Raw genomic sequence first — 70,236 nt, 5'->3', positions numbered from 1 at the left:
GAGGTATGGACTAGACAAATGGAAAATGAGGTGGACTGGACCTTTGCTCAATGTCTGGTTTCAGAGGGTTGTGACCAGATAGAAACAAATCAGCTGGAGGTCACTCATGACTGCAGCCTACAAGGATGCAATACTTGGCCAACTCTGTTTAGTGCCTTCATTTACCATCTGTACAATGGCACAGTGTGCACCCTCAGGAAATTTGCAAATGATATGGATCTGAGAGCAGCGGCTGACACACAAGATGGTTGTGCTGTTCTTTAGAGGAACTGTAGCAGGCTGGAGAACCTGGCAGAGAGGAACCACGTGAAATTCAGTGAAATGTTCCAGCAGGAAGTGAAATGTTCCAGCAGGAAGGACACCCAGCACCAAGACATTGCTTGGGGCCAACCAGCTAGAAATCAGCTTGGTAGTGAAGGATCTGGGTTTTCCGGTGGTCAACAACATAAACAGGAGCCAGTCATGTGTCATTACATCAAAGAAGGCCTCCAGCACCCTGGGCTTCATTATTATGAGCCTTGCCAGCACATTGAGGGAATTGGTCCTACCTCTTTACTCAGCCCTGCTGAGGCCACACCCAGGGTGCAGTGTGCAGATCTGGTCTGCCCTGTGCAAGAAAGACCTGGATGTAGTGCAATGTTTCCAGTAAATGCCAAAAAGATGCTTGAGAGATTGAAGCATCGTCAGATGAGGAGAGGCTGGGAGAGCTGGGAGTGTTCAGCCTGGAGAATGTCTGGGGGGTTCTTGTCCATGTTATGTGAAGACCTGATGAAAGGATATCAGATAAGGCAGCCCGAGTCTTTTTTGTGGTGCTCAGTGACAGGACATGAGGCAATGGGTACCAAATGAAACATCAGTAATTTCACCTGAACAGGAAAGCCTGAAAGTGGGCTGTGGTGCCCATGGGGTGATCCCGCATGGCAGTGCTGGTCTGGGTGGGAAGCAAAGCCAGCCAAGTGGAGGTTCCACCTGTTAATCCCTCTCCCCAAGGCCTATGGATATGGCAGGAGACTGAAGAGATGATGGTGCATTGCCAGTGACTCTAGATGTGACCGCTGGTGGTACTTCACTAACAATGACATGAGTCACTGCCAGTTTCCCTTCCCTGTGCCTGCTGTGCTCCCACCCTCTCCTCTAGGGCTGCATAGTCCTTGTTTACCTGGGAATACTTCAGGTTAGAACTCACTTTATCCACACAGATGCATGGATTCAGTGCTTTCTTTTTTGCCACTACCTTGTCTGATCTCTCACTTTGCTGGAATCTGGTCACCACAGGCTCACACTGTCCGTGGAGGTTTTCCTGGGCTCTCCTGGCAGATATAGGTTCTTCTCCTCATCTGCATGTCATATGTACGACAGTCCTCAGTATGTAATACTGTGACCATTAAACATAACCATGAACTATTTGCTTATGAATGCAAAGAGAAACAGTTCCTTCTGGGGAGCAATTCCTTGCTCTCACTTTCGAATAAGAGGCAAACCTTCAGGCAGTGAACTGGGGAAATCTGTTTTTTTACAGAAAGGCAATGGGAGAGTACACACGGATAGGCTTCAAGTGAGAAAATACAGGTTCATTCCTTGGTAGCAGTGGAAGGAATACAGATACTGGTGTAGGAGCAGAAGAAGCATAAAGAAAAAAATACTAATTGATAATTAGTAATTAATAATCTATTAATTAATAGAAATATATTAATAATGAGGAGAGGAAAAAACAAACAAACAAACAACAAAAAAAAAAAACCTCAAGGACCAAATGGCAAATACTGGGGAGAGAAGGAGGAACTTTACAACTTTACGACTATTGAAAACAATCCAGAATAACACTTTCCTGATAGCATAATTGGGAACATGTACAGATATGAACAATATATGAAATCACTTTTATAACAGCTCCCTTGAGCTCCTGGTTCCTCATGCTGTAGATGAGGGGGTTCAGTGCAGGGGGCATCACTGAGTACAGAACTGCCACTACCACATTCAAGAATGGGGAGGAGATGGAGGGGGGCTTCAGGTAGGAAAACATGGCTGTGCTGAGAAAAAGAGAGACCACGGCCAAGTGAGGGAGGCACGTGGAAAAGGATTTGTGCTGTCCCTGCACAGAGGGGATCCTCAGTACGACCCTGAAGATCTGCACATAGGACAGTACAATAAAAACAAAACACCCAAACCCAAAAAAGGCACTAACAATGACAAGAACAATTTCCCTGATGTAGAATTCTGTGCAGGAGAGCTTGAGAATCGAGGGGATTTCACAGAAGAACTGGTCCACAGCATTGCCTTGGCAAAGGGGAAGTGAAAATGTATTGGTAGTGTGCAACAGAGCATTGAGAACCCCACTGCCCCAGGCAGCTGCTGCCATCTGGGCACAAGCTCTGCTGCCCAGGAGGCTCCCGTAGTGCAAGGGCTTGCAGATGGCAACGTAGCGGTCATAGGACATGACAGTGAGAAGAAAATATTCTGCTGACATGAGAAAGGGGAAAAGAAAGACCTGGGCAGCACATCCCGAGTAGGAAATGGTTCTGGTGTCCCAGAGGGAATTGGCCATGGCTTTGGGGACAGTGGTGGAGATGCAGCCCAGGTCGAGGAGGGCGAGGTTGAGGAGGAAGAAGTACATGGGGGTGTGCAGGCGGTGGTTGCAGGCTACGGCGGTGAGGATGAGGCCGTTGCCCAGGAGGGCAGCCAGGTAGATGACCAGGAAGAGCACGAAGTGCAGGAGCTGCAGCTCCCGTGTGTCTGCGAATGCCAGGAGGAGGAACTCGGTGATGGAGCTGCTGTTGGACATCTCAGGCCTCTGAGCCTGGGGAGCTTTCAAGATGGAAAAAACAATGACAAGTTAATACTGGCTCCCCAGTCTGAAATCTACTTCATTTCTCCTTGACCCTCTCCCTGCCACACTCCCTCACTTTTCATTCAGCTACATGAGTGATATTTAATGATGTTCAATATGATACTTAAGGATCAGGGACCTCCGCCTATTGGCTCAGGAAGAAGCAGCCTTGTCCTTCTGCAGTGGGTACATCAGAACATGGCAGGGGCTCCAAGTTATATTTTTAGAATTTGTCAGATGAAATCAATGCAGAAGGGCATATGGGCTGGTGTCCTAACAGGCCTAAAGAATGTGGAGGGATGAAAGGACTTCTAGGATTTTTTGTTTTTTCCTACACAACCTCATCATGCCCAAGGAATGTCCTCTGAAGTCAGAAGTCCTGAGGATTTCTGCTGCACTCACAGTGAATAGCTACGAGAGCTGAGAGCTAAAGGGATTCACTCTGGCTGAAAGCAGGGTGAGGGGAGATGGCTGGGCTTGTGCCCAACGGCCCTGATCTTCCAGCTTTTGTTAATGGAGGGCAATCACAGTTATGGCACCCTGAAAAGAGGGCAGACTGCTGAGAGTAGAGGCGCTCACTGCCAATCCCTCCATGTGCAGCCTTTCTCAAGGTACCTAAGCAAGGTCTCGGCACCACACATCTTGCCAAGGACACCTATCATTCATTTCACCAGTCCAGCAGCACGTCCTTGCATGCAGTATATCTTTGCTTCTTCCTGGCGCATTCACATAACACAGAGATACTACAGAAAAGATTTCTATCCTGCAGGACAGTGCACAACTTGGAAGGAAATCCTGAGATAGACAAGTGTCCTAATGATGGTGTCTCATTAAGGGAAAGTCAGCTCATTCCCCAGCCTCACAGAATGCATTGCCCACAGCCCCAGGCTGCTGCTCTCAGCCCCCCTGCACCACAGAGGGAAATGGGCACGTGGCTGGAGAGATGCACCTCTGCTCTGCTGGAACTGTGGCTGCAGAGGACGTGCTTCATGCCCTGGACACACAGCAGTGACTGCAGGGGCTTTCCAGTGTGGGACAGGAGGCAAGAGGGCTTGCTCAGAGGAAGGGGGCTGCAATGTAGGGAATAATACAGACTTTTCTGAGAAGTTCTCCCTCTGACTACAAATCCGGTTTTTCTTTCTTCTCATTCCCTAATCATATTTCTTCTGCCTGAAGATTTTATAACTGGGGGATGTTTCCATGTCCCATGGTCTTTTCCCATCTGTGTTCAGAGCCCTCCTGCCAACCTCTTTGCCCTTCAGAAACCAGCAGTTCCCAGAGCACTGCCTAGGTGCATATCCATCTTTGCAGATAGAAAACAGCCTGTCAGAAAGCCCTGACAGGTACAGCAAAGTTGCCAATGAAGCTGGCCATAAACAAAGGAGAGGCTGTAGGCAATTTATAAGCCTTCTACAAGCCCACTGATCATCAAAGGAACAGTTCAGGAATCTTAGAGATGTGTTGGAACTTGACAGTTCCTTTTCCATTTCTTTCTGCAACCTCACCCAATCCTGCAAGTGCTGGAAAGGGAAAAAGAAGCAGAAAATTCCTGACTTGACTGTCCTCATGGAATAAATAAATAAATAAAAGGGGAAATACACTTTGGGTGTGCTGTGTGTCTGAGAGTAGTCCACCCCAGGCAGCAGCCTCCCACCAGCAGCAGGACCCTGCCGTGCCGGGGGGGCTCCTTCCACCCGCAGCTTCTCCCCACAGCGCCCTGGGCAGCTCCCCGGGCAGGCTGAGTGCTGAGCCTGGCAGGCGGCAGAGGCCCTGCCCCGGCACACAGCCCCTGGGGCACAGCAGGGACCCTGCTCTGCACCACAGCCCTGGACACCCCTGCCTGCACCCCCGGCTTCTCCTGCCTCCAGGAACTGCGGCTGCATTGCCCTCCAGCCAGAGACTTACCGGGTGCAGGGCTGGGAAGTCTTCTCCCCCAGTGAGCTCTGGGCATGCTGCCACTTCTGCCTGCCTTTAAGCACTGTGTCTCTGCAGGCAGTGCCCCCAGCCCTGCTGCGCTGTGCAGAGGAGCTGCTCCTGGGCAGAGCTGTCTCTGTGCAGCGCTGCCCGCTTGCCAGGAGCTCCCCTTGGGCCCAGGAGCCCGGCCCAGCTCAGCAGCAGAGGCCCAGCCCAAGGCCTCCCTTGCTCTGCCCCCCACCAGGCTCCTTGCACATGGCCCTGGGGCTGCAGGGAAACCTGCTGGGAAACAGCCTGAAGGAATCCCTTGGGTTCCCTTCCTCACATGGCACATACACTTCTTCACACCAGTGTCATTTCTCCTTAGAGAACACCAATTAAGTGTAACAATCACATCTTCTTGTCCCAGTATCAGTTTGGACATGAAGTCATGGTCAGGGACTGATCTCCTTCATCCCCACTTCAGGAAATAATTCAGCAGTCAGTCAAGGCATCTCATGCTGGTTGCTATTCCTGGGGATGGAAAGGGATCTCAGCTCCCTCCCATGCCTGCCACAGACCCACAGGAGCTGGGATTCCTCTGGCCTCAGTTCAGGTATCCACAACATAGGCAACTTAATGTGAATTACTGGGCCACAATTGCTCCTTAGTGGAGATGGAGGACAGGCAGGAGCTGTTCAGATGGAAATACCTGCTGAAATTTGAGGTTGATCCTTTGGTCTGATGGGACATTCCTTAGGCCAGCTGAAATGGCAGAAGATGCCACATGTAGGACAACTGAACCTGTCCCTACTCCTTATGTGCAGGGCAGCATGCAGAGGCCGTCAGCAGAGCAAAAGGAGTCATGTGTCACAGGCAGAGCTAAACCTATTCTGTTCTCTTTTAAATGTTCTCTTTTTTCCTTTCTCTTCTACGTGACCCTTGGCTGTAATGGCTGTTGTGTCTCGGTCATCTCCACAGGGCCTCAGCTCTCACCAGCCAGGTCTCCCTGCCCTTCGTGCCTGGAGGCAGGACTTTGCAGGGGTACAACAGGTGTTGGGTGGGGATAAAATCCATGGTTACTTTGCAAACTACACCCTTAACAGTCCATGGGACCTAGGGGCCTGCATCCAAGGGTACAGGGAGAGTGTTCTGGCCTGAAGGTACTGGCTCCTTATGATCCCAGGAAGGGATCAGACAGCAGCATTCAGGTGCTGTAAGAGATCATTTAAATGCTCTTAGAGCTAAGACTATAAGGAGAGAAGACTATAGATGATCTGTTGAATTTGGTGTGACTTCATTCTAGACACAATACTCCACCGTTAGCCTCAGATCTCCATCACATGTTTGCACTGATGCTATGGGATTATTAAAGGTGAACAAATTTTGCTGATCAGTCCTTGGCTCTGCTATTGATGAATCTGCATATATATGGGAATCAGGGAATCTTGGGTGGTGCCATAATGCCACTGGTGCATCATTTGGGTAGCTACTGGCACGTCAACCCTCAGCAACCCCACAACTGAAGGATCCTGTGAGGCACCGGGCAAGGTAGAAAACTGTTGAATGTGCATAAATCACCATAAATCACCTCCAGCATGGCCAATTGCATCAGATACGGGCTGCCTCTCTCCCTGGTTGTCCATTTGCCTGGGTGACATACAACATCTTCCTTGAAGGGATACCTTTCCTTTACACCTGACAGGAGTTATCTCAAGAGAGGGAGGATTTATGCCCCCTTTGCAATTTGTTTGTCAATGCCCCCTTCCCTGGAGAGGGATCCCAGCTGCTTGGCTTCCCTGCCCTCTAAGTCCAGGCTACCAGCCCTGTTATCCACGTATCAGAGCAACCAGGTGACAATGTGCTGGCCTAGATGATGGCTGAAATCTAATCACACATCTCACAGCTCCCCAAGGAATAGTGATCAGATGCTTACTGCTGCTTTTATGTTATCTCTGTCTTCGTCCACACATTTCTCTGATGGCTTTACTTGGGAGGAGCCTGCCTCATCTTCTTCCTCCTTCCCTCTAGGAGTAGGAGCTTCTTTCCTGATTTTATTTTATTCTCATCTATATATTTGACTGATACAGGCACAGGTTGGTTCTCTAGCCCAGTCATAGGGATTGGAGTTGTGTAGATTGCAACTCAGCAATCTAAGCACCAGCACATCGCAGTGATTTCTGTAACTTTGGAATTGTCAGGATTCTTTTTTTTTTTTTTTTTTGCTCATAATTATCCTGCCTCAGGGCAGATCATTGTGTGGAATTATGAAATAGTTTACTCTAACCTTAAACAAAACCTGAAACACATTCAGGACACATAACAATATGTACAGGCTGGTTTGAACATCCCAAGGATTCAAAGTTTTGAAGAGCTATTGTAACTTGCTGTGGAGAGAAGTGTTCCCCCTTATCCCTTCCATAGATTGGCTCCCCGAGGAGAAAAGTAAAGACAGTTAATTATAAATAGCTTCTGAGAGAAAGTTCCTCGAGCATGGAGGTGACAGCAATGCTGAGTACAACTACCAGATTTGTCTCATGACCAGTAATTTAATCACAACATAAGGCAGTGTTAGGCCGTAAACTAATAACCATAAACAATCCCCCACAAAGGATAAACAGCACAACAGGGAACACACACAATACGTAATGTGTTATCCAACACAGTTCTGAGACCAAACACAACTACTACACCAACAAAAAATGAACATTGTGGTCAGCAACTATGAAGCTGATATATTGCTTCTAACAACTTTATTTTATCATGATCCAGTCATATCTGTCATTATCTGAACTGTTTATGGCCCCACGCAGGATGCATTTGGGAAGGAGGGCATCCCACAGGAGGGACTCAGAGAGGGCAGAGATTGACCATCAAGGAGCAGTGGAAACAATGTCATGGACTGACTGCAATTCCCAATTCTCCTGTTCCACCCAGGAGCAGGAGTTACAAGAGTCTGGATGGGGGGAATAGTGTTTTTAGTTTGCTTGTATTTCCTCAAGGTTGTAGTCCGCCACGGGTAGGCAATAAAATATATTAATCTGCCTATGCTAAGTCTGTCTTGCCTGTGATGATAATTGGTACCCATGAGGATATTTGGTGGGTGACCTCCTGTTCTACCTCAAGCCTTGAGCTCTTTTCATCATATTTTCCCCCCCTTTTCCTTGTAGGTGGGGAAGTAAAGGAGCGGTGGCCATGGAGTTCACCTGTTTACCTGTGTAAACCCACCACAGTATGGAGATTGGAAGGGTCCAGCACCAGGGCTGTGGCCATCCAGGGATGGCATCTCAGCACCCAGAACACTCTCTGCCAGCCTGGTGGCACAGGAGGGGCTGGTTCCCCTGAAGGAGATCAGTACAAGGGGAAGGCTTGATTTCCAACACAGGCATTTCTGGCACATTCCTGAGAGGCCTGTGGAGCTGCAGGACACACTAGTCTCTGGGACACCGGACGTCCTTCCTCCCAGAGCCAGATCCTGAAGAGGCACCAGCTCCCAAGGAAACTTGGCCCTGGACTGTCCCCATCACAAGGAGGCTGATCCATGCCCAGAGGAGCCCTGGGGCTTAGGGCACCCCTAGCATCAGGACCCAGGAATCCTGGCTACCGCATACTCCCCTGAGCCCAGAGGGACACTCAAGCAAGGCTCTTGCAGCAGCCACCAGCCATTTCCAGCCCCCCGCAAAGCTTTGGACAGCTGACAGCCCCTGTGACACATCTTGGGAAGGGGCTCCTGACACCCTCACCTTTGGGGGAGAGCTGCAGGAGCACTGGGAACAGGGAAGTCAGGCCAGAGGCGATGGTCACCCTCCAGCAGCCCTCCATCTCTCTTGCTGCTGGCCCTCAGCTCAGGACAAGGGATGCCCGCCCTGGCTCCTCAACCTCAGCTCCTCTGCAAGGTGCCCCTGCTCCTCTGCCCGTCAGCGAGGGTCGCCCAGTGCAAGCTTGCTGCCTGCTGACCCCACTCCTGGCCACAGAAGGACAGCGGTGGGGAGCACCCAAGCAGTGCCCAGCAGGGACCAGGCCTTGCAGGGAAGTGCCGGCACTGCCGCTGCTCCAGAGACGATATCCTGGTGATGCAGTGCACCCCCTGTGACATCAGCCCGTGTCATTAGAAGGCCTGTGAGGTCAGTAGCATGGAGACAGCACAGATTGGGAGAGACATGAGAGACTTCACTTCTTGTCCTGAGAAACAGTCACCTCCCTTCTGCCCAGTTCATTCCTAGCGGTTCCTGACCCATCCACCGGGAACATCTCCAGATGGTGACAAAGGCCACGGAATAAAGGAAGTGGAGCGCTGGAGAAGTCACTGCTGTGTTCCTGCCCCAACATGCCTCTGCTCTTGGGAGCCCTTCCAGGAAGGTGGGGTTTGAGGCTTGTCCTGGGGCTGGGCTTTTTTCAAACGATGGGAGCGAAGGCACCTGGGATGCAGCAGCCCCTCAGTGTGCCTGAACTCCTCTGCACCGCATGTCGCTCACCTGGAGAAGTAGGATGCGTTATGTGGAGGGAATTGCAGCACATTCCCGGGCCTTCCTCCAGGCAGAGGGCCTTTGTGGTGTTGGTGCAGCCCTGAGGGCCAGTGGTGGAGCTGGGGCCGATCTCCAGGCAGGAGAAGGGGCTGCTGAAAATGTCCTTGGCTATGGGCATCCTGTGATCAAGGGACACAGAAGAAAATCACTGGGCTGTGTCTTGACTGAGTAAGGGATGGGGGTAAGACACAGCAGCAGTGTTTGCAAACCAAAGGACACAAGTGGAAACCCCAGTGTGATGTGCCTCATATCCATGCACTACCTGCCTCTAACACATAGAGGTGGGACAGACCATGGCTCACTGCAGCCCTGGGAAGCGGTCACTTGCTCATAAGCACCAGGTCTACCAGAGATGCCCTCAGGGGTGCCCATTAAATACCAGCTGTGAATGGCCAGAGCTGTCCTGTGAGTCCTGTGCTGCCCATGTCAGCTGCGTGCTCCAGTGGTGCTGGGCAGCGTTGGCATCTCAGGTAGCACTGCAGGCCTGCAATTGGCTATTAAATAGAGCAGCTGCCCCGAATTTCGTTAGGCAATGTAGGGATGTCCATGAGACAAGTGCCGTTACAGTCCCTGGAGATGGAGGGAAAACCAGATGGAGAAGAGGGAGAGAGAGACTCAGCTCTCCCTGTGGCACAGTTCTCCATTGGGTCAGGTGGATGCCTCTACAGGCTGCCCTGAGCCTACTGAGGAGGGACAGGTTTAGTTGTCCTAAATGGGTGCATTTGCTGTCATTTCAGCTGGCCAAAGGCATTCCTCACCAGCCTCCAAGGGGATGCCCCCAGGTGCTGCCCTGTCCCTCGCGGTACCTCCATTAGATCTTGCAGATGCCTGCACGTACCTCTGCCCCCTGACATGTCACCAGGTGTTTGCAGCCCCCTGATTTCCTCCATCTCCATTAATGATCCTGGAGCTGAGAAAGGAGCTCACCTGCAGCTGCCCACATGGTGCACATCAAAGTGAGTGCAGAGGAATCCCAGGTTCTATGGGTTTGTGCCAGGCATGGGAGGGATCTGAGTCCCATTCCAGCCCCAGGACAAAAACCCAGCATGAGATGATGGGTTAACTGGCTCTGCTGAATCCCTTCCTTAAGCAGGGGGTTAGAGGAGTTACATCTATGACCATGTGTGGGTGTCCCACCATCAACTGGCATGAGAAGAGAAGACTGCTACAGATAATAATTTTTTTGCTAAGAGAAATGAGCCAAATGTCAAGAGGTGTGTGTGCCAGGTGAGGGAGGGAAGCCCAGGGATCCCTTCAGGCTGTTTGCCAGCAGGTTCCCCTGCAGCCCCAGGGCCATGTGCAGGGAGCCTGGTGGGGGGCAGAGCAAGGGAGGTCTTGGGCCGGGCCTCTGCTGCTGAGCTGGGCTGGGCTCCTGGGCCCAAGGGGAGCTCCTGGCAAGCGGGCAGCTCCTCTGCACAGCACAGCAGGGCTGGGGGCACTGCCTGAGGCTGGCACTGGGAGGGGAGAGAAGGGAGATAGAGGTTACGGTCTGCGTGAATTGGGGGATACTGGAAGTTCAATGGGGAATGAATGCTTGCAGCACATTACAGGGTAAGTCTGTGGCAGAAGGAAAAGGCAGATAGGCCGGGCCCTGAGTGCTCTCTTGTCAGAGGCTGGCAGCAGGCTCTGCAACCAGGATGCTGAAAGGGGAGGCCAGGGCTGTGGTGCAGAGCAGGGTCCCTGCTGTGCCCCAGGGGCTGTGTGCCGGGCCAGGGCCTCTGCCGCCTGCCAGGCTCAGCACTCAGCCTGCCCGGGGAGCTGCCCAGGGCGCTGCGGGGAGAAGCTGCGGGTGGAAGGAGCCCCCCCAGCAGGGCAGGGTCCTGCTGCTGGTGGGAGGCTGCTGCCTGGGGTAGCCTGCTCACAGCTACACAGCACAACTGGGTGTATAAAAGGGGACTTAGCAAGAGCTGGTTTAAGGAAAGGGATTTCAGCATCAGTCTCAGCTTTCCTGAGACTCCTGACCTTTCAGTTTTGTCTTATCTGGCTCAGTGGAAATAGAAATAAATACTGTTATTTCCAAGATGAGTCTGACACACTTAATCCATCCCATGGAAGGTTACAAGCAACCCTAGCAAGTTGCTTTCCTGCCCTTCAGCCCATAGAAAGCTCCACCACCACCCGTGCAGTGTCAGCAGGTTCTGTGGGAAGTAGTCTCTAGGACATGCCCTCAGCGAGCTGCCCCTGGGCAGAGCCCTGCTGCCAGGAGGTGTCTGCAGGGCAGAGCTGAGCACCCAGCGGGTGGGATGGGGGCTGTGAGGTGCAGGCAGGAGGCATTGGGACAGAGACCCAGCTGCAGGCAGGGACAGCTGCAGGCAGCACATCCCTGGGCTGGAAATGGCAGGACAGTGCGAACATAGTCTGGTACCTCCTTTTCCGACCTCAAGCCCACAGGAATCAGGATGTCTCATAACCTCATGAGTGGAACCTCCGGCAGAGCTGGCTCCCCTGAGATCCTTTCAGTCCCTCCCTGGCCTTGCCTCCCCTGGCAGAAGCCCTGGGCTGTTTCTCTTTGTTCCTTCATCTGCTGTTGCTGTTCTTGTTTTATGGCTTGCTGCAGGTCTGGCTTTCAGCTGCAGCTCTAGCACTGACTTCCACCACACAGATGTATCCATAGGAGGAAGGTGCCCAAAGTTCCCCTTAAAACCTGTGGGGCTCAGGGCAATGCAGTTTACGGGGCAGGAAAAATCTGAATCGTCTTACAGGCAGTTCCTGAGGCCACAGTAATTGGGCCAGTGGACTGAGCCCTCAAGGACTCTGGCTGAGACGAGGGTAGATGGACAGACTGGCCAACCTCACTGCATGAAGGAGAGTGCCTATGTCTCAAGGGACTCAGAAGATCTCAGTTGGAATACCTGAAAAGTGTCGGGGTTTTCTTCCCTTAAGAAATGCTCCTGAGTATGACACAGCTAGCTGCAAGAAAGTAAACCACAAATTTTGGCAGTCAAGAGCATTCACAGTGGTAATGCTGTGAAGTCCACATACATCAGAGATAGATTAAGCAGAGATCACTCGTATTTCTTATTTACCTAGACATGAAGGGAAAGCCTGACTCCTTCAGAGCCCTGAGCAGAGCCCCCTGCTCCCAGTGGCACCCTTTACCACGATCACCAACCGGAGCTCAAGCAAGGGAGCAGAAAAAATGTCTCAGAAAGAGGAAAATCACGGTGGGGGACTTCAGAGAGAAGTGGAGCAGGTTTTTATCAAAGATGTCCTTCCTAATTATCATTGTCTTTTATTTTCCTGGGATTGTTCCCCTTTGTCCAGGAGGATCAGATGTCCAACAGCAGCTCCATCACCGAGTTCCTCCTCCTGCCATTCGCAGACACACGGGAGCTGCAGCTCCTGCACTTTGCACTCTTCCTGGGCATCTACCTGGCTGCCCTCCTGGGCAACGGCCTCATCCTCACTGCCGTAGCCTGCAACCACCACCTCCACACCCCCATGTACTTCTTCCTCCTCAACCTCGCCCTCCTCGACCTGGGCTGCATCTCCACCACTGTCCCCAAAGCCATGGCCAATTCCCTCTGGGATACCAGGGCCATTTCCTACTCAGGATGTGCTGCACAGGTCTTTCTGTTTCTTTTCTTGGTATCAGCAGAGTTTTTTCTTCTCACTGTCATGTCCTATGACCGCTACATTGCCATCTTGAAGCCCCTGCACTATGGGACCCTCCTGGGCAGCAGAGCTTGTGCCCAGATGGCAGCAGCTGCCTGGGGCAGTGGGGTTCTCTGTGCTCTGCTGCACACTGCCAATACATTTTCCCTGCCCCTCTGTGGAGGAAATGCTGTGGACCAGTTCTTCTGTGAAATCCCCCAGATCCTCAAGCTCTCCTGCTCACACTCCTACCTCAGGAATGCTTGGGTACTTATGATTGGTGTCCCTTTAGCATCCATGTGCTTTTTTTTAATTATTTTTTCCTATGTGCAGGTCTTCAGGGCTGTGCTGAGGATGCCCTCTGAGCAGGGCCAGCACAAATCCTTCTCCACGTGCCTCCCTCACCTGTTTGTGGTCTCCCTGTTTGTCATCACTGGACTTTTTGCCTACATGAAGCCCTCCTCAATCTCCTTCCCAGCCCAGGACCTGATGGTGTCATTTTTGTACTCAGTGATGCCTCCAGCAGTGAACCCCCTCATCTACAGCATGAGGAACCAGGAGCTCAAGTGTGCCATTAGGAAAATGATTTCAGGGATGTTTCTGAAAAGTGATAAATTACCACTTTTTCTCCACAAATGACTTCCTGGGTATTTGTTTCATGATCACTATTGTTACATTTATCTTTGTTGTCATTCCCTTTCATTAGTTTATTAGATTTATTTATTTTTAATATGTATATCTACTGTACATTGAGGAATGAAACTGCTTTTTCAGTACTCTCTCTTAACATCTGCTTAATAAAACAGGATCTCCCCAGCGGACTGCCTGAAATCCTACTTCTTCTTTCAAAGCTGATGCCAGATGCCAGTAACACGGCTGAGCAGTGTGGTGGTTTCACACCAATTGGCAGCTGAACTCCAGCACATCACACTCATCACACTTTCACCCCCTCCTCAAAGGAGCAGCCGGAGAAAACAGAGTGGAAAGGGCTCCTTTTTTTTTTTTTTTTTTTTTTTGAAGATACAGGTAGAAGGCTTACCATTTGCAGTCTTGGGCAAAACAGATTCAGTGTAGGGAGATTAAGATCACTTACTGAGATTTAACTAACTGACTGGAGCAGTGAGGAACTAAAAACAAAAAGTTTCTCACTCTTATCTCTCCCAGCTGCTGTTGTGTAGCAGCTTATTTTTTACCCTTTCTTAAATATGTTTTCACAGAAATGCAAACACCATTGCTTATTGGCTTGAATCTGGCTTGCGGCGGGCCCCTAGTCTAACATGGGGCTGCTTCTGGGTTCTTCTCACAGAAGCCACCCCTATGGCACCCTGCTACCAAAACCTTGCCAAGTTAACTCACTACAGGAGGGATACAAATTTAATCAGAAGGTTGGAGCACCTCTTGTATGAAGAGAGTTTGAGAGGTGGGGATGGTCAGCCTGGAGAAGAGAAGTCTCTGGGGTGACCTCATTGCAGCTTTTCTTTTTTTTTTCTTTTTTTTTTTTTTTCCTTTTTTTTTATAAAAAAAATAAAAGACCCTTAAAGGGACCTTAAAGAGGTCTTTTTAAAAGTACTTTTTTAAAAATACTTTTCAGTACTTAAAAGGGTGAAGAGGGACTCCTTATTTGGCTATATGATGATAGGAAAAGGGGGAATAGTCTTAAAATAAAAGAATATAGATTGTTATTATACTTTGTAGGAAATTAACCTGGCTGCCCTCCTGGGCAACGGCCTCATCCTCACAGCTGTAGCCTGCAACCACCGCCTCCACACCCCCATGATACCAGGGCCATTTCCTATGATGGGTGTGCTGCACAGGTCTTTTTCTTTTTCTTTTTAATGTCAGCAGAGTTTTTTCTTCTCACTGTCATGTCCTATGACCGCTATGTTGCCATCTGTAAGCCCCTTCACTACGGGAGCCTCCTGGGGAGCAGAGCTTGTGCCCAGATGGCAGCAGCTGCCTGGGACAGTGGGGTTCTCTATGCTCTGCTGCACACTGCAAATACATTTTCCCTGCCCCTCTGTGGAGGAAATGCTGTGGACCAGTTCTTCTGTGAAGTCCCGCAGATCCTCAAGCTCTCTTGCTCTGACTCCTACCTCAGGGAAATTGGGATTCTCACATTTAGTGTTTTTGTTTTGTTTGGGGGGTGTTTTGCATTCATTTTGTTGCCCTATGTGCAAATCCTCAGGATCTGTTGCTCATATTCCTACCTCAGGAATGTTTGGGTACTTATGATTGGTTTCTCTTTAGCATCCACATGTTTTATTTTCATTCTTTTCTCCTATGTGCATGGACAGCAGAAAGCCTTTTCCACGTGCCTCCCTCACCTGGCCGTGGTCTCCCTGTTTTTCTCCATCTTTACCTACCTGAAGCCCCCCTACATCTCCTCCCCATCCCTGGATCTCGTGGTGACAGTTTTGTACTCGGTGGTTCCTCCAGCCATAAACCCTCTCATCTACAGCATGAGGAACAAGGAGCTCAAGGATGCACTGCAGAAACTCATGAGTGGGTGTACATCAGAAGTAATGTCCTGCCTGTCTTCTCCTGAATAGCACTGGTAATATAACTCATGCCATGCCAAACTTGTCTTTTGTTCTTGAGTGGTTTTGTTTGTTTGTTATTGGGGAGAGGGCCATCAACGTAATCCATATAAATTGTCATTGTTTATCCCACTCCTGTGTTTAAACAAAATAAAGGAACCTGCACTGAAGAGTGTGTCTGAGATGCTTTTTCTGAGAATTTTGCTGGGGGTTCCATGGTAATGCCCATGGGTAGAAGTGGAAAGCAATAGAGTCCCATCAGAACAGCACTGCCAGGAAGCACCGGTGTTTGGTCTGTCTGGGGCAGCTCTTGCTCCATCTCCACACTCTCCTTCTGAGCCTTTTCTGTTGGCATAAGCCTGATTGTTCCTGCAGCTTGGTCACAGTACTGCTGTGTGGCAATCCTGTGACCAATCCCACGGACAGGCAACGGGCATTTCTGTGACACAGCTGGCCTCCAGAACAGCATTTCCATCCCATAACATGATTCAGCTCAGGGTAGTGCCTGGGGGCTCAGGTCTTCCTTCACAGTTTCTGTCAAGAACATTGCAGTCCAGAAATGGATTCTAAAGGGGAACCTGGCTTTGCCTGTATCTCCATGGGCTCAGGGTGACGTGATCAGAGCCCCAGCTGGGTGTTTGAGGGCATGGGGACTCACTCAGGTGTTGCTTGTTGGTGTTCAGCACTCAGGCAGATGGTGAGGAGTCTCCAATTAACCTGCCTGTGGCACTACAACATGTGCTGGGGCTGGTGGCAGGTGAGCAGTTTTTGGAAGGAATCAGGAGAGCCCAGGGGAGCTGCAGGGACAGTGTGTCCCAGGGGGTCAGCAGTGAATGGAGCCCACAGAGCATGAGCCTCTTCCCGGTGGAGTCCCCCTGAGATAAAGTGTTAAATCTGGATGTGAGCAGGAAAAGAAGAGCCCCGTGACCCAGGGGACATAGCAGGAACAGGGAAAGAAGTCTGGTGAGCGAATGCGGAATGTGAATAGTGGAATGCCATAGGGTGCAGCACCCAAACACTTCTTGTGGCACTGGAAAGAAGGCAGGCTACCTCTGAGCACCCTCGACAGCCACAGAAGAGCTGGTGTGGGAAGCAGTCAGTGGAAGAGCCCTATGAGCTGCCTCTGCCTCCCAGCCTGCCCTGCAGAGTGCCCCTGTGTCCTGGACACCACAGGCCCCTTGCTGTGCAAAGCAGAATCACCAGCTGGGGCTGTGAGGTGTGCGGAGATAGGGTGCAGGAATGGTTGGCCAGGCCAGCACAGGCATGCTTCTTCTTGGGAAAGGCTCTCTGTTGATGTGGGAAGTCCTGGGAGGAGAGTGGGGCCCCGTGTGTGTGCAGGGGATCCCTGGAAAGAGAAACCCCTGGGTACTTCTGCAGCTTGGAGCAGGCTGCTAGGGCTCGGCGGCAGCAGGAGCTGCCTGAGGAGCTCCAGGACCAGGGCTCTCAGCCCAGCTCAGAGAGGTGGTTTGTTCCTCCGCAGTGGGACACAGAATGGCTCACTCAGAAGTCCAGATGTGCCTGGTACAGTTAAGGCTTCAGCATGCACATCGTGTACATGTGCTGAGGTGAACCTGAGTGAGCACAAATGCCCTCAGCCAGTGTCCATTCCTCATGCTGTGGAGGGTTGGGAGAATGAAGTCTGGTCAGCCTCACTTCAGTCCCTGGGAAGGTGATAGGGCAAGCTTTTCCACAGCCACCTCCAGGCACTTGAAGGAAAAAAAATAGGATTGCTGAACCTATAGGGGAGGGGAAGGAAATGGAAGCAAAGGGAAGAGAAGGGGCCTACCTGTCTTTAGCAAGGCCTTTGGCTTTGTCTCAAAGAATTCTTATAGCCAGAATGGTGCTATGTGTATTTAACAAATTGGTGAGGCCGTGGGTGTGCCTGTTTGCTGGACAAGCAGGCCCAGATATCATCCATGACACATAGTGCTGTCAGTCAGTTCTTAGCATCATCCCTCAGCGATCAGCACTTGGGGCAGCTCTGCTGAATGTCGTTATTGACTCTCTGAATTACCGGATGGAGCACACTTTCAGATCTTTTCTGGATGGTGTCAAGGTCCGAGGAGCCCTTGATCAATCTTATCTATTCAGTCTACCTTGATCAGAAGAGTTGAAGAAGATAAAAATCAGAAGTCTCTTGGAACATTTATTTGTTTATTGTGATTCAATGACCTGTCCTTCAGAGAGCTCTCTGAAGCCATAGCAGGCAGAGGAAGAGGAAAAGGGAGAGAGGTAGAGGCAGAGATACATCTTGTGTTCCTATGACCACAGTAGATCCTGCAAAGAATGATTCCATATTTGAAGTAGTAGTAGAAAATTTACTTTATAAACTAAGGGTAGAAAATTTACTTGATAAGCTTACAATGACGGTGCCGGGTGAATAAGTTGAGGTCTGTGGTGCCTCAGGAACTTAACAACGAGTAGGAAGCCTCTGGTCAGCTCAATCTCTGGAGCTGACAGGCCAGCAGCAGTAACATGGCTGGGGACAAGGCCTATGAGGTGACTGCTTCCTGAAGCAGCTGATGTCTCAGCCCTTGCCTCCTGGCTGACATCTGTTTTTCAGCTCAAACCCGCCAGCATCCCTGATCAGGCAGCAGAAGGCACCTGCTTGGCACACTGGTTGTGAGATGCCCTCTGTCTGAGAGCCTGACAGGCCCCATGCAGGAAGAGGCCTTAGGTGTGGGTTTTCAAGTCCCTTCTGCCTGAGCACATGGTGGGACAGGAACGGGTACACAACTTAGTTATGTCTACCTGAGAAACTGGAAGGCCAGCAGGAGGCATGTGGCATCGAAGATCCTAGTAACGATTCTCTGGTGGTGGGAAATAGCAGGAGAGAGTCACAAGTGGGACAAAGTGCTGCTTGGAAGGTGAAGAGTGGGAATGAGGAGAAGGAAATGTCACTGAAAGGGTAGTGCTGTGGGACCTGAATTCACCCAGAAGGAGTCTATGGTCAGCCCGTGCCACTGTGTTTCAAAGGACAGCTAGGGAGGGTGGGGAGACCTCAGTGAAAGTAAGGAAATGGCAGGGTGAGAGCAAAGTGGAGAAGTGAAGTGCATGCCTGTAGCCTGCAGGGAGAAAAGGGCAAGAATTGGACAGTGCAGGACAGCCTGTGGTGATGAAGACCGAGTGCACTGACAAGGTTGCAAGGCCCGAACAGCACTAAGGTCTTTGTCCCCCTGGCTATGGCAGTTGTCTCTGCTACTGAGGCTCACGAGGACACATGCTGTGCTCATGACACTGGGGTCTTGTGGCCTCCTTGCAACCCAGTGGAGAGTCCAGCAGGTGTCATAGCATTGTCCTTCACACACCATCACACACCCCACATCCCACTGCCCCAGGAAGAGCCCTGAGCCATGGGTGAGGAACAGAACCTCCCTGCCCAGGGCCTGGGGGCCATGGCTTGGCCTTTCTGCTTCACCAAACAAACCAAGGCCTTTACTCAGCATCAGAGTCTCCTGCCCAGTGCCTTTGCCTACCTGCAATCATGGTCTCCAATTGTCTGCTCTAACAAGTCCATGGGGAGGCTTTGTCAGTAATGACCCTCACTGGGGCCCATTAATACTCCCAGACTCTTCAAAGTTTCCTTCTGACTTTTACTTCTCCTGCAGTTACATCATTCTCTTCTCACTACCTGAAGTTTATGGACTCAGCACCAAATGCACCATGGGGCTCATTACAATTCAGCCATTTTCATCCAGTCTTCCAGACTTGTACAGTTAATTAGTGAGGTTTCAAGAATGCAGTTTGAAGAGAAATTATTCATTGACCAGATTTCTAAGAGCATTTTCCTTATTTAAGATTATTTTCCGTTAGTTTAGAGTTTTCAGAAGAACTGCTAACATCATTCTCTTGTTGTCATAGATCCAAAGAGTCTCCTAAGGAGGTCTGTATGGGTGGAAAAGCAGTCCCTTGATGTTCTAGACTGTGTGGTCAGCCTTGCTGCTCAGCTCTCTATCCCCACCACTTCTCTCATCAGCCACCTGGGACTTGCATCACTTTTCCTTACACCAGACTTCTCCACTGTAGTCCACAGAAGGGTGTTACAGCATCTTTTCACCAAGTCCCACCTCCTCTCCTCAGACAACTGGCTGCACACAGGCACAGTTTTGATGTTGTTGTTATTAACATTTAACAACAAACAAGCAAACCCCAATGTCCTCACCACTGAGCCAAATCCAAGTTGCCTCCAATGAGGTGCACCTTCCACAAGGGATGACCATACAAGAAATGTTTGACAGGGGTAGGAAATGATGAATAGAAATGCCATTACAGGGTTGGGTGTAGGGTTGATGAGATAGGAGAGTGAAATACGGGCAAGCTTGAAGAGTCCTCAAGTTCTGAGAACCAACAGTGCAGGTGAGAGGTATCTGAATGATCAAAGAATGAGGGGAGGGGAATCTGGAGAAGAATGGAAACTGCACATGTCCAGACAGTCTGCTGGAAAAGTGATTTCCAACATGGTCTGTTTCATAAAGCCAGGCGAAAATACCAGAAAGACTAGGGAGATGAAGTGCAGAGCATAAGAGACAGAGTCATGCAAGTACAGGGGAAGACTGGTATTTTTTCTCTTGCTGTAATAAACATCCAAGGGAAAAAAATGTCATGGGACAGCTCAAACATTGTATTAGAAGTGTTCAATCATTTCAGCTGATTGAAGTGAAATGATCGAAACGGTTAAAAAAATTGGCCCATCTCAGGTCTTCAGCCCAACTCAGACCTAAAGCCTTAAAATTACAATTTTCTGTCTTGCATGGAGCCCAGTTACCATAAAACACTCCCTGCCCAGGACTGTTCATGCCACTCCTCAGTCTGGCACAGAGCAAATCTGTGACACGTCAAGCTCTCTTTCCTGTTGGAGGCCCAGATGATGTAGGCAATGTTATCTGAATTACCAAATGTGGGTATGGGTATAGCAAACTAAGGATCAGTGGGGGACAATGTGATTGTTGAGAACTGATAATTGAGCAGGGGACTGCATGTAAGAAAGGAAGGGATTAATGTGTTTTGAGGAGGAAGAATCCTGTGGAAGAGGAGGGGAGAGGGATGCAAGGGGCCAGCTGCGTGTGGATATGGAGCTGGTCAGGGCTGGTCTGGTCAGGCCCTGTGCCTGATCACTGTCCTGCCCTCTCATTCAACTCTGTTGCTGGCTATTTGCTGTGTGAGTGTGCTCACTCCTGGGTGTGTCGGGATGAATCATACAATCATGGAACCACATAGCCATGTGTGCATCTGCACCCATGGGTAATTGCTGCTGGGGATGTGTGGAGCACTGGTGACCTTCAGAGCAGATCAGGCTGAGGTGGGGAATGGGATGGGGCCAGGTGTGTTGCTCAAGGCTCTGTGTGTGCTGGTGGTGGTGTGGTGGCTGTGAAGGTGCTGCTCCCTGTTGGAGTTGGTCTGAGTGTGGTCGGCTGTGTCCATGCCCTGTGTGCACATCTGTGTATTTATGAGAGTTTGTGTTTGTGCATGCACTTGTGTGTAGTTGCCTGTGTCAATGAGAGTACTGGAAATTCTGAGAGAATTTCTCCAGCTTCCTGATGAAAGAAGAAGCTGGGCTTTGCTTGATCTTAGGACTGAGAGACATTTTTTGCAGCTCCCACAGATACAGAGGTGGTGAAAGGAGTGTTAGCATGTTATCAATATGCTCCCTTTTCCTGTGGAGCATACAAAGGCATCCAGCCGTGGACAGGCCCAAGGAGAGGGCTCATCCTTCCTCTGGTCACAACTGCATTTCAGTCCTTGGGATGGACCCAAGATGAGGACTTGCTGATGACTCTTGGGCTGAGGTTCAGCACACGGATTGGAGAAGACTGTCTCATGGACATGTGCTGGACACAGCCAGAGGAACAGCAGCAAACTGTTGCGGCTGCTGGACCATGTTTCCATCAGTCAAAGCCCTGACACAGGGCACAGGCATAGTTTTGATGCCACCCAACTGGAAAGATGGTTGCATTAAGGGCTGGAGAATATAGGGCACCAACCAGTTCTTCCTCAGACACTTCCTAGGCTTGGCAAAGCACCAGGAAACCATGGACTTGTGCGTAATAAGAAGCACAGAATCTTAGAATTATTAAGGTTGCAAAAGACCTCCAAAATCTTCTGGTCCAACCATCCCCCTACCACCAATATCACCCACTAAGCCATGTCCCTAAGTACTACATCCAACCTTTTCCTCTGCACAGCTTTCAGGCCAGGCTGTCCCAAGCCTGTAGCGTTGCATTGGAGTTATTGTGAGCAAAGGGCAGGAACCGGCACTTAGCCATGGTGAACCTCATCCCACTGACCTCTGCCCATTGATCCAACCTGTCCAGGTCCCCCTGCAGGGCCTTCCTATACTCCAGCAGTTTGACACTTCCCTCCACCTTGGTGTAATCTGCAAACTTACTGAGGGTGCACTCAATTGCCTCATCCAAATCATCAATAAAGATGTTAAAGAGGGTGGGCCTCAACACCAACCCCTGGGGAACACCACTAGTGACCGGTCACCAGTTGGATTTCACTCCGTTCACCACTATTCTCTGGGCCCGGCCACCCAGCCAGTTTTTAACCCAGCAAAGTGTGTGCCTGTCCAAGCCATGGGCTGCCAGCTTCTCCAGGAGAATACTGTGGGAGACCGTGGCAAAGGCCTTGCTGAAGTCTAGGTAGACTATGTCAACAGGCTTTCCCTCATCCCCCAGGCAGGTCACTGGTCATAGAAGCAGATGAGGTTGGTCAGGCTGGACTTGCCTTTCTTGAACCCATACCGACTGGGTCTGATCCCCCGGTGGTCCCGCATATGCTCCATGATTGCATTCAAGATGACCTGTCCCATCACCTTTCCTGGCACCAAGGTCAGGCTGACAGCCCTGTAGTTCCCTGGGTCCTCTCTATGACCTTTCTTAAAGATTGGCATCACGTTAGCAAGTCTCCAGTCATCTGGGACCTCTTTGGAGGACCATGACCACTGATAGATGATGGAAAGTGTCTGATAGGTGATGGAAAGTGGCACAAGCTTCTGGAAACCTTAGCAACAACCTTGAAAAAACAGCCAAGCCTTCAGACAGTGCACTGCAGAGATCCCATTTTATTTTGCAGATACTATGTAAGAGTCAGCTCTGACCTTTTGTTGGACACATATTTGTAGAGCCTCAAGAAAAAAACAGAGAAGTGTCAATCCTCAGCAGAAGTAGGGTAAAAAAGAGATATTACTCTAAGAGCACAATAAATCAAATGATACCAAAGAGAAAAATAACAATATTGACAATGAAAGAAGGAACAGGCCAGATGGGAGGTAACAAGTTAAGTCATTTCTGGAAAAAGAGGGGAAATTTGTCACTATTCAGAAGCATCCATGAAATCACTTTCCTAATAGCCCACTTGAGCTCCTTGTTCCTCATGCTGTAGATGAAGGGGTTCAATGTTGGAGGCATCACCGAGTACAGAGCTGTCACCACCAGGTTTAGGGATGGAGAGGAGATGGAGGGGGGCTTCAGGTAGGTAAAAAAGCCAGTGCTGATAAACAGGGAGACCACAAACAGGTGAGGGAGGCACGTGGAAAAGGCTTTGTGCCGCCCCTGCTCTGAAGGCATTCTCAGCACAGCCCTGAAGATCTGCATATAAGAAAAAAGAATGAAAACAAAACACATTGACGCTAAACAGACACTAATCACAAGCACCCAAAAACTCCTCAGGGAGGAGCATGAGCAGGAGATCTTCAGAATCTGGGGGATCTCACAGAAGAACTGGTCCACAGAATTTCCTCCACAGAGGGGCAGGGAAAATGTATTGGCAGTGTGCAGCAGACCATAGAGAATCCCACCGCCCCAGGCAGCTGCTGCCATCTGGGCACAAGCTCTGCTGCCCAGGAGGCTCCCGTAGTGCAGGGGCTTGCAGATGGCAATGTAGCGGTCATAGGCCATGACAGTGAGAATAAAATACTCTGTTGACATCAGAAAGGGAAAAAGAAAGACCTGTGCAACACATCCTGCATAGGAGATGGCCCTGGTATCATGAAGGGAATTGGCCATGGCTTTGGGGACAGTGGTAGAAATGGAGCCCAGGTCAATCACGGAGAGGTTGAGGAGGAAGAAGTACATGGGGGTGTGGAGGCGGTGGTCGCAGGCTACGGCGGTGAGGATGAGGCCGTTGCCCAGGAGGGCAGCCAGGTAGATGCCCAGGAAGAGCGCGAAGTGCAGGAGCTGCAGCTCCCGTGTGTCTGCAAATGACAGGAGGAGGAACTCGGTGATGGAGCTGCTGTTGGAGATCAGATCCTCCTGGATAAAGGGGACTACCCAAGGAAGACAAGATAGTGATAATTAGGAGAAACAACCTAATTCTCTTCCCATCCAAATACCCCTACAGTGACTTTCCCCTTTCTGAGGCATTTCTGTTGATCCCTTGCTTGATGTTTGGTTGGTGTTGGAGGAATGTGCCCCTGGGAGCAGTGGTCTCTGCTGTGGGTGCTGGAGGATTCAGATCTGTCCTACAGCTCTACATGAAAAGAAACCAGGTGTGATCTCTGATTAAATCTCTCTCTGATATATATGGACTTCACAGCATTACCACTCTCAACACTCTTTACTGATGTACTTGTGATTTACTTTGTTCCAGTTGTGTCTCACTCTGAAGCATTTTTGGAGGGTAGAAAACCCTGGCAGTTGTAAGGTATACCAGGTGAGCTCTTGTGAGTCCCGGAAGGCAAAGTGACTGTCCTTAGTGCAGTGAGGTTAGCCAATTTTCATCTACCCTGGTCTCAGCCAAACTCCTCTACGTCTCAGTCGAGTTACCCACATTGAGCTGCTCAATGATTGCGAAATTGGAAAAAAAACTCTCTGGAAGGAGATGCAGCTCTGTCCCAGCCTCGGTGCCCAGAGCCCCACAGGTTAGAAGGGGAGCTGTGGGCACCTTCCGCCTATGGACACATATGATTGGTGGGACCCAGAGGGTCAGTGCTTGACTTGCAGCCCCATCTCCCCATCTGCAGGGAGCCATAAAGCAAGAACAGCAGCTGCAGCTCCAAGAACAGAGAGGAATAGCACAGGGCTTCTGCCAGAGGAAGCAAGGCAGGGGACCAACAGGAACTGAGAAATGTCTGCTGTGAGTGAGGTCCTGCTACTGAGATTGTGAGTCATCTCCTGAATCCTGTAGGCTATAGCACAGGAAGAGAGGTGCCAGAGTACTCTGTTAGCACTGTCCTACCATTGCCTGCCCATGGCTCTGCTGCCTGCAGCTGTCCCTGCCTGCAGCTGGGTCTCTGTCCCCACACCTCCTGCCTGCAGACCACAGCCCCCATCCCACCCCATCAGAGCTGGGTGCTCAGCTCTGCCCTGCAGACACCTCCTGGCAGCAGGGTTCTGCCCAGGGGCAGCTCGCTGGGGGCATGTCCTAGAGCCCAGGGCACACAGACCCTGCTGACAGTGCACATGTGTTGGTGGAGCTTTCTGTGGGTTAAGGGGCAGCAAAGAGACTTAATGGGGTATCCTTATTAACCTCCTTATAAAGGCTCAGGAGTTTCTGAATCTTCTGGGAAATAAGAGCCTTTACTTAGTTTTCCAGTGAGCCAGAGAAGACAAAACTGAAAGCAGAGTCTGAGGAAATCTGTGACTGAAGCAGCCAACCCCTGCCCTGACTCTCCTCTTACAAAGACCCCTTGGATACACTCCGGTTGTGCTGTGGATCCGTGAGCAGGCTGCCCCAGGCAGCAGCCTCCCACCAGCAGCAGGACCCTGCCCTGCCAGGGGGGCTCCTTCCACCCGCAGCTTCTCCCCGCAGCGCCCTGGGCAGCTCCCCAGGCAGGCTGAGTGCTGAGCCTGGCAGGCGGCAGAGGCCCTGCCCCGCCACACAGCCCCTGGGCCACAGCAGGGACCCTGCTCTGCACCACAGCCCTGGACACCCCTGCCTGCACCCCCAGCTTCTCCTGCTTCCACGAACTGCGGCTGCATTGCCCTCCAGCCAGACACTTACCGGGTGCAGGGCTGGGAAGTCTTCTCCCCCAGTGAGCTCTGGGCATGCTGCCACTTCTGCCTGCCTTTAAGCACTGTGTCTCTGCAGGCAGTGCCCCCAGCCCTGCTGCGCTGTGCAGAGGAGCTGCTCCTGGGCAGAGCTGTCTCTCTGCAGCGCTGCCCGCTTGTCAGGAGCTCCCCTTGGGCCCAGGAGCCCGGCCCAGCTCAGCAGCAGAGGCCCAGCCCAAGGCCTCCCTTGCTCTGCCCCCCACCAGGCTCCCTGCACATGGCCCTGGGGCTGCAGGGGGAACCTGCTGGCAAACAGCCTGAAGGGATCTCTGGGGTTCCTTCCCTCACATGGGTACCCACTCTTCTTGACAGCAGTGTTCTCGAGTAGTTGGGTGTTCCCCAAGGAGGCATGCCTAGAGATGCCCTAGAGATAAGGGCATCCCCAGCGTCAGGACCCAGGAGTCCTGGCTGACACATTGTCCCCTGAACTCAGAGGGACACTTGGGCAGGGCTCTCAGAGCAGCCAACAGCTTTGTCCAGCCTCCCCCCAAAGCTTTGGACAGCTGACAGCCCCTGTGACACATCTTGGGAAGGGGCTCCTGACACCCTTACCTTTGGAGGAGAGCTGCAGGAGCACTGGGAACATGGAAGTCATGTCAGAGGCGATGGTCACCCTTCAGCAGCCCTCCATCTCACTTGCTGCTGGCCCTCAGCTCAGGACAAGGGATGCCCGCCCTGGCTCCTCAACCACAGCTCCTCTGCAAGGTGCCCCTGCTCCTCCACCCGTCAGCGAGGGTCGCCCAGTGCAAGCTTGCAGCCTGCTGACCCCACTCCTGGCCACAGAAGGACAGCGCTGGGGAGCACCCAAGCAGTGCCCAGCAGGGACCAGGCCTTGCAGGGAAGTGCCGGCACTGCCACTGCTCCAGTGATGATATCCTGGTGATGCAGTGCACCCCCTGTGACATCAACACATGACATTTGAAGTCCTATAAGGTCAGCAGCAAAGAGACAGAGCAACCTGGGAGAGAAATGAGGGGTTTGCCGCCTTCTCCTGAGAAAAAGATACCTCCCTTCTACCCTGTTATATTCCAGCATTTCCTGACAAATCTGACAAAGTCCAGTGGCTGTCAGGTGTTGCTGACCACTAGAGCAGGCTACCCAGAGATGCATCCAGCCTAGCTTTGAATGCCTCCAGGGATGGGGCATCCTCAGCCTCTCTGTACAACGTGTTCCAATGCCTCACCTTCCTCTGAGTGAAAAACTTCCTCCTAATACTTAACCTAAATCTCCCCCATCTTAGTTTAAAACCATTCCCCCTTGTCCTATTGCTATCAACACATGTAAACAGGCATTCCCTCTCCTGTTGAGGTCTCCCTGAGCCTTCTCTTCTCCAAGCTAAACAAGCTCAGTTAGAATCATAGAATCATAGAATATCCTGAGTTGGAAGGGACCCTTAAGGATGATCAAGTCCAACTCTTGACACCGCACAGGTCTACCCAAAAGTTCAGACCATGTGACTAAGTGCACAGTCCAATCTCTTCTTAAATTCAGACAGGCTCGGTGCAGTGACCACTTCCCTGGGGAGCCTGTTCCAGTGTGCAACCACCCTCTCTGTGAAGAACCCCCTCCTGATGTCAAGCCTAAATTTCCCCTGCCTCAGCTTAACCCCGTTCCCACGGGTCCTGTCACTGGTGTTAATGGAGAAAAGGTCTCCTGCCTCTCGACACCCCCTTACGAGGAAGTTGTAGACTGCGATGAGGTCTCCCCTCAGCCTCCTCTTCTCCAGGCTGAACAGGCCCAGTGCCCTCAGCCGTTCCTCGTACGTCTTCCCCTCCAGGCCTTTCACCATCTTCGTAGCCCTCCTCTGGACACTCTCCAACAGTTTCATGTCCTTTTTATACTGTGGTGCCTGGAACTGCACACAGTACTCAAGGTGAGGCCTCACCAGCGCAGAGTAGAGCGGGGAAGTTCCCTCAACCTTCCTGTATAGGAGAGGTGCTCCAGCCTTCTGATCATCTGAGTGGCCCTCCTCTGGACCCGTTCCAAGAGCTCCACATCGTTCTTGTGCTGGGGGCCCTAGGCCTGCATGCAGTATTCCTGGTGGGGTCTCACAATAACAGAGTAGAAGGGGACAATCACCTTCCTCTCCCTCCTAGCCACTTTTCTGACCCTGTCAGGATTCTCATGCATTTGACATCACAAAGAAAAGGTGGTGTCTCCTTCCCTGTGAGGAATAACCCTAAGCACCAGTACAGGCTGAGTAGAGGGGGAGGATCACCTCCCTTGGCCTGCTGGCGACACTCTTCTGAATGCACCCAGAATCCCGTTGGCCTTCTTGTCCACAAGGGCACACTGCTGGCTCATGGTCAGCCTGCTGTCCCCCGGGACTCCCAGGTCTTTCTCTGCAGATCTGCTCTCCAGCAGGTCATTCCCAGCCTGTACTGGTGCTGGCGGTTTTCCTCTCTAGGAAGAAGACAGGACCCTGCACTTGCCCTTGTTGAACTTCTTGGGGTTTCTCTCAACCTATCTCTCCAGCCTGAATGGCAGCACAGGCCTCTGGGGTATCAGCCACTCCTCCCAGCTTTGTGTCATCAGCAAAGCTGCTGAAGGTACACTCTGTTACATCATCCACTTCACTGATAAATAAGTTGTACAACAGAGAGGAACTTTGGCACGTCCCATAGCCCTGCACACAGGTAGGGCAATTGCTGCTGCAGGAATCAGTCAGCACAGTGTTTAGAGAGGGCCAGTCAGTGTTTGCTTTGTCTGCTAGCAAGTGTGTTCCCCAGGAGAGACCCTGCTGCCTTCCAGGAGCCGTGAGCCCTGAAGCCCAGGGCCATGTGCAGGGAGCCTGGTGGGGGGCAGAGCAAGGGAGGCCTTGGGCTGGGCCTCTGCTGCTGAGCTGGGCCGGGCTCCTGGGCCCAAGGGGAGCTCCTGGCAAGCGGGCAGCGCTGCAGAGAGACAGCTCTGCCCAGGAGCAGCTCCTCTGCACAGTGCAGCAGGGCTGGGGGCACTGCCTGCAGAGACACAGTGCTTAAAGGCAGGCAGAAGTGGCAGCATGCCCAGAGCTCACTGAGGGAGAAGACTTCCCAGCCCTGCAGCCGGTAAGTCTCTGGCTGGAGGGCAATGCAGCCGCAGTTCGTGGAGGCAGGAGAAGCTGGGGGTGCAGGCAGGGGTGTCCAGGGCTGTGGTGCAGAGCAGGGTCCCTGCTGTGGCCCAGGGGCTGTGTGGCGGGGCAGGGCCTCTGCCGCCTGCCAGGCTCAGCACTCAGCCTGCCCGGGGAGCTGCCCAGGGCGCTGCGGGGAGAAGCTGCGGGTGGAAGGAGCCCCCCTGGCAGGGCAGGGTCCTGCTGCTGGTGGGAGGCTGCTGCCTGGGGCAGCCTGCTCACAGTTCCACAGTGCAAGCAGGATATATCCAAGGGGACTTTAAAAGAGCAGGGATAAAGTTGAGAATTCCTCGTTCACTCTTACTCTCTGCTTACATTTTTCTCTTTGCCTAAGTGAGAATAGAAATAAAGTCTGCTATTTCAGGAGAGAGGCATTTTTACATAGAGGTAGGGGTTTTCAGTGAGAGATGGATTAATTTTTTCTCAGAGATCCCTCTCCTCATTATCACTGTCTTTTCTTCCTTGGATCATCCCTTTCTCTAGGATGTCTCAGATGTCCAACAGCAGCTCTATCACAGAGTTCCTCCTCCTGCCATTTGCAGACACACGCGAGCTGCAGCTCCTGCACTTCGCGCTCTTCCTGGGCATCTACCTGGCTGCCCTCCTGGGCAACGGCCTCATCCTCACCGCTGTAGCCTGTGACCACCGCCTCCACACCCCCATGTACTTCTTCCTCCTCAACCTCGCCCTCCTCGACCTGGGCTGCATCTCCACCACTGTCCCCAAAGCCATGGCCAATTCCCTCTGGGACACCAGGACCATCTCCTACACGGGATGTGCTGTACAGGTCTTTTCATTTATCTTCTTGATATCAGCAGAGTATTTCCTTCTCACCATCATGGCGTATGACCGCTATGTTGCCATCTGCAAGCCACTGCAGTACGGGAGCCTCCTGGGCAGCAGAGTTTGTGCCCAGATGGTAGCAGCTGCCTGGGGCAGTGGCTTTCTCTATGCTTTGATGCACACGGCCAATACATTTTCCCTGCCCCTCTGCCAAGGCAATGCCGTGGACCAGTTCTTCTGTGAAATCCCCCAGGTCCTCAAGCTCTCTTGCACAGACTCCTACCTCAGGGAAGCTGGGCTTCTCACGTTCACTTCCTTTCTGGGTTTTGATGCTTTGTTTTTATTGTTCTGTCCTATGTGCAGATCTTCAGGGTTGTTCTGAGGATCCCCTCTGAGCAGGGCCGGCACAAAGCCTTTTCCACATGCATCCCTCACCTCTCCGTGGTCTCACTCTTTTTCAGCACTGTCATATTTGCCTACCTGAAGCCACTCTCCATCTCCTCCCCAAACCTGAACCTCGTTGTGGCAGTTCTGTACTCAGTGCTGCCTCCAGTATTAAACCCCTTCATCTACAGCATGAGGAACCAGGATCTCAGGGATTCAATATGGAAACTGTTGATTGGGTTTTTATCTGTGGCCACAGGCTGTCTACCTTTTTCTGCAAATGACTCCCAGCGTATGTCACGACAGGCACTCTTGCCTTTCTCTTTGGTGTTTGTTGATTTATTTGGTTGTTTTTCCTTTGTGTCCTTGTTGTAATGTTGTCTACACAGAAAAGCCCTTCACTTTCTTCTACCTGATTATTCCCTTGTCTGTGTGACCTATGGTTTCAGTGAAAAAAAGGCTCTGTGTATTTAATCAAAATAAATGAGGCTGGAGCAATTTCTTTCTCTGAGACCTGTTTTCAGTGGATTAATGAACAGGAATAGTAAACCTTTTTCTCTCTGCAGCAGGTCAGGGCAGGCTGCCCTGGCCCTGGGGTGGCAGGAGATGCCTGAAGACCCCCAGGAATGGTACGGAGGGGCTGAAGGCCTCTGAGGGTTTGCTGCAGAGGACACAGCAGGGGACACTGACCTCTGTATGCTTGTGCCATGGTACCAACATGAACTATTCCTGCTGAAGTTACAGTTAAAGAGGAAACAAAGGTAACACAGAGCCACTGCCGAATTTATCAGGAGAAGCTGTATACAGGTCAGAGTTTGTTAGCTTGTCGTCTTTGGCCTGACCCAAATGATGGGGGAGGTCTTTCCCAATCTACATGGCTCTATGGTTCTATGATTCTATGAGTCTAACATAAGTCACAGTCATTGGAAGGCAGCCACTGCAGTCTGGGAACTCAAGACTACAGCCTGGACAAGTCTGTAGGTTCTGCGAGGGATTCCTGTGGGAATGCACCATGCATCCTGGCACACTTGCCAGTGGATTGCTGGAGTTAACTACACTTGAAATGGCCATTGAGACCCTAAGAAACTCATGTTGAGTTACGTGTGACAACCTGAGGCTGAAAGACTCAATAGCAGGTGACTGTGAGTGGCTGTGGCAGAGCCCAGCAGCTTGTCCTAGTCTGGGAATATGCCCTCTTCCAACTAGGGAAATTAGAAGGCATTAATATGAACAGACTCATCAGGTCACTCAGCATAGTAAGGAAAAGTAATAGTTACTGTGCTGTAGGTGCAGCAGGCAATAGGCCTCGGATTGGGCCTCAGAAGACTCAAGCAGATCAAATCTGGTTCATCCGTGAGCTAAGACTAACACTGTGACCAGAGAGAAGGACACGGAGTGGTGCCCTACCATGAAGGAAGATGCAGAGAGCAGCTGTAAGAGGCGTCTTGCTTGTGCCATGACCGACGCAGGTTCAGCTGAAGTGAAAGCCCCAGCCCAGGACCAATGGAGTGAAGGTCCCTGGGCACAACTGCAGAAAGACTTTGCAAGACCTCTGCCAGTGACAGCTCAAAGCACCAAATGCATCTTGGTGGTAGTAGGTCCTTTTGGCACATGGGCAGATGTCCTCCCTGGCAAAACCACCACGGAGGCCACCACTGCAAAGCTGCTGCATAACACCGACTTTTGTCCCTGGGGTCCAGACAGGGGAGAGGGAAGGGGAGAGGCAGGCCGTGGGGAGGGGGCTGGAGTGAGGTCACTGCCAGTGCAGCAGCCTGATTGGCCCTCAGAAGGGCTGGCCGGCAGGCACTGTGACATCATCCCGCGCATCAGAGAGCCCCCTGGGCAGCAATGACGTCACTGCAGAGGGGATGGCGAGGGGCTGGCAGAGCCCCATCGAGGGGCTGGCTGGGGGTCCCCTCTGCTACAGCCACCTGACAGCACGAGGCAGGCAGGAGGGCAGGCAGGGCTCGTGTCCGCCTTGCTCAGGACGAGCCCTGGGTGAGCTGGGTGAGAAATCTGAGCCTTAGCTCCAGCAGAAGCTCTTCTCTTTGCTCTTGACTTTTCTTGGTAACACCACTTCCAGGTGAGCTCTGCACTTTCTAAAACCGTATCTCCGTCTCCACCATAAATTTCTGTTTTGGAGCCTGTCCTTGCTGTCACCCCCTGGCAGCTCCTTCGTGGCTCCTCTCAGCGCCCTGTCCCTGCATCATCCCAGCCCCACTGCCCCACACATGGTCCCACAGCCGTGCTGCCAAGGCGCTGCACATGGCAGTGCACATTCAGGCCTTGGTCGAGCTCCCCCCATTACAATTCTAAATGGCATTAGGATTGTAATGTCATTAGGATTGTAATGTCCTAATGGTCCCCTCCTGCCATGGCCCTCCTTCCTTTGCAGCCTCCTCCAGCCCATGGCTCTGCCCTGACCCAGCCACATCCCATGGGGGCCTCTGCAGACAGCCTGGCTCCAGGTCTGCAGGGCTATGGGCCAGGACCAAGACCAGCACGGTTGGCCATTCCCCTGACACGGGTCCTGAGTGCCAGCTCTTGACCTCCCTGCCCCCTGCCCACCTCCCTGCCCTCTGCTCACCTCCCTGCCTTTTGTACAGCCCAGCGGCACTAGCCCCATGTCAGTGCCTACTGTAAGTTGCTGCAGGGCTCTGGGCACTGCCACCACAGCCACAGCCCCTCTGAAGGCCACAGCAGCTCCTGGGGGCACAGAGGGCTCAGCCCCACAGATGCGGACATCCATGGCACAAGCGTACAGAGGTCAGTGTCCCCTGCTGTGCACCCTGCTCTCTTCTGCAGAAGATCCTCAGAGGCTTGCCGCCCCTCCGTGCCATCCCTGGAGGTCCTCAAGCATCTCCTACTGCCCCAGGGCCAGGTTAGCCTGACCCGAGCTGCTGCAGCCAGAAGGGTGTTTGCTATTGCCATTACTTCCTGATCAGCTGAGAGTGGGTCTCAGACAAAGAAGTTGTTTTGGTTTCATTTATTTTGTTTAAATACACAAAGACTCTGGCTCCTTATTTATGCAAAGCCTCAGGGTCACACAAGATATCCATCAGGCTGGCTGCGGCTCCGCGCAGCCTACTTTAGTGCTTGGCAATCCTGCCCAGAACAGAGGGGCTGAAATTACATGACCTTTAGGGTCCTTTTCATGGTTCTCTTACATGTTGGTAATTGAGTACAACAGGATGAAAAACAGCATTTCTTTGTGGAAAACATTATCACACGGGGAAATAGAAAAACAAAACCAAACAAATCCCTCCAGAAGTTAAGACAGACTTTCCATGTCTTTACATAAACAGTAATTCATCTGAAGAAGCAAAGAAGCAGTTTATAGCTGCGGAAAGGCACAATAAGTTTCCTTAGCATATCCTGAAAAGCATATCCTGGGGCTGCAAGGAAACCTGCTGGGAAACAGCCTGAAGGAATCTCTTGGCTTCCCTCCCTCACCTGGGCAGACACACTTCTTGACAGCGATAGTTTTTTCCTGTTGGAAATTAGCCTTCAGAATAAGAATCACCTCTCCTTATCCGTCATCATGCAGGACACCAATTTATGGACAGGGATGGAATCTCGTCTATCCCTGCAGAGGGAAGCCATTCAGATGAGTCAACTGAAGCATCTCATCCTGCATTTCTAGTCCTGGGGTAGTTGGGTGCTCATATTCCCCCTGGCATTCCGCATTCCCATAGGGGCTGGATTCCTCTGGCCTCCCTTGAGGTGTCCTCAACATAGGCACCTGAATGTGAGATATCTCACTAATGCTGATAACTGAGCCATACAGCTAATTAGTGGAAATAGAGGACAGGAAAGAGGTGCTCAGATCCTCCTGTGGCCATCTGCCATCCACAGCAGCAGGTCTCTGCTCTGAAGGAAAGCCTCTTCATGCCCAGGCTCTTGGCACAAGGTCTGGGACAAGCCTGAGTTTGGCCCTTGTGCCACAGCTGAGGTGCTGCAGCCCAGATGTACCCCAATGCCCTCAGCCTGGGGCACAGGCAGGAGGAGCTGGATCCCTGCCTGCTGTCACAGGGCTGGGACATTGATGGAAGAGCTGCTGAGGTGTGGGGGGACAGGTCCCTCAGCTTGGTGTGCTGTGCTGGATGGGTGCAGATCCTTCAGAAGAGACAAGCAGGGATGATCAACAGGGAAGACATTTGCCATTCCCTCGTATACCACCTCTGCCTCCTGGATGGCAGACCGGGGGATGGTGCTGAGGCCTTTTCAAATCTCAGAGACCCATGTGGTATCTGGGAAGGAAGGCCCTGGCATGCGCTGCAATTCCTCCATGTAAGACCTACTACTTCTCCAAGTGAGCGACATGCAGTGAGGAGGAATTCAGGTATACTGAGGGGCTGCTGCATCCCAGGTGCCTTTGCTCCCATCATTTGAAAAAATCCCAGCCCCAGAAGAAGCCTCAAATCCCACCTTCCTGGAAGGAATCCCAACAACAGAGGCGTGTTGGTGCAAGAACACAGCAGTGACTTCTCCAGCTCTCCATTTCCTTTATTCCATGGGCTTGGTCACCATTTGGAGATGTCCCTTGTGGATTTGTCAGGAACTGCTGGAAAAGAACTGGGCAGAAGGGAGGTGACAGTTTCTCAGGACAAGAAGGGAAATCTCTCATCACTCTCCTGACCTGTGCCATCTCCATGCTGCTGACCTGACAGGCCTTCAAATGACACAGGCTGATGTCACAGGGGGTGCACTGCATCACCAGGATATCATCGCTGGAGCAGCAGCAGTGCTGGCACTTTCTTGCAAGGCCTGGTCCCTGCTGGGCACTGCTTGGGTGCTCCCCACCGCTGTCCTTCTGTGGCCAGGAGTGGAGTCAGCAGGCAGCAAGCTTGCACTGGGCGACCCTCGCTGACGGGTGGAGGAGCAGGGGCACCTTGCAGAGGAGCTGTGGTTGAGGAGCCAGGGCGGGCATCCCTTGTCCTGAGCTGAGGGCCAGCAGCAAGTGAGATGGAGGGCTGCTGGAGGGTGACCATCGCCTCTGGCCTGACTTCCCTGTTCCCAGTGCTCCTGCAGCTCTCCTACAAAGGTCACCATGTCAAGAGCCCCTTCACAAGGGGTGGCCCAGTGGCTGTCAGCTGTCCAAAGCTGCAGGTCCTGGGCTGGGGGGTTGTGGTGGTGCTGGACAGAGCTGGTGGCTGCTGTGAGAGCCCTGTTGAGAGTCCTGCTAGGCTCAGGGGACAATGTGGCAGGCAGGACTCCTGGGTCCTGATGCTAGGGCTGTCCTGCAGCTCCCACAGGCCTCTCAGGACTGTTCCAGAAATACCTGAGTTGGAAATCAAGACTTCCTCTTCTACTGCTCTCCTTCAGAGGAACCTCTCTTCTTTCCCTGCTGTGCAGCCAGGCTGACAGAGCATGTCCTCCAGGGCAAGTCCCTGGTGCTGAACCCTTCCCATATCAGTACTGTGGTGGTTTTACCCGGCTATGCAGGTGAACTCCATGGCAAGTGCTCTTAAACTTCTCCACCTACAAGGAAAAGGGGGAGAAAATATGATGAAAAGAGCTCAAGGGTTTAGGTAGAACAGGAGGTCACCCACCAAATACCATCATGGGCACCAATTATCATTACAGGCAAGACAGACTTAGCATAGGCAGATTAATATAATGTATTGCCTATCACCAGTGGACTACAACCTTGAGGAACTACAAGCAAACTAAAAACACCGTTCCCCCTATCCACACTCTTATATCTCCTTCCCCTGTATGGTGCAGGGCAATGGGGATTGCAGTCAGTCTATGACACTTTTTTCCACTGCTCCTTGACAGTCAACCTCTGCCTCTGCATCCCTCTCATGGGATGCCCTCCTTCCTGAATGGATCCGGCATGGGGCCCAAAGGATTGAGATAATGACAGATATGACTGGGTTGTGTTAAAAACAAAAAAACAAATAAACAAACAAACAAACAAAAAACAACAACAACAACAACAACAACAAAAACTGTTACAAGCATTACATCACCTTCATAGTTGCTGACCACAATGCATATTTTATTTATTTATTTATTTATTTATTTTTAACCTCAGTGTAGTAGTTGTGTTTGGCCTCAAAACTGTGTTGGATAGCACATTACATACTGTGTGTGTTCCCTGTTGTGCTGTTTATCCTTTGTGGGGGCTGGTTTATGGTTATTAGTTTACTGCCTAACACTGCCTTATGTTATGATAAAAGAACTGGTCATGAGACTAATCTGGTAGTTGTACTCAGCATTGCTGTCACCTTCATGCTCGTGGAACCTTCTCTCAGATACTATTCATAATTAACAGTCTCTATCTTTTCTCCTCGGGGAGCCAATGAATTGGAGGGATGAGGGCGGAAACTTCCCCACTTCTTCCCTTTCCCTTTCTCTTTACCTGCCCCTTTCTCCTCCAGGCTAGCTACAATAGCTCTTTGAAACTTTAAATATCCTTTGGATGTTCAAACCAGTCTGTTCCTATTGGTATGTCTCCTGAATGCATTTCAGGTTTTGTTTAAGGTTAGGGAAAACTATTTCAGAATGCCACACAAAGATGTGCAGGATAGCTGTGAGTGGCAGGGAGTGTGAGAGGATATGGGCAGGCACCTAGAACTGTGAGCACCTCCAATGCTTTGTTATTTCATCCATGAACAAGTGCAGAAACCTAAAAAAATGGCAGAATGCTTGCAAAAGGAGTGTCATCACCCTGGCAGTTCCAAAGAGACAAATCACTGCAATGTGCTGGGGCTTGGCCCTGTGCTTACTGAGTTGCAATCTACACAACTCCAATCCCTGCAAATGGAGCAGAGAACCAGACTGTGCCTGTATCAGTCGTAGGTATACATGAGAAGGAACAAGAGAGATAAAGTCAGCTTGTTTCACAAGGAAACAAGGCAACTTCCTGTGTGGAGCCAGGAGTTGGACTCAATGATCCTTGTGCGTACGGGTGATCCTTGTGAGTACAGGTGAACTTCAGAATTTTCTCTCTTGTGATGAATATACATCCTGAAAATTACATTTCTTCATAATAGTTATTGCACTTTGTGTGTGATGTTTTATGGAAAGAACTGAACCATTTGAAGTTATGAGTAGTTACTCTATTACTTAAGTATTAAAAAAATTACTGGGTATTCAGGCAGAGCTTTGCATTCTGAACATAAGCAACCAGGACATGCAAGACACCAGAGCCCTTTGGAGGATTCAGATGGAGCCAGGTGGAGATGAGATACCAGAGCACCTGCATAGCCAGCAGTGGTCTTTGTCCCTGTAACTGCAGCCCAGGCCAGCACAGGAAACTCCTTCAGAAAGAACACCCCCGTCCACTTTGTTCTCAGGATTAACCCAAAGTGGAAATGGCCATTGGGAACCCAAGATACTCTCTTTTGTTCCTAGTAGACAGCTGAACATCCATTTACCATCCTGGGTCACTTGTGGCAAATTCAGGCTGCAAGACTCAAGAACGGGACACTTCAAATGGCTGAGACAGAACCCATCAGCTTGCCCCACTTTGGGTAATTGTCCCCTTCAAATTATGGGTATGAAAGAAAAAAATGTGAAATGACCCATCAGGTCAATGCACGGAGTATTGTGCATACGTATTGTGCTGTAGTGGCAGAAGGCAAAAAGCATTGCATTTTGCCTCACACTAATCAAGGACACCTAATCCATTTCAACTGTGAGATAAAGAAAACACTCTAAAAATAGTGAAGGACATTCAGTTGTGGCCTAACATGAAGAAAGATGTAGACCACTGGTGAAGGAACTGTCTTTTTGTGCCATCACCAATGTGGATTTACAAACACTACAACACCTAAAGGCAGTATGTCCTATGGCTCAGTCATCACACAGGACAGGGGGAGGGAGCTGCCAGCCAAGGGACACATTTGGGTGTGGACGGTGGGGCCCAGCAGAGACAAGGAGTCAAGGCAGTGGGGTGGGGGAGGCCAGGAGAAGCAGCCCAAGGGGTGGTGCTGCTTGTGAGGACACGGTTGTGCCAGTAGGCTGAGTGTGCAGCAGCTATGTGCAGGGGAGGAGGGGAGGCCAGGAAGTGCATGCCAAGAGCGCTCCTGCCAGCAGAAACAAGGCCGGGGCCAAGGCCAAGGGCAGAAGCAGCCCCAGAGCAGGGGGCTGCAAGGGCCATGCTGAGCTCCCTGCCCCTGCAGCAAGCCGCACTGGCCCTCAGCAGATGTGCTGGCTGGCATGCACTGGGAGGTCCTGGACTGCATCAAAGAGCAGCAAGGAGGGCACTGGAGAGGGCTGGGGCGAGGTGGGTGGCAGAGCCCCATGCAGGGGCTGGCTGGGGGTCCCCTCTGCTGCAGTCAGCGAACAGAGCATGGCAGGAAGAGGGCAGGCAGGGCTTGTGGCCACGGGGCAGAGCCTGGCCCTGGGTGCTCCATGACTGCCTTGCAGGTCCTAGTTGTTATAAGTTGCCCCCTTAATTAATTTTCAGAGAGCATTGCATTAATAATAGAAAGGAATGTATTGAGTAAGCAACAGCAAGCAAAACAGCACTGGGCAGCCGGGGAGTCTTGGCTCCACCAACGGCGCGCACCTCACCCCCGCCAGGGTCCCTTTTTATATCTTGGTAATTCCGGGATTACGCAGCACGTCCTGGTATATTGTGACTGCGTGCACTGTTGCTGGGGGGTCGTCTCTGTCCCTCTGGTGATCGTGAAGATGAAGGCCGTAGTCTTCCTCAGAGTTGTGGTTCAACTTCTTTTTTTATGTGGTCATGTTGGCCCAGCGTGAGACAGGAAGGCAGGATGTTGATACGCTAGGTTAGCAACTGATCAGGAGATGGTTACATGAGCTTTGCAGCAGGGTCTTTGAACAAAAGAGGCAACTGAGATGCAGAAGGAGAGAAGGGGAGGGGGGGTTCTTTTTTGTTACATTAAGCAAAAGAATTTTCATAGTGTCTAGCCAAGCATTATACAGCTCCTTACTTCAGCAGGAAGCTTTTGTAACTCCCGCTCCTCAAACAGAACTCCTTGTTTTTATAATACAAAAGACAATGAACAAACATTTATTGTGTATTACACTAGTAGTCTGCGGTGAGGGGACGAATGCCCTGGGCCCCCTTCCTGCTCTGCCCAGGCCAGCAAGGGCCCAGAGCAGTCTCCTCTCCCTTGCCCCTGCAGCTCTGGGCTCCCTTCACGCAGCCCTGGCTCTGCAGCACCAAGCCCTGCTGGGAGCCCTCCCATGCATGCTGCCACCGCTCCCTGGAACTGCTGTTGCCCTCTGCTGGGCACTGCCCAGACCAGACCAGCCCCAGCACACCTCTCCCCAGCTCCCTGCCCTCTCCCCAGCCCAGCCCAGCCCAGCAGCCCAGGGCAGTGCCCTCCGCAGGCTGCTGCAGGGCTCTGGACATGGCCACCAAAGCCCCAGCCCCTCGCAAGGCACTGCAGCTGCTGGGACAAAGGCAGCTCTAGGCCTCTCCAGCAGCCCCTGGGCTGGGGCCAGCCAAGGCTCAGGAAATGGAGATCCATGAAGCTGCAGGAGCCCTGCTCTCTTGCCTGGGAGATCCCCAGCACAGAGTGCCTGTGCCCCGCAGGGCCAGCCCCACTCCCCAAACCAGTACAGGAGACTTGGCTCAGCACTAGGCAGTGCTTGGCAGGACTATGAGGTGTCTCTAAGGGCATAAAGGGCAGGCGAGTGCAGTGCCAGAGGTGGCCCACAAGATTTCAAATATGGCCTCTTCTATTATTCTTCAGTCTTATGTGCCTTCGCCTACTCACTCTTCACCACCTCTCCTGGCATTGCAGAGTCCTCCTTAGACCAAGGAGTCCTCAGATTCGCCTTTTCCTTTACCAGACTCTTCTTTGGATGGTCATTTTATGAGGTTCTAATCCCTACCCACTGTACACATTGTCCCTGCAGATGCCCTGACATCTCCTGGCAGATCCAGATTCCTCTCCAGGCTGGCATCGACCATCAGACCCGAAGCAGGTGTACATTCCCACATAGAAGTGTCCAAGACCGGTTGTTTTCTGATTTGGTAAGTATTGTCATAAAGCGAAATCTTGGTCCAGCCCTTGTCTCCTCACAGACCACCCTGGGACAGGAAGGACAGGAAGCCTGTGTCCTTCACTGCATGAAGAACCCCAGAAAACAGAAGAGCAGGGAGCAACCCCTTGGCTGTATTCCTGACTACAGCTTTGAAAGAGGCAACCAGGCTTCAGGGTTTGCCCTGAGCAGCCTTTTTTGTTTCTGTGGTGGTATCAGAGAAGTCATCTGTGACCCAGGGCTGCACATTGCCTGCTGCTGCCCACAGCCATATGGACACCTGTAGAGACAGCTAGACTGTAATCAAGGCACACAAGACCTCAGGGCTTACCCAAATACAAAAACAGAAGAAAGCAATGAGAAGCAAAAAGAAAGCAGCAGTGAAAAGGCTATGTCCTGCTGCTGGCCATGGCCATGGCTCCAGGCAACCAGTGGCCCCAACACAAAGGCAGCAGAGAGGCAGAGCCCATTGGGCAGTGAGGGGCAGCCCCAAGGGCCATTGGGGCTGCTCCTCCATGTGGCATCTGTGCTCTTTGCCCTGAGCCCCTCCTGCGTGCTGGGGCTGCTCCCCCAGCTCTAGAGCAGGTGTGAACAGATTGAACCTTAGACCAGTGATGTTCTGATGGCATCTTTATTGTCTTTATCTGCACAGGAAGCCTGTTTATATAGGTACAGAAGATGATTAGTTTAGAATAAACTAATGAATTTACATGCAGGACACTAAGAAAAAGAGTATTAAAGTCAAAATCATTCATTTGAGAAAATAATTAAATAAAAATATTGACAAAAGATTTTCTGAGATATTGTGGGAATCATTTAAGGAATATATGGATGTTATTGATATGGAAAATTTTCAAAGAGTTTCCTCACTGCATGCTTCAACTCCTGGTTCCTCATGCTGTAGATGAGGGGGTTTACTGCTGGAGGCACCACTGAGTATAGAAATGACACCACCAGGTCCAGGGATTGGGAGGAGATGCTGGTGGGCTTTAGGTGGGCAAACATGATTGTGCTGAGAAAGAGGGAGACGACGGCCAGGTGAGGGAGACACGTGGAAAAGGCTTTGTGCCGTCCCTGCACAGAGGGCATACTGAGGACCGTCCTGAAGATGTGCACATAAGACACCACAATGAAAACAAAACAGCAAAAGAATACATAAAGGCTAAAACCAATAACCGCATGCTCCCTGTGGTAGTCTGAGTCTGAGCAGGAGAGCTTGAGGATCTGGGGGATTTCACAGAAGAACTGGTCTACAGCATTGCCTCGGCAGAGGGGCAGGGAAAATGTATTGGCCGTGTGCAGGACTGCAGTGAGAACCCCACTGCCCCAGGCAGCTGCTGCCATCTGAGCACAAGCTCTGCTGCCCAGGAGGGTCCCGTAGTGCAGGGGCTTGCAGATGGCAACATAGCGGTCATATGCCATGACGGTGATGAGGGAATACTCTGCATCAAAGAACAAGACTAAAAAAAGGACTTGAGCTGCACATCCTTGATAGGAGATGTCCTTGGTGTCCCAGAGAGAATTGGCCATGGCTTTGGGGAGAGTGGAGGAAATGGCTCCTAGGTCAAGGAGGGCGAGGTTGAAGAGGAAGAAGTACATGGGGGTGTGGAGGCGGTGGTCACAGGCTACGGCGGTGAGGATGAGGCCATTGCCCAGGAGGGCAGCCAGGTAGATGCCCAGGAAGAGCGCGAAGTGCAGGAGCTGCAGCTCCCGTGTGTCTGTGAAGGCCAGGAGGAGAAACTCAGTGATGGAGCTGCTGTTGGGCATTTGTTAGTTCTAGGCATGGGATCCCGGCCATAAAGGAAAAAGGCAGTAAGGAAGTACAACAGAATTATTTAAGAACTAATTCAATTTCGAAGTATTAATCATATATTTTGCAGATCCTTTTCTTGAGTTGTGACTGATGCTGCCTGAGGGTGTCCCTGGGAGTAGGATATTCTACTGCAGGCAATGTTGTAGTCAGTCCTCACCTATAACAATAAGGAAAGGGGAATGTGGTAATCACAAATAAAATTCACTCCTCATATCAGGTTATTATCCACGTTGCCTTTCCAAATTCACCCAACTGCAGAGCAGGGCTCTCTGGATTTAATTTCTCTATACGGTCATTCCTGCTCCACTCCAAGTGAAACCTTGTGGCTCCACAGAGACAAATGGACTGTCCCTTTAGTGCAGAGTGTTCCTTCAGAGGGGACAGCCAGTCTGTCCATAAAGGCTGCTCTCTTCTGCTGGCATTTCTATGAGCTGTGGGATAATTACACTCACATGTTCACCTGAAAAATAGCAGGGCACTGCTGAATCCATACACAAAATGAACATCTCCAGACCCCTCAGCCTGTCCCCATACTCCCCTTCCCCCAAGCACACTGAGGGCTCACTCCATGTGCATGTGAAACCCTCATCCCCAGCCAGCCTGGAAACAAGAACAGCAGCAGCACAGCCACGTGGAGAAGCCAGGAGGAATGGCACCGTGCTGCTGCCAGGGGAGGCAAGGCTAGGGAGGGACAGACATTACCATGACATTACCTGACAACCCATTACCATGAAGCCTGCCTCCCCTCCACTGCAAGAATCTGCAAGCACCGACTACAGAAAAATTCTTACCCTTTGGCTAGCCCCTGCCTTGGTCTTCCCCTTGAAAAATCCAATCATCAATGCCCTTCTCTACAGCATCTTCTACTCTGTGCTGGAGAAACAGAAAGAGCCATCCTGAGAGAAGCTATCAGCCATCAGATGTGCCAGCTGTAGAAGACCCATCTGGAAATCCCATCTGCATTACCCTGCTGCCAGAGACTCACAGTGTCAAGAGTCTGCAGATCTGTCCTGCCACACGCTGCCCTCTGTTGTTGCACTCCTCGTTGCCTCCAATCACTCTCTCCTTCTCTCCCCGTGCCACCTGCGGTCAGAGCCTGCGCTGTGCAGAGGAGCTGCTCCTGGGCAGAGCTGTCTCTTTGCCACACTGCCCTCTTGCCAGGAGCTCCCCTTGGGCCCAGGAGCCCAGCAGAGCTCAGCAGCACAGCATCTGACCATGGCATCACTTGCTCTGTGCCATTGAGCTCCCTCGAGGTGTCCTCAAGGCCTCAGGGCTGACAGTTCCTGAAGTCATCGGGGTCTCTCCTGGGGTGTGGTGTTTGAAGCAGACTGAAGTCATCAGCGACTGCTCCTTGCTCAACATGGGAGAGACTGATGTTAGAAGAGTGATTTGTGCTATTGATGTGCAGTTGTCAATACGTTGTGGTTTAACCCAGCCGGCAGCTCAGCACCACACAGCTGTTAGCTCACTGCCCCTGCAGCTCCACAACTGTAAAGCTCATGGGTTGAGATGAAGACAGATTAAAAGGACAGAAAAGGAAGAGATTAATAATAATAATAACAGCAACAATAACAACAATAATAATTAGGTGTACAAAGCAAGTGATGCACAATACAATTGCTCACCACCCAATGATCGATGCCCAGCCTGTCCTTGATCAGCGGTCCGCCCAGCCCTGGCCAGTCTGCATGGGAATCAAGTGTTGCGGTCCCTTGACATTTGTTTTAGGGTAAAACCAGCTTTCAGAAGGATTTGGATTATTTCTTTCCCTTTCTCAAATACTTCTGCTCTGTTGCCCCACATGATGATGTCACCAAGGTACTGCAGGTGTTCAGGAGCTTCCCCCATTGCAGGGCAGTCTGGGTCAGTCCATGGTAAATGGTAGGGCCAATTGCTTTGTCAATCACCCCTTCCCTAGAGGGGGATCCCAGCTGCTTGGCTTCTCTGCCCTCTAATTCCAGGCTATTGGCCCTGTTCTCCCAGCACTACAGCAGCCAAGTGACAATGTGCTCACCTAAATGATGACTGAATTTTTTTCACAAATCTGGGATAGGGGTCTTGTGCTTACTGATGCTGTTCTGATCTCTTCCTCTTTGCCCTCCTTCTACCTTGATGGCCCAACTTTGTCGAAGCATTCCTTGTCTTCCCTTGGTTTCTTCCTCCTTTCTTCTCTGCATAGGAGTTTTTTTGTTTTTTAAGAAAAAAAAAATATGTTTTTTTTTTTCATCCATTTTTTTCTCTTGCATATAGGTGTAACCAATAGTGGCACAGGTTGGTTGTCTGGCCCAGCTATGGGGCCCATCAGAGGGGCTGGAGTGGCTGCAGGGCTTGTCACAGGGGTTGGAGTGTCTGCAGGGCCCATCGCAGGAGTTGCTGTGGCTGCAGGGCCTTTCGGAGGAATTGGAGTGGCAGAAGGGACCGTCACACAGGGTGGAGTTGCGGGAGGGCCTGTCACTGGACTTGGAGTAGCATTGGCTGAATCTTCTATACATAGGAAAAGCCCCAGCTCTTTGCAGTGATTTGTGTCTTTTCACAACGCTTTTTCATGCATCTCACCATTTTTTTTAGGATTCTGCACTTGCTCAGGGGTGAAGTTCCAAAGCATTGGATGTGCCCACTGCTCTAGGTGCCTGCTAGTATCCTCCCATACTCCTAGCCTCTACTAAATCTCCTGCCTTGGGGCAGACTTCTGGATGGCACTCTCAAGTCCTTGTTTAACCTTAAACAAAAGATGAAGCACATTCAGGAGACATCACAACAGGAACAGGCTGGTTTGACCATCCCCAGGATACTGAAAGCTTTGAAGCTATTGTAACTAGCCTGGAGGAGAAAAGGGAGGAGAAGGAGAAAGGGAGAGTGAAGAAGTTGTGAAAAGTGTCACCCCTTTGTCAGCTCCCTGTCCCTATCTACCAGCTCAGGGGCTGAGTACCAGGGCAACAACTGGTCTTGTTGCTAAAGACTGAGGCAAAGAAGGCATTAAATACCTTAGTCTTTTTCTCATCTATTGTCAAAATGTTTCCCTCCACATCCAATAAAGTATGAAGATTCTCCTTAATCCTCCCCTTCCTGTGTGTTTCTAAAAACATTTTTATTGTCTTTGATGGTAACAGCCAGACTGATCTCCAGTTAGGCTTTGGCCCTTCTATTTTATTCCCTGCAAAGCCTTCCAAGATTTAAGACAAAGCTCCAAACAAAATGATAGAAGGCATGAGAAGGAAGCACAGAAAAGGTGCCTTCCATGCTTGAGCCTTGTGTGAGTCTGGGCTGCAACTCCAATCAACTAGTTACTCCTGTGTTGTCCAAACTCTCCTGCAACTGCCAATGCTGCTATCTTGTGAGAGACAGCACAATCAGGGTGAGCCATCTGCCTATAGACATTAACAGCCGACACAGTGGAACATCTGTCCAGGGGAACCTTGAGAAACAGGAGGATTTTGCCTACAAAAACCTCTTGACATTTAGAAGGAGAAAAGCCTAGTCCTGCAACAGAAGAACCCCACACATCAGGGCAGACTGGGACCCTGCTGAGTGAGCTGTGCCCAGGAGGAAGAGGGCCTGGGCACCATGAGGGATGCCATACGAGCAGTGGTGCCTGCTCACCAGGAACCAGGCCAGCTTCCTACAGAACTGCCTTACAAGGAACACGGCCACCAAGAAAATCTGAGTTGTCTTTCTTAGCTCAGATCTGGTGTGACATGACACGGACAAGGGTCTACAGCCAGCAGGGAAAGAGGTGTAAGTCTGGGAGTCCCTAGGGTATCCTGGTCTGGAGAGGAACAAGGACTTAGCAAGGCTGAAAGTCCCAACAAGACCAAGATAATTATACCTATGGCTATGGTTGTTGTCTCTGCCACTGAGGCCTATGAGGAGACAGCTCATCATTAGAGCACCACAGTCTCATTGCTGATATTTTGGAATTGCCTGATCCTGTGCTTTTAGGAGGCAGCACTTAAGACTGACCAGCACTGATGGACGCCAATGCCTTCAAAAGCAGTTTCCCAGGGGACCTTGCTAACTAGTTCCCCCAGCAGCCTGAAGTCTGCTCTACCCATATCCAGGACTGAAGTTTTGGTGGCAGTTTTCCTCCTGTCACCAAAAATTTCAAACTCAACAACTTCATGGTCATTATGACCAAGATGGCCGCCAATTGCCACATCTCCCACAAGACCCACACTGTTCTCCAGCAACAGATCTAGGAGGGCACCTTTTCTAGTTGGCTCCCTTAGCACCTGAACCAAAAAGTTATCTTCAAGGTGCTTTAGGAACCTCCTGGACCTGCTTGTGTTGGCTGTGTGGTAGTCACAGTTGACGACTGGCAAGTTGAATTCCCCATCAGGACAAGGGCAACTGATCTTGAGGTATTTCTTAGCTCTTCAAAGAACAATTCATTGGTGTCATCATCCTGGCTGGGTGGTCTGAGTTATCACACTCAGCTCAGATGCGGAGTGGCACCACATGCACAAGGGTCTGCAGCCAGCAGGGAAAGAGGTGCAGGTCTGGGAGTCCTTAGGACAGCCAGGTGTGGAGAGGAGCAAGGGCTGTGGCAAGTTCCTGTACTATGGGACCCTCCTGGGCAGCAGAGCTTGTACCCAGATGGCAGCAGCTGCCTTGGGCAGTGGCATTCTCAATGCTGTCCTGCACACTGCCAATACATTTTCCCTGCCCCTCTGCCATGACAATGCTGTGGACCAGTTCTTGCGTGAAATCCCCCAGATCCTCAAGCTCTCCTGCTCAGATGACTACCTCAGGGAAGTTGGGGCACTTGTTTTTAGTGTCTGTTTAGCCTTTGGTTGTTTTGTTTTCATTGTTATTTCCTATGTGCAGATCTTCAGGGCTGTACTGAGGATGCACTCTGAGCAGGGATGGCACAAAGCCTTTTTTCCACGTGCCTCCCTCACCTGACCGTGGTCTCTCTGTCTATCAGCACTGTCTTATTTGCCTACTTAAAGCACTCCTCTATCTCCTCCCCATCCCTGGACCTGGTAGTAACAGTTCTGTACTCGGTGGTGCCTCCAGCACTGAACCCCCTCATCTACAGCATGAGGAACAAGGACCTCAAGACTGCCCTGTGGAAATTGCTGACTGGATGTGTTTAAGACACGGTATATTTCCAATCTGCTTCTGCATCTGACTCATAATGTGAATTACTACTCCTGTAGGAAATATCCTTTTGTTTGTTTGTGTGCTTGGAAGCATTTTTATTAGAGGTTTTTCATAGTTTTAATTTGGCTTATTTTGCCCATTAAAATAATATAGTTCATGACATTTCCATTTCAGTGTCTACTTGTCAAGTGTAGCTCAAAGACTCTATACATGAGGAACCGGGCTCTCTGTGAATTGAAACAAAATAAAGGAGCCTGCACTGCCTTCTTTGTCTGGCGTCCTTCCTCTGAGACCTGGTCTGGCTCTGCAGGGACAGTGCCTGTGTGCAGAGGAAAAGAGTCCCATCTCAGCAGCATGGCCAGGGAGCACCAGTGCTTGGTGCATGCAGATCTGCTCTCTTGCCACTTCCACCCTCTCCTGCTGGAGAGGATGGCAGCACTTCCTGCCTAAGAGGGGATCTCCTCTGGGCACTGCCTGAAGGCTGAGGCCTTCTTGCAAAGCTGCTGTCAAGAACAAGCCCAAGGAAGAAACTCCAAAGAGGCTCCATGCTTTACTGCTTTCCACATGGGCTTGGTGTAGTGAAAGCGGAGTCCCAGAATGGACTTTTAGGGATCTGGGGCTGGTTCACACGTTCCCTGTTAGTTGCTAGTAGCCAGGCAGCTGATGAGTATTTCCAATTCCTAGGCACTCGGGCTCCACAGAACATGATGGGGCTGATGGCAGACAAGATTTTATTTATTTATTTATTTATTTATTTAACCTGGAGGGAAACAGGAGCTTCCGGGAGAGCCCAGGTGATCTGCAGGGGCAATATGAGCCTGGGAGACAATCACAGAGTGTGAGCCTGTTCCAGGTGGACTGACCAGAGCTCAAGTGGTAAATCTGGTGTGAGCTGGCAGAGACAGCTCTGCAGCTCCAGGGCATACAGCATCCCGGCAAAGGAGTCTGGCGAGTAATTTCTTGCAGCCCTGGGGCAATGGCAGAGACCCAATGAGCTGGGTCTGCCTCCCAGCCTGCCCAGCTTGGTCCTGCAGAGTGCCTCTGTTCCCCAGGCACCACAACCCCCTCGCTCTGAAAAGCAACATCGTCAGCTGGGACTGTGGCCGGGGCTGGGGGTGGGGATGGGCACGGGATGGGCACAAGATGGGGCTGGGTGGGCACTTCCCATGAGTGTCTTCTAGGCCAGCTTCAGGTACATGGCTTCTGGACGCCAGTGTGATCTTCACTTTGTGCAAGGAGTTGAGAGACCACCAATAGGCACAGGGCTTGGACACTGCCTGCAAGGTCCCTCCTGCCCTAGCACTTCCCAGGACTGGCACGGAACTGGCTCCTGTGCGTCAGAGAGCCTGGGAGTCCAGCAGCAGTGCCATGGGCTGGAAGGATCACAACCAGCTCACTTCTACCTGGACAGGTCCTGGGACAAAAAGGAGGTGTTATGTAGGTGTGGTATTATGAGGACAGTGGTGCCTCGGAAACTCAAAGTCCAGCAGGAAGTGAATGGCTGTTAAACTGCTGTGAGCTAACTCCTTTCTGAAGTAGCCAACGGGTCACCCCTTGACTCCTGGCTGGGATCTGTGCCTTTAGGCTCACATCTGCGAATGCACCTGAAAGGCAAGCAGAAGGCACCTGCTTTGCATGTAGTTTGTGAGAGCCTATCTTCCCAAGGGCCTGGTAAACCCCATAGAGGAAGAGGGGTGTTCACATCCGAGGTTTCAGCTTTTACCTAAAGTCATCCTTCAGGGTTGCTTTCAGTTTTCTATAAAGAAACTGCCACTGCCTCCAAGACGCCCATAACAAACCGAAGCATGTATGAGGGCCTGGGAAAAGTTACCCTGGATCCATAGCAGCCATTCTAGATCCAAAAGTTGTAGGCAGGAAGCACCATTTCAGTGTGGTGCAGAGATGCTGGGCACATTGTGCAGGGTGCTCCTACAGACCTTTGTGTCCTTTTCCATCCTGGCTTAGGTGCTGTGTCTGTCTCAGGAATGGAGTAGCCAACAGAGGTGAGACAGAGACTCCGAGATCATGAAAGCCATCAGAAAACTTCCCCTAAGAGGATGACTGATATGGGGAAATCAGAGGAAGCCTGGCCAGGAGAGATGTGAGATATGTGAGAGGGAAGAGGAGCTTGGCCAGGCAAAAGAAATAGTTTCAGAGATGTTAGAAGGTTCAGGTAGTGTTTCTGCTGTAACACTAACTAAAAACAGTCACATAAACCCTTTCCCTATTTTTAGCAGTGACATTACTCCCTAAACCTAAATGCTACTCCACACCATGACGGGAATCCACTGCTCTAATGCCTGACCTCAAAGTATCCCCTGAAGCCCAAACTCAGCCAATAGATCATTGTCCTTACCTTTACTCTCTTGATAACCCTGATCCCTGCCCTTAATATTAGCAGTAAAATGCTCTGCTTAACTCTACACAATTTCCTGACAGCCTTAAACAAAACCCTAAACCAAAATACTTGCCCATACCTAAAAAAACACAGACCTGCCACCACAAGCAAAAGACCAAACCCTCCCACTAAACCTTTGCTTAATCTTTAACCCAGAAAGGTGAGCTCTAGTCCCTAATCCCATACATGAACACCTAACACCCAAAGCCCCTATTCCTGTGCCCCTCTCCATTCCTTCAACCCCTCTCCCAACCCTTAACTTGAGGTGCCTGGCCCCTTGGGTCAGGGCAGGAACCATGAGGTTGCTGTGCAGTCACATGGCATTCAAAGATGAGTGTGAGGGGCCATGGATCTGATCAGCTTGTGGGCCACAAGGAGGAGACGGGTGGGAATGCTCTGATCAGCTCAGCTCTGCCTCAGGATCTCCTGCCCCAGCAGGAGGAATGTGACTGTGGCAGTGACTGTGAGGTCACTTCTGTCCCTGCAGTTGATAGGGCAGCAGTAGGAACATGTCACAGAAAGGGACTGTGAGGTCACTTCTGCCTGAAGTAGCTGACAGGTCACCCTTGACTTTTCCCTGGGATCTGTGCCTTTGGGCTGACATCTGCCAGTGGCCCTGCTAGGCCAGCAGAAGGCACCTGGTGGGCATGCTGACTGTGGGATCCCCTCTGCCTACATAACCAGGAGGACCCAGACAGAAAGAAGGCCCGATATGTGTTCTCTTGTCCCTTCTGGCGCATCCAGGAAGGTTGGAAGTGGCCACAAGGAGGAAGAAATGTCCCCCACCATGACTTCATGTTCAAACTGATACTGGGAAATAAAGAAGTTATTGTTACAGCTAATTTATCCTCTGCTAGGAGAAACAACACTGCTGGTGAGAAATGTGTGTGCCAGGGGAAGGAGGGAAGCCCAGGGATCCCTTCAGGCTGTTTGCCAGCAGGTTCCCCTGCAGCCCCAGGGCCATGTGCAGGGAGCCTGGTGGGGGGCAGAGCAAGGGAGCCCTTGGGCTGGGCCTCTGCTGCTGAGCTGGGCCGGGCTCCTGGGCCCAAGGGGAGCTCCTGGCAAGCGGGCAGCGCTGCAGAGAGACAGCTCTGCCCAGGAGCAGCTCCTCTGCACAGCGCAGCAGGGCTGGGGGCACTGCCTGCAGAGACACAGTGCTTAAAGGCAGGCAGAAGTGGCAGCATGCCCAGAGCTCACTGGGGGAGAAGACTTCCCAGCCCTGCACCCGGTAAGTCTCTGGCTGGAGGGCAATGCAGCCGCAGTTCGTGGAGGCAGGAGAAGCTGGGGGTGCAGGCAGGGGTGTCCAGGGCTGTGGTGCAGAGCAGGGTCCCTGCTGTGCCCCAGGGGCTGTGTGCCGGGGCAGGGCCTCTGCCGCCTGCCAGGCTCAGCACTCAGCCTGCCCGGGGAGCTGCCCAGGGCGCCGCGGGGAGAAGCTGCGGGTGGAAGGAGCCCCCCCGGCAGGGCAGGGTCCTGCTGCTGGCGGGAGGCTGCTGCCTGGGGCAGCCTGCTCACAGCTCCACAGCACAACCAGCGTGTATCTAAAGGGTCTTTGCAAGAGCCGGGATAAAGTAGGGGATTTTCTGAGCTTCAGTCACAGCTTTTCTGAGCCTCCTGAACTTCCAATCTTCTCTACTTGCCTCAGGTGTAATAGTAATATATGCTGTTAATTCCAAGAAGTACCTGAGACTCCGTGACGGCTGAGAGGTTACAAGGATCTTTTCCTTCCCTTCAGCCCATAGAAAGCTCCACCAGCACACATGCAGTGTCAGCAGGGTCTGCGTGACCTGGGCTCTAGGACGTGCCCCCAGCGAGCTGCCCCTGGGCAGAGCCCTGCTGCCAGGAGGTGTCTGCAGGGCAGAGCTGAGCACCCAGCAGGTGGGATGGGGTCTGTGAGCTGCAGGCAGGAGGCGTGGGGACAGAGACCCAGCTGCAGGCAGGGACAGCTGCAGGCAGCAGATCCATGGGCAGGGGGTGGGAGGGAGCTGCTCCCAGTATCTCCATGGCAGAGGCGATTTGGGCACCTCCCTGCCATCCCTGCACTGATGATGCCTTCATAATACAGCCCCCTGGACTCTTCCCCTCCCCAAGTATAGAGGTCTGTACATAATTGCATGGGAACTTGTTCATGAGTCACCTTTGGAGTCAGCGATGTAATTCAGGTGCAGCTCAGACACGGAGCCTGCACGTTCTGCCATGCAGATATGTTAATGGAGGAAAAGCATCCATGTCCCTTCCTGACGTGTAGGGTTGTGGAAATGCTGTGTGTGGGGCTGTGAATGAGCTGTTTCTGTGTTCAGGTCACCCCATGTTTAGGGCATTCCACTCTTTTCCTGCAAGGGTTCTGCTGGGCTGCAGGCTGTCCTCCACTAGGGCACAGCTCTGCCATAGCAGCTCTGTGCTATCCATGGAGAAGACACGTGAGAGTTAAGGGCATGGAAATGCTACTGGACATCTCGAATAGGTCAGCTGCAATAATCTGTCTGTCTCTTGCTACATGGGGAGAACTGAGACAACCCCCAATATCTGAGGAGTTTGGAGATCTGCACATTGAAATTAGATTATTTTGACCTCAGCACACTCTTCCGAGGTTTGTACAAGAAATCGAGTTTTCCTCACAGAATCTGGCATAATATTTTGCTGTATTTTCCTCCCCAGACAGGTCCCCATGCCCAAAGGCATCAAATGTCCAACAGCAGCTCCATCACCGAGTTCCTCCTCCTGGCATTTGCAGACACACGGGAGCTGCAGCTCCTGCACTTCGCGCTCTTCCTGGGCATCTACCTGGCTGCCCTCCTGGGCAACGGCCTCATCCTCACCGCCGTAGCCTGCGACCACCGCCTCCACACCCCCATGTACTTCTTCCTCCTCAACCTCGCCCTTCTTGACATGGGCTGCATCTCCACCACTGTCCCCAAAGCCATGGCCAATTCCCTCTGGGACACCAGGGACATTTCCTACACAGGCTGTGCTGTCCAGGTCTTTTTCTTCTTCTTCTTGTTTTCAGCAGAGTATTCTCTTCTCACTGTCATGTCCTATGACCGCTACGTTGCCATCTGCAAGCCCCTGCACTATGGGACCCTCCTGGGCAGCAGAGCTTGTGCCCAGATGGCAGCAGCTGCCTGGGGCAGTGGGGTTCTCTGTGCTCTGCTGCACACTGCCAATACATTTTCCCTGCCCCTCTGCCAAGGCAATGCTGTGGACCAGTTCTTCTGTGAAATCACCCAGATCCTCAAGCTCTCTTGTTCACACTCCTACTTCAGAGAACTTTGGGTACTTATGGGTGGTATCTGTTTTGCTTCTGGCTGTTTTGTTTTCATTCTTTTCTCCTACGTACAAATCTTCAGGGCTGTGCTGAGGATCCCCAGTGAGCAGGGACAACACAAAGCCTTTTCCACGTGCCTCCCTCACCTGTTTGTGGTCTCCCTGTTTCTCAGCACTGGCATGTTTGCCTATCTGAAGCCCCCCTCTCTCTCCTCCCCAACCCTGGATCTCTTGGTGGCAGTTCTGTACTCGGTGGTGCCCCCAACATTCAATCCCCTCATTTACAGCATGAGAAACAAGGAGCTCAAGGGTGCTATTAGGAAAGGAATATCATGGATATTTCTGAATGGTGATAAACTTCCCCTCTTTCTCCACAAATGACTGCCTGGATATAATTTGAATGCCTGGTACTTGTTTCATTAAGAATATTGGTATTTTTATCTTTATCCTTAGTTTCATTTCCGTTTATTACTTAGAAAAAAAAGGCTTATTATTCATCCAGCATCTCCTGAAGTATTAAACTGCTCTGTTTACTCTGCACAGTTTTTCCCTCCCTGCATGTCAGCATCAACTCTCCTTTAGCATCTGCTTAATAAAACAGCATCTCTCCAATGCACTGCCTGAAATCCTGCCTCTTCTTTCAAAGCTGGTGTCAGCAATAGGTTTGAGCGTTGCGGTGGTTTCACACTGATGGACAGCTGAACTCCACCACACCACCCTTTCACCCCTGCTCATGAAAGGTACAGACAAAGAAAATGGAGTTGGAAAGGGCTGCTGTGTTTATACAAGGGACAGGGAGATGACTCATCAATTGCAGTCATGGAAGCAGACCCTGTAGGGAGATTAAGGTAATGTTTATTAACAGACTGAAGCAGTGAGAAAAAAAATAAAAAAGAAAAATAAAAAGTGAACTAAAATGATTCAAAAGATATCCACCCTTCTCTCCTCCTCTATCTGCTGTCAGCTGTCAAAACCTGCAAGTCCTGGGCTTAGGGAGGGAGGAAGTGGGGGGCTGGAGAGGGCTGGTGGCTGCTCTGAGAGCCCTTCCTGAGGGTCCCACTGGGCTCAGGGGACAATGGGGCGGCCAGGACTCTTGGGTCCTGATGCTAGGGCTGCTCTGAGCCCAAAGGCTGCTTTAATCACTGCTCTGGGTATCCTCATAAAGATGGAAAATCCAGGGCCAGATTTCCCTGGGAGATATCAGATCATGTCCTGGGTGCTGAGATGCCATCCTTGGATGGCCACAGCTCTGGTGCTGAACCCCTCCCATTTGCCTTCTATGGTGGTTTTACTCTGCTAAGCAGCTCAACTCCACCACAACCTCTCTCTAACTCCTTCTTCTCAAAGGAAAAGGGGGAGAAAATATGATGAAAAGAGCTCAGGGCTTGTTCTCATAGTAAGATCAGAAGATCAGCCACCAAGTGTAACAAAATCATAGTGTCATAGAATCATTAAGGTTGGAAAAGACTTCCAAGATCATTTGGTCCAACAGCAACCCCCTGTATTGTCACAGTCACCAGTTATTGTCATGGGCAAAAATGAATGAGCGTAGGGAAACTAATATAATGTGTTGCCTATCACCAGCAAACTAGAATAATGAGGAGCTACAAGCAAACTAAAACCCACCTTGCCCTCCATACATCCTCGTCTACGTAAACCCCCCAAGTAGCTCAGGGGAATAGGGAATGGGGGCTGCGGTCAATCCATGATGCTTCATCTCCACTGCTCCTTCAGGGTCACTATCTGCCCCTGCTCCAGCATGGGATCCCTCCCACGGGATGCCGTCCTATCCAAACTGATCCCGTGTGCGCTTCCCACAGGCAGCAGCTCTTCAATAATTGCTCTTACACAGGTGCGTAACTTTGGGGTCTGCTCTGTCAGGAGCAGACGGTTGTCCCCCACAGGCAGCAGTTCCCCCAAATCCCCTGTTCCTACAGGGGCTCTCCATGGGCCACAGCCTCCTCCAGGCCACAGCCACCTGCTCCACTGGGGGCTCCTCCACAGGCTGTGGTGTGGAGATCTACATAGAGTCAGAATGCACACAAAGGTCTTTGAATTAAATAATTCATTATAGAACTCTGCAGAGTCAGGTTTCTTGGTGAACTTTTGTAAAGCAAGCATACATCTAGCTTGAATCACCATTTTTTACACACAGCAAACTTATGAAACTCTCTCTCTGGCTACTTTTAATTGGCTGTTTCAGCTTTTCCTAACTTACCTTTACTGAGTTTGTGCATTACAGAGGACCAGGCGCAGGGGGAGGAGGGGTACTGGGAGGCAGGTGGGGAAAACACCATATTCCACATTAACATACATTACCATTTTTATTGGTGTGATTTTTAATATGTTAATGACACTTAATGAGCAAAAGGTCAGTCTGGAATCTCCCTGCAGTTGTTTTTCTCCTTTTTGTTTTTTATCTTCCATCCCTTATCTCCTTTGCTTCTGGTATCTCAAGGCTACCTGTCTCCCTGTTTTCTTTAGGTTTCACAGAATCTTGGAATGGCCAAGGTTAGAAGGGACCTCTGAAGATCATCTAGTCCAACCCCCCTGCCAAGCAGGATCACCGAGAACGCATTGCACAGGATGGCATCCAGGTGAGTTTTGAGTATCTCCAGAGAGGAAGACTCCACCACCTCTCTGTGAAACTGTCACTCTCACAGTAAAGAAATGTTCCCTCATATACAGTTGGAACCTCCTGTGCTTCAGTTTGTGCCTGTTGCCTCTTGTCCTGTCACTGGGTACAACGGAGAAGAGTCTGGTTCCATCCTCCTGACGCCCTCCCCTCAGATATTTATACACATGGATGAGGTCTCCCCTCAGTCTTCTCCTCTCCTATACAGGCCCATTAATCTAATGCTCCAGTCCTCTAATCAGCTTAGTAGCCCTCCTCTGGACTCTCTCCAGTAGTTCCATGTCCCTCTTGTCCTGGGGAGCCCAGACCTGGACACAGGACTGCAGGTGGGGCCTCACCGAGACTGAGTAGAGGGGGAGGATCACCTCCCTTACCTGCTGGCAACACTCTTCCGAATGCACCCCAGGATCCCGTTGGCCTTCCTGGCCACAAGGGCACACTGCTGGCTCGTGCTCAGCCCGCCGTCCCCCAGGACTCTCAGGTGCCTCCCTGCAGAGCTGCTCTCTAGCAGGTCACCCCCCCAGCCTGTTCTGCTACTTGGGGTTATTCCTCCCCAGGAACTTTCCATATGGAGTTTGCTTGTTCATTTGTTTGATTTTCCTTTCTGGCTTTGTGATAATGTTGCCTACACAGAAATGCCCTTCTCCATTCCTTTGTATCTAAGTATTCCCATCTGTGAGATCCATGGTTTCTCTAAACTATGAAACAGGTTCTCTGTGTATTTAAACCAAACAAGTCTTGGTCTGAGACCCATTCTCAGCAGATCAGGAGTGAATGGAAACTGGGGCTGTGGTGGCAATGCCCAAAGCCCTGCAGCAGCCTGCAGTGAGCACTGCTGTGGGGCCATCCCAGCCTGGGAGGTGGACAGAGGACAGGGAGCTGGGAGAGCTGGGGGCCAGCTGGGCCAGGCTGGAAGCTGCCCAGCAGAGAGAAACATCTGTGTTGAGCTGGGATGTGCAGCCACGCAAGGGGAGGACACACACTGCTGGCTTTGGGTCGTGTGGCAGGGATGGAAAACAGGCTGGTGCAGGGAGGGAGGAGGCCAGGCTGTGCCCATCAGGCACAGACAGAGCAGGTAGGTGGCCCAGGGCTTTCGTCACCTCTTGTCATCCATGTCCAGCACTGGCTGCTCCCCCCAGGTTTAGGGGTGCATTTGGCTGCCAGGCCATCTCCATCCTTGTGCCAGTCTCAGGGCCTGTGTCAGGGGAACAGCCAGCCCTGCTAGCCTCTGTCCTGGCCCAGAGCCCTGAAGACTTGGAGCAGGGCTGTCTGCAGAGGCTCCCGTGGGATGTGGATGGGTCAGGGCAGGGGCCGGGTGTGGCATAATGACCACACGGACACGAGGGTTCTTTTAGGATCTGTAACTGCTACATCTTTATTGATGACATAACTTCAGCTATCCCTTATCGAGGACAGGCTCCCTTCTTATACCATTCGCCCCCCAGAAGTACTTTTCCACTAACTATTCATTGGTCAACAACTTTGCCCTGCAACAGCAAACACCCAGCATCTTCCATGCCTTAATGGCTGGAGAACAAGCAACCCCAGACAACAAGGGGTCTCCTGAATCACCCTTCTTTGTTCCCTCTAAACTCTTTACATTCCTGATGGTCTCATCATTAAGAGTCCAATGTTATCACCAACCATGGGGCTTGTGGACCCCCATGGCCACACTCCCACAGCTGGGGGATGGAGGGGGATGCAAACGCAGGAGGGCCATGGCAGGTGGGGACCCCAAATGTGAAATTGGGATTGTAATAGCAGGACTTGACCCAACCCTGAATGTACACTGCCATGTGCGTTGCCTTGGCAGCATGGCTGTGGGACCATTTGTGGAGCAGTGGGGCTGGGTCGCTGCAGGGATAGGGCACTGAGATGGGCCATGAAGGATCTGCCAGGGGGTGACAGCAAGGACAGGCTCCAAAAAAGAAACTTACTTATCTTACCTTTGTGGTGGACATATGCTTTTAGGAAAGGCAAAGCTCACCTAGAGTTGGTGTCTGCAGGAATATCCAGCCATGTGTACACAAAGACACAATCTTTTAAACACACATGGATGTGCACACGCAGGCGGGTATGGCTGAGCACTCCCAGAGCAACTGCAACTGGAAGAAGGCAGGACAGAGAGATGCGATCAGGTACAGGGTATCTGGAGTCTCTAGAGCAAGGACCAGACCTCTGGTCTCCACTGCTCCCCTCCATCTCTCTTTGCCGTTTGTCCATAGCTCACATCTCTGCCCACCAAGGGCACGTGAGATACTGCTATCCCTCACAGCCCTGCCTGTACTCTGCTCCTTTCTCCCGCTGTGCTTTGTCACACCCAGCGCTTTCTTGTGCCTTTTCCCACAGGCTGCAACCCCATGTCCAGCTGGCATCACTGCAGGGCAGCCCTCTCCAGGGCCCAGGCATCTGCCTTCAACTTCCACAGCTGCTGCTCTCTGGCCTGCCTGCTCCTGGCCCATCGCACTGTTGTAAGGAGGTGACCTCAGCAGCAGCAGCCCAGCCATGGTGGACAGAGCTGTCCCCTGCCTGAGCTGCCCCCTGTGTCCCATGGGGTTTGTGATGCACTCGATGACATCGCCGTGTCTGCCTGCCTGCCACCCGGCAGTCAGGTCACTGCAAGTAGGAATTGCATCACAACCCACCTCCCAGCCGTGTCACTGGGACTTTCCTCCACGTGTCCCTTCTCCCCAGCTCCCAGCACTTCTGGGTTGGTTTCCTGATAGTTTGGGCGATATAAAATTCTAGAATCCCATCCACTTGCCTGTGAGTCTCCCAGTTATCTATATGTATGCAGTAACTGTGTATATACTTTTCCATTTACTTGCACATATATCTGTAGTTACAGATGGAGCTATACAAATATATATTTCTATGCACACAGAAAGATGTGAATATTCCCACCAAGAAAGGCAAATAATACAGTTATGATTGGAACAACTTTAGCCATCTGAAGCATTTCATGAAACATTTTCACTCTGGTTTCCTCTAACATGCAGGAGAGAGTGACATGCCATGGAAAAGATCCTCCTTGAAGCAATGTCAAGATACATGCAAGACAAAGAGGTGATCCGAGAGAGCCAGCACGTTTTCATCAAGGGTAAATCGTGCCTGACCAATCTGGTGGCTTTCTACTATGGAGTGATTGCATCAGTTGAAAAAGGAAGATCAATCGATGTCATCTTCCTGGACTTCTGCAAGGCCTTTGACATGATCGCACATGACATCCTGCTCTCCAAATCGGAGAGGTATGGATTTGATGGGTGCACCATTCAGTGGATAAGGAATTGGCTTAAACTCGCACCCAGAGAGTGGTGGTCAATGGCTCTATGTCCGAGTGCAGGCTGGTGATGAGTGGTGTCCCTCAGGGGTCTGTCCTGGGACCAGTACTGTTCAGTATCTTTATCTATGACATAGACAGTAGGACCGAGTGCACCCTCAGCAAATTTGCAGATGACACCAAACTGAGTGGTGCTGTTGATATGACAGAAGGAAGGGATGACATCCAAAGGGACTTGGACACACTTGAGAAGTGGGCCCATGTGAACCTAATGAGATTCAACACATCTAAGTGCAAGGTGCTGCACCTGGGCCGAGGCAATCCTGGGCATGAGTACAGGCTGGGAGAAGAACTCATTGAGAGTAGCCCTGCAGAGAAGGACTTGGGGGTTCTGTTAGATGAAAAGCTTGATGTGAGTCGGCAGTGTGTGCTTGTGGGCCAGAAGTCCAACTGTGTCCTGGGCTGTATCAAGAGATGAGCAGCCAGCAGGTGGAGGGAGGTGATTGTCCCCCTCTACTCTGTCCTTGTGAGGCCCAACTGTGTAATTGCACTTCTATTTGTCATTTCTATTCTATGTCAATCTTTTCTTGTATAGCCAACCCTTGGAAGGTGCACCTCATTGGAGGCAACTTGGATTTGGCTCACTGTTGAGGTCTGTGGGGTTTGTTTGTTAGCTTGGTTGGTGTTAGATGTTAACAACAAAACCAACAACAAAAACTGTGTCAGTGTGCAACCAGTTGAATGAGGAACAGAGGTGGGAATGGGTGCAAAGGAGCTGTAACAACAACCTGCAGAATACAGTGTAGAAGTCTGGTGTAAGGAAAAGTGATGCAAGTCCCAGGTGGCTGATGAGAGAAGTGGTGGGGATGGAGAGCTGAGCAGCAAGGCTGACCACACAGTCTAGAACATCAAGGAACTGTTTTCTACCTCTCCAGACCTCCTTAGGAGGCAGATTGGATCCATTACAAATAAAGAATGATGGTATCCGTTCTTCTGAAAACTCTAAACTAATGGAAAATAATCTTAAAGAAGTAAAATGCACCTAGAAATCTGGTAATTGAATACTTTCTCTTTAAACTGCATTCTTTAAACCTCGTTAATTAACTGTATAAGTCTTGGAGACCGGATGAAAATGGCTGAATGGTAATGAGCCCCATGGTGCATTTGGTGCTGTGTCCAGGAACTTCAAGTAGTGAGAGGAGAATGATGTAACTGCAGGAGAAGTAAAAGTCAGAAGGAATCTTTGAAGTGTCTAGGAGCATTAATGGGCCCCAGTGAGGGTCATTACTGACAAAGCCTCCCCATGGACTTGTTAGAGCACACAATTGGAGGCCATGATTGCAGGTAGAGAAAGGCACTGGGCAGGAGACTCTGCTGCTGAGTAAAGGCCTTGGTTTGTTTGGTGAAGCAGAAAGGCCAAGCCCTGGCGCCCAGCCCCTGGGCAGGGAGGTCCTGTCCCTCACCCATGGCTCAGGGCTCTTCCTGGGGCAGTAGGATGTGGGGTGTGTGATGCTGTGTGAAGGACAACGCTATGACACCTGCTGGCCTCCCCACTGGGTTGCAAGGAGGCAACAAGGCCCCATTGTCATGAGCACAGCATGTGTCCTCGTCAGCCTCAGTAGCAGAGACAACTGCCATAACCAGGGGGACAAAGACCTTGGTGTTGCTGGGGCCTTGCTACCTTGCCAGTGCTCTTGGTATTCTCCAACGCAGGCTGTCCTGCACTGTCCTATCCCCGCCCCCAAATCACCCTTCAAGCAAGTGTCCTAACCCATCAGCCTTCTGGTACACTGTGAGCTGATCAGACAGATGAAACCTTACCAGCATCTTCCAATCCACATACCTGCTGCTGGCCTTCCAGCTTCTCAGGGAGATGTGACAAAGCTGTGTGCCTGTTGCTGTCCCACCGTATAATTAGGCAGAAGGGACTTGAAAACCCACACCCAAGGCCTCTTCTTGAATGGGGCCTATCAAGCTCTGTTGTAGTTAGATTCCAGGGGCTGAAGCTGATTGGTTCAGTTTAGCAAAGAGCAGACTATATGTATATATATAATTACATTTATATATATATATATATGTATAAACTAAGCAAGCTTTATTATGAGCTATTTGCATACATACAGACCCCAGGGCGATGACACTGGTACCGATGAGCACGGTCGTTTTCCCAGTCAATGATGTACTAGAGGAAGGAGTCAGTAGGCATACTGCTTGAACGGTTGTCCCCACTGAGGCAAGGTTGTCCTTGATAGTGCATCACATCTCTCTCCTCTGGTGGAGTACTCATTTTATCCCCTCCTATCCAGTAGCTGTTCTGACATGTGGGGCCAACACATGTTACAACGGCCATCATGCTCCTCCTTGATGTTGCATAATCACGACTATAAATGCACATGTGCACCATTTGAGTTGGTGTTGAACTGGCTCCATGAAAGTTGTTACTTCATCCATCATTATCTTCCCCTGCTGCCCTCTGGCCAGCTTTTCCAGCTGCAAGTGTCATGTGTACAAGCTAAGCTATAAACTTTCTCCAGCCTTGCCACAGTCTTGCCAGCATTGTCTCAATCATCTAATTGACACAAATTACTACGCCATGTATCACAAACTGCTTCAAATATACACTCTTCAGAGGATCTACTGTGTTCGTAGTAACACATGATGTACATGTATCTCTACCTCTGCTCTCTCCTAATTCCAAGATTTAATAAAGACATTCAACAGTGTTGACCCAAGTGCTGATCACTGAGGGATACTGCTAGGAACTGTCTGGCAGGAGAACTTTGCACCACAGATGACACCTGGACCTGATTGTCCAGCATGCTTCCCACCCACAGCCTCATCCATTTGTTAAGTCCACATAGCACCAACCAGGCTAGAAGAAGTCTCTGGCAGACAATGTCAAAAGCCTTCCTAAAGTGCACGTAGACAGCATCCCTTTCTTTCCCCTCACCTATGGGTTCAGCAATCCCGTTTTTGTCCAAGTGCCTGGAGGTGGCTGTAGCTTGGTCCATCACCTTCTGAGGGACTGAGGTGAGGCTGACCAGCCTGAATTCTCCCCACCCTCCTCTGTCCTCTTCCAGAAGAAAGGTTTGATGTCATTCCAAGTCTCCAGAAAGCTCTCTGGTCCCTCTGGCACATTTCCTGACACAGTCCAAAAAGGCAGGGGAGGGTGATGCAACAGACAGGGGCATTTGCAATGAACCTGTGCAGGGCAGGTGAGATGGATCTCATGGGGATGGTGGGGATTGTTCATGGCATCATACATGGAAGCATCAGGGCTTTGTGAGGCGTCCATGTTTGAGCTGGCCTTCTGCACTTCTCGTACACAGAACGGTATTCAGAGACACAAGTCCTTCCCTTGCACACCCAAAGGCAGGGCATTGCAATGATTGTGGTGTCTCTCTGGCTCCTTCTGCCTCTCCTAGAGTCTGGGGGGCATCTCAGCCCTGTGGTGCATTGCCCTTCTGGGTACTCGTTTGAGATACCCTATGGCATGCGGAGTGGACACAGACTGAAGACATTAGTGCTCACTCAGGTTCCCCTCAGCACATTACAGAATCACAGAATCATTAAAGTTGCAAAAGACCTCCAAGACCATCTGGTCCAACCACAGCAAAATCAAATGATCGGGAGTAGAGCAAAAGCAAAAGCAAAATGCAGCCAATAAGAAGTGATCTTGCAGAAGTTGCGCCCTTATGTGCCCAAGTGGCATGGGCAGTGCTGGTTTCCCTCTCTAATGTGGAAAAGGCTGGGTCCCCTTCTCAAGAGAGAATTTTTGCCAGGAAGAAGTGCTTTTCTGTGACTCCTCTTTCTGCACAGCAGAATGACAAAAAGACAAACATTTCATCAAAGCTTTTCATACAGGCCCTACTGCAGACAGGAAGCCTCACCGTGAGCTCTGGAGGGAACCCAGAAGACTGTAACTAGCACCAGGAAGATCCAGCAAGCTCAAGATATCTTCTATAGAGTAGAAAATTTTTGAAATTGGAAAGAATTCATGTCTGTGAGTGAAGGAGAAAGACATATGTTATGTCAACATGGCAGTGCTGAAGGCCCTTACAAAATCAGAGATGATGAAGTTTCGTTTTGGCATTTGTGCCTTGGCCTAGGAGGTGGGGAATGCCCAGTGCTGGGGTGTCTGTGCTCAGCTGTACCCTGTGAGTTGACCTTGCTCTCTTCCCCTCTGTAACTCTCCACACTTGGATGGACACATGAAACATCCACAATCCTGGAGGATGCATGAACCTCCTGGAGTGATGCCCCTTTATTGCAGGGGGACAGTGAAATACATGAGATGCAGGGAGAGAGCACAGTGTGTGTAGCAGTGAGTGTGTATGAACGTAAATGATTCCATAATTCTATAGAGAGCATGGTCAATGGGGCATAGGGCACCCTCAGCAGGTTGCTGAGGACACAAAACTGGGAGAAGTGGTTGATAGAGAAGAAGGGTGTTCTTCCATCCAGACAGACCTCAGCATGCTGGGGAACTGGAACCTCAGGAATTTTAACAAAGGGAAAAGGAAGTCCTTCCCATAGTGAGAAATAAGTCCTGCACCTGTACAGGCTGGGGAGGGACTGATGAAGAGACAAGGACCTTGGGGTACTGGTAGACAGCAAGCTGACCATGAGCCAGCAGGCTGCCCTTGTGTCAAGGGTGGCCAACAGCCTCCTGGACTGCATTAGACAGAGCATTGCCAGCAGGTCAAAGGAGGCGGTCCTTCCACTCTGCTCAGCACTGGTAATGCCATTTTTGCAGTCCTATGTCTGTTGCTGGGCTTCAAAGTACAAGAAGGACATGGGTTGAGAGAGCTGGTACTATTCAGCTTGGAGAAGAGACCGTTCCGAGGGTGTTCTTGTCAATGTATATACATGTCTGACAAAAGGACAGGATAAGGGAACCAGGATGTTCTCAGGGTGGATGAGCAGCAGGACAAGAGTCAATGGCCACTAACTGACCCTAAGAAAACTTCTCTTTACTGTAGATGACTGACGAACATTGCCCAGAGAGATACTGCAGCTTCCATCCTCGGGGATGTTCTAAACACTGCTGGATCCTGTCCTGGCCAACCTGCTCCAGCTGGCCATGCTTGAGTGGGAAGTGCTTGAACTAGACAGTCTCCATAGGCCTCTTCCAACCCTCATTATTTTGTGATTCTGTAATGCCCAACAGTGTTTCTGAGAAATTTTCTGTGGTACCCTCATCCTCGATGAGTCCTGCAGCCCATGGATCAGAGCTGCATTTTGAGGATGAACATGGTCACTGGGTAGTGCTGAGAACAGGGCCAGACAGGGATTACAAAAGCCAGCAACGTCACAACACACAGAAGTGCCCATTACCCCTGGCTCCACTGTCCAGCCCCTTCCCCTGACAAGACTTAGGGTCACAAAGGACCTCTGGAGCTCTCTCGCACCATGGTCTGCTCTGAGCAGGGATAACTTGACTAAGAGATCGGATTGGTCAGTACTTTCTCCTGACCAAGTGTTAATTCACAATCGTGGTGATTTATTTTCTCCTTAAAACCATTATAAATTTCTTTCTGCCTTCTTCAAGCCTAACTCTATTAGGTGTGGCTGGGATTGAGTTAACATTCTTAGAGCAGCTTAAATAGTGTTGTTCTTTCTATTTTTTCAAGGGCAAGAAGAAGGACCAATGAGACTTATAGGCTGGTCAGCCTCACCTTCTTCCCTATGAAGATAAGAGAGCAGCTCATCCTGTCAACCATTTACAGGCAAAGAAAGGACATGAAAGTCATTGGCAGTAGTAAGCTGGACTCACCAAAGGGAAGTCATGCTTGAACAACTTGCAAAGGGAAGTCATGCTTGAACAACTTGAAAACGTTCTATGATAAAATGACTGATACCTCAAGCATTTTGTGAAATTGTGTGATCTTGGACTAAGGCTCCTGTGAAAGCTTCTCCTATCTGTTCATGCAACAACAAGCCAATTGGGATCTTGGGCTGAGGGTCCCATGTGCACAGTGATGGTCAACAGTTTCCCAAGCTAATAGAGTATCCACATTTTTGTCTATCAGAAAATTTCCAGCCCAGGTCAGCTCCTGTCTGATCCCTCCCCATTCCTCCTCTGATCAGGCCTGGTGCTCCTGGCTTCCTCCAAATGCTTCTCACAGGACCCTGAGTGCTGCTCCGCAGAGAGAGGGGACCGTGATGCCCAAGGTGCTGCAGTTACTTTGTACTGGCTAAGATGGTCAAAGTAGGAAACACCCACAATGCACAAGAGTCCAGTCCTCATTCTGCAACACACCTCCCTGTGACCCCCACCCCTGAACCTATGGAAAACGAAGCACAGCCAAGACAATGGAGACTGCAATTCCTGAAGCTAATTCCTGTTTTCATAAGGAAAAAGAGACCAGCCTTCTGTTTCTGCAGTGAGGAGACACCCTTTTATTAGAGATGCTCCTCAGGAAGACAGAAAAAACACCTTGAAGACAACTGTACAGAAGGCCTTTGGGTTAGCAGGCACAGCAGGTTCATGCTTTTGGAGATGAGGGGTGGATAAATACATTTGTGTATTAACATGATCATCAGAATTTAAAAGAAAAAATGCACAGACCTTCCCTGGGGTAAAAGAAGGAAAAACCTGTCAGGAAACATGGGCATCTTCCTGCTCCTGACTGTGAACCCATTGAATCAGTTTCCAGAGGGCATATATGAGTTCCTGGTTCCTCATGCTATAGATGAGGGGGTTCACTGCTGGAGGAATCACAGAGTACAGAACTTCCACCAGCAGATCCAGAGATGGAGAGGAGATGGAGGAGGGCTTCAGGTAGAAAAACATACTGGTGCTGATAACCATAAAGACCACGGCCAAGTGAGGGAGGCACGTGGAAAAGGCTTTGTGCTGTCCCTGCTCAGAGGGCATCTGAAACACAATAGTGAAGATTTTAATGTAAGACAGGATAATGAAAACAAAACATCCTAGAGCAAGGACAAAACTGCTGGCAAACACCCCAACTTCCCGGAGATAGAAATCTGAGCAGGACAGTTTGAAGATCTGTGGGATTTCACAGAAGAATTGGTCCAAAGCATTGCCTTGGCAGAGGGGCAGAGAAAATGTATTGGCAGTGTGCAGCACAGCATTGAGAAAGCCACTGCCCCAGGCAGCTGCTGCCATCTGGGCACAAGCTCTGCTGCCCAGGAGGGTCCCATAGTGCAGGGGCTTGCAGATGGCAACGTAGCGGTCATAGGACATGACAGTGAGAAGAGAATATTCTGCTGAGATGAAAAATAGAAAGAGAAAGACCTGTGCAATACACCTATCATAGGAAATGGCCCTGGTGTCCCAGAGGGAATTGGCCATGGCTTTAGGGAGAGTGGTGGAGATGCAGCCCAGGTCGAGGAGGGCAAGGTTGAGGAGGAAGAAGTACATGGGGGTGTGCAGGTGGTGGTCGCAGGCTATGGCGGTGAGGATGAGGCTGTTGCCCAGGAGGGCAGCCAGGTAGATGCCCAGGAAGAGCGCAAAGTGCAGGAGCTGCAGCTCGCGTGTGTCTGCAAATGGCAGGAGGAGGAACTCGGTGATGGAGCTGCTGTTGGACATCTGATGCCTCTGGACATGGGTCCTGTTCATGGAAGGAATTACAAGTGAAAAGTCAAACATGTACAACACCTATTGCATATCTTGTAGGAAGTGCCCTCCACACCACATCAAAGACATACTACCTCCTGCTCGATTCTGGAAGAAATTTGTAGTGCTCCTTGGCCAGAACTCTGACTGTGCTCTGTTGGCTAAGGCTCGGTCTGTCAGCAGGAGTCTGTGAGCAGAGCCCTTGGGCACTGGGGGAATCAGTCCTGCTCTGCTTCCAGAAGGCATAAATGAACTGGGTGCAACCTCAGATGCCCACTGTCCAGGGACATCCTTCTCATTGCAGATCTGGAGGAGTAGGTCAAGTAATCCCTCAAGAAACAACATAATTGATGTTGTTGCTGGCTGTAGGCTGAGGTATCTAAAAGGTCTTTGTAAAGTGCGTCACTGAGCTGTACATCTTTTACAGAGGAATGTTCTTGGAGCCTCAGTCTCTGACAAACACTATAATTTCATTACTAACCCCATGGCTCCCCAGCAGGGCATGAAAAAGTTAACTGATACTCAGGACAACTCTTATCCTGGAAGTAGCCCCTACCTTGAACACTGCCTTGATAAATCTAGTACAAAGATATCTGAATTCTCCCCCAGCACAAGGGAATCCAGAGCCCAGACATGAAGTCATGGTGGGGGACATTTCTTCCTCCTTGTGGCCACTTCCAACCTTCCAGGATGCGCCAGAAGGGACAAGAGAACACATATCCGGGCCTTCTTAATGTCTGGGTCCTCCTGGGTATGTAGGCAGAGGGGATCCCACAGGCAGCATGCCCACCAGGTGCCTTCTGCTGGCCTAGCAGGGCCAGTGGCAGATGTCAGCCCAAAAGTACAGATCCCAGGGAAAAGTCAAGGGTGACCTGTCAGCTACTTCAGGCAGAAGTGACCTCACAGTCCCTTTCTGTGACATGTTCCTGCTGCTGCCCTATCAACTGCAGGGACAGAAGTGACCTCACAGTCACTGCCACAGTCACATTGCTCCTGCTGGGGCAGGAGATCCTGAGGCAGAGCTGAGCTGATCAGAGCATTCCCTCCCATCCCCTCCTTGTGGCCCACAAGCTGATCAGATCCATGGCCCCTCGCATTCATCTTTGAATGCCATGTGACTGCACAGCAACCTCATGGTTCCTGCCCTGACCCAAGGGGCCAGGCACCTCAAGTTAAGGGTTGGGAGAGGGGTTGAAGGAATGGAGAGGGGCACAGGAATAGGGGCTTTGGGTGTTAGGTGTTCATGTATGGGATTAGGGACTAGAGCTCACCTTTCTGGGTTAAAGATTAAGCAAAGGTTTAGTGGGAGGGTTTGGTCTTTTGCTTGTGGTGGCAGGTCTGTGTTTTTTTAGGTATGGGCAAGTATTTTGGTTTAGGGTTTTGTTTAAGGCTGTCAGGAAATTGTGTAGAGTTAAGCAGAGCATTTTACTGCTAATATTAAGGGCAGGGATCAGGGTTATCAAGAGAGTAAAGGTAAGGACAATGATCTATTGGCTGAGTTTGGGCTTCAGGGGATACTTTGAGGTCAGGCATTAGAGCAGTGGATTCCCGTCATGGTGTGGAGTAGCATTTAGGTTTAGGGAGTAATGTCACTGCTAAAAATAGGGAAAGGGTTTATGTGACTGTTTTTAGTTAGTGTTACAGCAGAAACACTACCTGAACCTTCTAACATCTCTGAAACTATTTCTTTTGCCTGGCCAAGCTCCTCTTCCCTCTCACATATCTCACATCTCTCCTGGCCAGGCTTCCTCTGATTTCCCCATATCAGTCATCCTCTTAGGGGAAGTTTTCTGATGGCTTTCATGATCTCGGAGTCTCTGTCTCACCTCTGTTGGCTACTCCATTCCTGAGACAGACACAGCACCTAAGCCAGGATGGAAAAGGACACAAAGGTCTGTAGGAGTACCCTGCACAATGTGCCCAGCATCTCTGCACCACACTGAAATGGTGCTTCCTGCCTACAACTTTTGGATCTAGAATGGCTGCTATGGATCCAGGGTAACTTTTCCCAGGCCCTCATACATGCTTCGGTTTGTTATGGGCGTCTTGGAGGCAGTGGCAGTTTCTTTATAGAAAACTGAAAGCAACCCTGAAGGATGGCTTTAGGTAAAAGCTGAAACCTCGGATGTGAACACCCCTCTTCCTCTATGGGGTTTACCAGGCCCTTGGGAAGAGAGGATCTCACAAACTACGTGCAAAGCAGGTGCCTTCTGCTTGCCTTTCAGGTGCATTCGCAGATGTGAGCCTAAAGGCACAGATCCCAGCCAGGAGTCAAGGGGTGACCTGTTGGCTACTTCAGAAAGGAGTTAGCTCACAGCAGTTTAACAGCCATTCACTTCCTGCTGGACTTTGAGTTTCCGAGGCACCACTGACCTCATAATACCACACCTACATAACACCTCCTTTTTGTCCCAGGACCTGTCCAGGTAGAAGTGAGCTGGTTGTGATCCTTCCGGCCCATGGCACTGCTGCTGGACTCCCAGCCTCTCTGACGCACAGGAGCCAGTTCCGTGCCAGTCCTGGGCGGTGCCAGGGCAGGAGGGATCTTGCAGGCAGTGTCCAAGCCCTGTGCCTATTGGTGATCTCTCAACTCCTTGCACAAAGTGAAGATCACACTGGTGTCCAGAAGCCATGTGCCTGCAGCTGGCCTAGAATACACTCAGGGGAAGTGCCCTCCCAGCCCCATCTCGAGCCCATCCCCAACCCCAGCCCCAGCCCCAGATCCATCCCCAGCTGACGATGTTGCTTTTCAGCAACATCGATGTTGCAAGGGGGTTGTGGTGCCTGGGGAACAGGGGCATTCTGCAGGACCAAGCTGGGCAGGCTGGGAGGCAGACCCAGCTCATTGGGTCTCTGCCATTGCCCCAAGGCTGCAAGAAATTACTCGCCAGACTCCTTTGCCGGGATGCTGTATGCCCTGGAGCTGCAGAGCTGTCTCTGCCAGCTCACACCAGATTTACCACTTGAGCTCTGGTCAGTCCACCTGGAACAGGCTCACACTCTGTGATTGTCTCCCAGGCTCATATTGCCCCTGCAGATCACCTGGGCTCTCCTGGAAGCTCCTGGTTCCCTCCAGGTTAAATAAATAAATAAATAAATAAATAAATAAAATCTCATCTGCCATCAGCCCCATCATGTTCTGTGGAGCCCGAGTGCCTAGGAATTGGAAATACTCATCAGCTGCCCGGCTACTAGCAACTAATAGGGAACTTGTGAACCAGCCCCAGATCCCTAAAAGTCCATTCTGGGACTCCGCTTTCACTACACCAAGCCCATGTGGAAAGCAGTAAAGCATGGAGCCTCTTTGGAGTTTCTTCCTTGGGCTTGTTCTTAACAGCAGCTTTGCAAGAAGGCCTCAGCCTTCAGGCAGTGCCCCGAGGAGATCCCCTCTTAGGCAGGAAGTGCTGCAGTGGAGGCCAGCTCTGCCACTGCTGTGCCCACCGCCTGTCCCTGCCTGCAGTCCCAGCTCAGCCCCACAGCACCACTGGCACCAAGCTACAGGAGCAGCCACGCCTGACCCCACCAGCAGGGCCCAGCAGGAGAGGGTGGCAGTGGCAAGAGAACAGCTCTGCATGCACCAAGCACTGGTGCTCCCTGGCCATGCTGCTGAGATGGGACTCTTTTCCTCTGCACACAGGCACTGTCCCTGCAGAGCCAGACCAGGTCTCAGAGGAAGGACGCCAGACAAAGAAGGCAGTGCAGGCTCCTTTATTTTGTTTCAATTCACAGAGAGCCTGGCTCCTCATGTATAGAGTCTTTGAGCTACACTTGACAAGTAGACCCTGAAATGGAAATGTCACGAACTATATTATTTTAATGGGCAAAATAAGCCAAATTAAAACTATGAAAAACCTCTAATAAAAATGCGTCCAAGCACACAAACAAACAAAAGGATATTGCCTACAGGAGTAGTAATTCACATTATGAGTCAGATGCAGAAGCAGATTGGAAATATACCGTGTCTTAAACACATCCAGTCAGCAATTTCCACAGGGCAGTCTCGAGGTCCTTGTTCCTCATGCTGTAGATGAGGGGGTTCAGTGCTGGAGGCACCACCGAGTACAGAACTGTTACCACCAGGTCCAGGGATGGGGAGGAGATAGAGGAGTGCTTTAAGTAGGCAAATAAGGCAGTGCTGATAGACAGAGAGACCACGGTCAGGTGAGGGAGGCAAGTGGAAAAAAAGGCTTTGTGCTATCCCTGCTCAGAGGGCATCCTCAGTACAGCCCTGAAGATCTGCACATAGGATATACAATGAAAACAAAACAACCAAAGGCTAAACAGACACTAAAAACAAGTGCCCCAACTTCCCTGAGGTAGTCATCCGGGCAGGAGAGCTTGAGGATCTGGGGGATTTCACAGAAGAACTGGTCCAAAGCATTGTCATGGCAGAGGGGCAGGGAAAATGTATTGGCAGTGTGCAGCACAGCATTGAGAATGCCACTGCCCCAGGCAGCTTCTGTCATCTGAGCACAAGCTCTGCTGCCCAGGAGGGTCCCATAGTGCAGGGGCTTGCCACAGCCCTTGCTCCTCTCCACACCCGGCTGTCCTAA

At 51.0% G+C, this 70,236-nt stretch overlaps 4 protein-coding genes and 1 pseudogene across 4 annotated transcripts; 3 read left to right on the top strand and 2 right to left on the bottom strand.

The window, feature by feature from the left end:
• The first annotated feature begins 10,188 nt into the window (after positions 1-10,188).
• LOC137847089 (olfactory receptor 14A16-like) lies at positions 10,189-13,658 on the top strand. The gene is made up of 2 exons (XM_068665338.1): positions 10,189-10,473; positions 12,511-13,658. The coding sequence occupies exon 2, from the start codon at positions 12,520-12,522 to the stop codon at positions 13,477-13,479; it is 960 nt and encodes a 319-aa protein (XP_068521439.1). The 5' UTR covers positions 10,189-10,473; positions 12,511-12,519; the 3' UTR covers positions 13,480-13,658.
• An 8,873-nt stretch (positions 13,659-22,531) lies between these two features.
• Positions 22,532-23,452, bottom strand: LOC137846810 (olfactory receptor 14C36-like). The gene has a single exon (XM_068664922.1). The coding sequence runs from the start codon at positions 23,450-23,452 to the stop codon at positions 22,661-22,663; it is 792 nt and encodes a 263-aa protein (XP_068521023.1). The 3' UTR covers positions 22,532-22,660.
• A 5,279-nt stretch (positions 23,453-28,731) lies between these two features.
• Positions 28,732-30,678, top strand: LOC137847316 (olfactory receptor 14C36-like; annotated as a pseudogene).
• A 20,438-nt stretch (positions 30,679-51,116) lies between these two features.
• Positions 51,117-52,798, top strand: LOC137847078 (olfactory receptor 14C36-like). The gene has a single exon (XM_068665334.1). It carries the CDS (start codon positions 51,608-51,610, stop codon positions 52,565-52,567), a length of 960 nt encoding a protein of 319 aa, XP_068521435.1. The 5' UTR covers positions 51,117-51,607; the 3' UTR covers positions 52,568-52,798.
• An 11,848-nt stretch (positions 52,799-64,646) lies between these two features.
• Positions 64,647-65,656, bottom strand: LOC137847282 (olfactory receptor 14A16-like). The gene has a single exon (XM_068665572.1). It carries the CDS (start codon positions 65,654-65,656, stop codon positions 64,703-64,705), a length of 954 nt encoding a protein of 317 aa, XP_068521673.1. The 3' UTR covers positions 64,647-64,702.
• Positions 65,657-70,236: the final 4,580 nt, after the last annotated feature.

The sequence above is a fragment of the Anas acuta genome, chromosome W (genome assembly GCF_963932015.1).
Source record: "Anas acuta chromosome W, bAnaAcu1.1, whole genome shotgun sequence".
In the NCBI taxonomy this organism is placed as follows: domain Eukaryota; kingdom Metazoa; phylum Chordata; class Aves; order Anseriformes; family Anatidae; genus Anas; species Anas acuta.
The sequence above is the reverse complement of the archived record's forward strand: the minus strand, read 5'-3'. Positions and strand labels throughout refer to the sequence as shown.

Bases quoted from the DNA above. Each gene is read 5' to 3' on its own strand.
- LOC137847089 (XM_068665338.1), top strand. From the start codon at position 12,520: ATGTCCAACAGCAGCTCCATCACCGAGTTCCTCCTCCTGCCATTCGCA.
- LOC137847282 (XM_068665572.1), bottom strand. From the start codon at position 65,656: ATGTCCAACAGCAGCTCCATCACCGAGTTCCTCCTCCTGCCATTTGCA.
- LOC137847078 (XM_068665334.1), top strand. From the start codon at position 51,608: ATGTCCAACAGCAGCTCCATCACCGAGTTCCTCCTCCTGGCATTTGCA.
- LOC137846810 (XM_068664922.1), bottom strand. From the start codon at position 23,452: ATGTACTTCTTCCTCCTCAACCTCTCCGTGATTGACCTGGGCTCCATT.